The 72,089-nt window shown below is 44.6% G+C and overlaps 1 protein-coding gene across 1 annotated transcript; it reads right to left on the bottom strand.

The window, feature by feature from the left end:
- Nucleotides 1-12,067: 12,067 nt before the first annotated feature.
- On the bottom strand, nt 12,068-65,297 carry LOC148535441 (cell adhesion molecule CEACAM19-like). The gene is made up of 6 exons (XM_088462608.1): nt 65,259-65,297; nt 50,219-50,575; nt 38,756-38,899; nt 35,306-35,367; nt 13,594-13,626; nt 12,068-12,133 (listed from the first exon to the last, which is right to left on the bottom strand). The coding sequence occupies exons 1-6, from the start codon at nt 65,278-65,280 to the stop codon at nt 12,068-12,070; spliced, it is 684 nt and encodes a 227-aa protein (XP_088318734.1). The 5' UTR covers nt 65,281-65,297.
- Between the last annotated feature and the right edge of the window lie 6,792 nt (nt 65,298-72,089).

The following is a 72,089-nucleotide window of genomic DNA, read 5'->3' as shown; positions in this document are numbered from 1 at the left end:
AACGGAATATGCTGCGCTATATAAGAAACTGTTAATAAATAATCAAATAAATTTATCATTATATACAGTATGTTGCACTGTGTGTTGATGGGAACCTTGCCTGTTATTACAGAACCCCTCTTTATAGATGTCCTCAATGTTTCTCCTGTTAGTCTCTGTAGAATGATAAATTTGTGTCTAGTTTTTTAGTTATAGAGCAGATATATCTTGTGTCACATCTCTAACTATAGTTCTGTACTTCCTCATATTGTAACCTAGTTACATTGGCAGAATACCACATATAGAGGTATACAAAGTGCATACATGCTGTGACTCAAGTTGTTTCTTTTAAAATATTTTTTTATTATCATGATGTAATTTTAATTATTAAACGACAAAAAACTTCAGCACCTGTTCTGTACAATTAATATCCAATATAAATATTTTTTTGTTTTTTTTTCCCCTACACCTGCAGCAGATAATTAGAGGAATTATCAACCTCTAGGAAAAACTAAAGTAAGTAAGGTAATTACTGTGCTGGTGTGATGAAAATACCACTCATATATTGTATTCTGTATATAGAAAATCTTTTACAGTATTTATTGAATGAACAAATAATAAAATCATACACATATAACTTAACAGTACTATATCCTAACTTCATATAAGTTCAGTGAAAATAAATATCAGTACCAGCTTTCAATTAGATACAAAGTATTATACTCATATAAAATTTAGTTACATTGTATTATTGCACTTCTACCTCCATTCATAGCTGCTCACAGAAAATATGAATTAGAAATGTGCATTCAGTAAGAGCATAAAGTTATCTTTAGTATAAACGCTCTTTTTAATCTCACCAAAAGTCTCGCAATTTATGAGCACTTTTGATGGCAAAGGGTTTAAAATATCTTTGTGTTGCTCATCCAGCTCTTAGAAGTGTAATTAGGGATCTTAAAATAGACTGGTAAAATCTAGCAGACTGAGATAGAGGTTATAAAACAATGATTAGCACACTTGTATTTACCCATAGTCCTGGACAATCCTTTGGGTTTCCTTTTTCGTATAATGGCTGAGTCCACAGGTACTCTATAGATAGAGGAGCTTTCTCCCCCTTTATTCAGGAGCTGGCTTAGTGAAAGGTAAAAGATGGCAAATCACGGGCACCATCACTGCAGCGGCCGCTCGATCAGAGCTCTGTATTATTACACTGGATATCTGGCAGGTGCTATACATAGTTGTATATAGCAGCAGGTGGTCACTGTAAGGGAGAACGCACTCCACCAGAAATCACAGATAGTCTCAGGGGTATAATTAGCAAGTCCCAGTTAGCCTTGGAGACCCAGTTAGCAGTTGTTCACAATTGGTCCATTTTCTTTGTAGAACAGCAATGCGTTTCAGTCACTGCGGTGCCTTTTTCACATATTGAGGTATACAATGTGCATACATGCCATGACTTATGTTGTTTCTTTTATCCCCTTCACCAGCATGTGCAGCGGCATCCCGCCGGAACCCGGGGTCGGGCAGGCGCGCCTATGATGGCGTCATAACTAGGATGCGCAGGCTTGGATTTGTTCGGATTTTCCCGCCAACTTCTTATTTTTCCCGCCAAAAATCAGGTCTCAGAAAGAGGCAAAACATCATCTTTCATGGACAAACCTCATCATTCCTGGACAAAAGTCCATGAAAGATGATGATTGTCCATGAAAGATGATGTTTTGCCTCTTTTTGAGACCCGATTTTTGACGGGGAAAATCCAAACTAACCTGAGCCTGCACAACCCTAAAAAAAAGCAGAGATAGAAAGAACTCTGTGTTATGAGCACTCTTGAAGATCAGTATATAAGTTAAAACATAACCTTTAATGAATCAGATAAAAATGACCAAGTACCAACCGGTACATAACAAAACTGGACACATATAGACAGAACAGGAATATTAATCACATAAACAGATAATTAGCAAGACAAAAAACAAATACAAATGAACAACATCAAAAAACACAGTGATAAGATCACTGAAATAATGTGATCCACTAATCAATATAATCACCTACTGCAGCTCTATCTGAATCATGAATAGAGTTATCCTACAATCATATATGGCGAAATAAAGAAAAACATGGATACCTTATCAAAAAACTCAGATGGTATAATAAATTGGAAAACTGGTTGGTATCGTTGGACAACCACATACATTAAAATACCCCTAAGAGGAAGTATCAGAAAAGTCAGGAAAAAAGGGTATGGTGCAGGTAGCTCTGCTGCTTCCCACCTGACCTTAAGTCATCTATGGGAAAACCGCTAAGCCGCCTGCATACAATAATCCTTAGAAACAACAGAGTGATTGAAACATTGCTCAGGTATGTATTCTCTCCCCTGGGCGTCTTGCTAACGTATAGGACGCACGAGGGAAGACCAAATTTCTGAGTTAGTTGTCAATCAATCAGAGAGATGTAGTTGTGATAAACTCATAAATAAATTTTTAATTATAAAATTCCGTACATTTTAAAGTGTAAGGATAGTGAGGGAAAAGGACCGATACTACCTAATTATCTGTTTATGTGATTAATATTCCTGTTCTGTCTATATGTGTCCAGTTTTGTTATGTACCGGTTGGTAATTGGTCATTTGTATCTGATTCATTAAAGGTTATGTTTTAACTTATATACTGATCTTCAAGAGTACTCACAACACAGAGTTCTTTCTCTCTCTGCTTTTTGTTGCCAATTATACTAACTCTAGTGAGCACCACCACCACCTTAGTGCATTCCTTTTTTGAGGATTAGACACATTACTATAGGAATAGTGGTCATTTGTACATGCATACAGGTTACACTTTTTTCATTGGTCTGTGCGATGATATCCCCTTCCCCCTTTTCCCTTTTAGTTTATTACCTGCACAACCCTAGTCATAACTCCCTTTTTATATATGGCTATTCATGTATGTTTCTATGGTGATTGTATACACTGTGCGACGTGCATCACGTTGATATGCGATGATGTCATAATAGGCGCGCCCGTCCGACCCTGGGTTCAGGCGGGATGTTGCTGCACATGCTGGTGAAGGGGATATAAGGTAAGCCTTTTATTTTGTATTTTGTACTTCCTGATGAAAATCGAATAAATGTAAATGAATGAAAATTCGGCACCACTTATAAAACCACTGATAGGTTTCAAAAAAGGAGATAAGTAAAAAGGTACTGTAAACAGAGATTATTCAATGATATCTCTATTGCACTCCCCTAATTACAAAAGGGTGTCAGCTCAATCAAAAAGATTGTGCCAGTTTGATTCTGTCACAGATAAAATTTATTATTTTGTGGATTTGATATAGAGCGACCAAAAAGTGCAAAGTGCCTTATAAAGTAAAATAAATAAATAATTAGATGTGTGTTTTAAAACACTATTAAGATGTAAGAATAACATGTGTATGTGCAAGAATGAGTACAATATGCATAAAACCAGGTATTTATATTAAAAAGTTAGTTAAAATAACAATGTAAAGTGTTTTTTGTGCATTTAAAGTGTCATTAGTGCATAGTGGGGAATGCATATATAAAAAAAGCCACTATGATATGTAAATTATACTTAAAAAATAGTATACAATTTATTTCAACAATTCCAATATTCCTGTGCAATAAATGTTTGCACAGAGAAACATACACATGGACAATACAAATGGAAATAAATATAGTCAATAATAAAAATATAGGTCCAGGAAGGCAGGATAGCACTATTCCAACGTGTTTCGTTCAACCTCAAGACTTCATCAAGGGGAGAGAGAGTTAATTGGTTCCGTAGTAACAATGGGCTTATCTATTGGAAGCTGTGCTGATAGGACATATAGAACAAGGACATAAGATTGATTACTATAATACATAAACCCTGATCAGAGTTTACCAGGTTTGCCCTCATAAAGTGCTAAAACGAAATGTACATCGTTAATATACTGTGCATTAATGTATCAACTAAATGTATTATTTATTTATTATTTATTACCAGTTATTTATATAGAGCACACATATGGTGCATACACATGGTCAGATCTGTCAGATGAACGATTGAACGATTTTACCAAAGATTTGAACGATTTTTGACTGCATTAAAATAAATGGAATTGTCCAAGTCTGACTGCAAACACATCAGATGTCAGATATCATTATCTGACCATCGGGAACGCGCATCGTTCATCATCCATCATTCAGGCATGTCAGATATGTCAGAGTTTCCTTCAGATGTGAACCATTGAATGATTTTTTAAATCGTTATCGTTCAGATTTGAAGAAAAATCTGACCGTGTGTATGCACCAATATTCCACAGCGCTTTACAGAGAACTAAATTAATAATATTAGAGTAACCTATAGAAAGAGATTAAAATGAGTAAAATCTGTAATCCGCGGATATCTCTAATATAATAGCCGAATGTGTGAGTACTTACTGATTGTCCTTTCTGCACACCCACGTCACACCTCTACACATCCATATCACACCTTTGCACACCCACATTACACCTCTACAAACCCACATCACACCTCTGCACACCGACATCACACCTCTATACACCCACATCACACCTCTGCACACCCACATCACACCTCTGTACACCCACATTACACCTCTGCACACCCACAACACACCTCTGCACACCCACATCACACCTCTGCACACCTCTACACACCCACATCACACCTCTACACACCCACATCACACCTCTGTACACCCACATTACACCTCTGCACACCCACAACACACCTCTGCACACCCACATCACACCTCTGCACACCTCTACACACCCACATCACACCTCTACACACCCACAATGTGGCTCTTTTGCATTTGCATTGTTGCCGCAGTTACCAACCAGAAATGACTGTTTAGCAGCCACCGAGAAATAAGAGCCTGAGATGCAGATGACTCTGAATTGTGCGTACTCTGACTTATCTATAATTGTCATCATTAGCGCAGCACAAACCTTTGGGGAAATGATGTGGTGGCTAATGTCCTGGAGATTTGCGCATGCGCAGTGAAATTTCACCTAGAAAATGGCGCAAACAAGTGACCATTTAAACACCATTTCTTGGGGTGCATAAATTAACTATTGCGTTCTCCTGCGCAGCATGAGCTCTTAGCGTGTCAGGAGCGCCACAGTATTTGCAGCTGGTCAGACTTTGCCACATATGCTACGTGGCTGCACTATGTGCATCGATGTTACCAATGTTCACGCTGTTACACATCATTAGACGTATATGAGAAGGCAGCAGTGGGCGTCCCTATTCTCGTCTGTGCTTTGGAAGGCATTAGGATATTTTAGTAACTGCGATTGCACTAGCGTATATATATCTCTAAATCAGGCCCAATGTGTGAATTCTTCTTTTATTTAGTGGTAAACAAATGTAGATACTGTACTAGAGGCCCAATATATAAATACAATGGCTTATTGATATATTTTAACCACTAATTATTTTATTATGGACATCTAATTATTATATTCATATTTTGTTTGCTCTTGAATATATACAGTACATAAAAAATATGTACCAATTTTTTTTTTTATATTTTATGGTGATTATTGAATTTTAATACCCTTAAAGGGGACAATATGGACACCATGTATATTCAATAAACTACATTCATGTGAACTAAGAATATAAAAAATATAACTCAGTGTAATAATAATAATCATTTATTTAATCATTCTTGTAGTGCACAATACCATGAGTATAGCATAGTATAATTTGCTAAAAATAAAATAATTTATGAATGGTTTCCTCCCACACTCCTATATTGGTAGGTTAATTGGCTCCCAACAAAATTACCCCTAGTGTGTATGTGTGTGAGCATGTGGTAGGGAATATAGATTGTAAGCTCCACTGGGGCAGGGGCGGATGTGAATGGCCAAATATTCTCTGTATAAGCGCTGCGGAATATGTGTGCGCTATATAAATAACTGGTAATAAATACATTATAATAAATAATCTATCTATCTATCTATCTATCTATCTATCTATCTATCTATCTATCTATCACCTTTATCATTTAAAGTGAGAACTTCCCCCCCCCTTTGGATTAACACTTTTTTAAAGCTAAACTTAGAGATGGTCTCTAGTCTGTGCAGTACCCTCATATTTCTGAAGATGCCAATGGTTTCTGAAGAAGTCGTTTACGATTAAAGAATTCAAGGCAGTGCAACTGTATTATCTACCTCTAATGGGGAGAGCTGGGTACTTGATGGTTTCCCAGATTGTTAAAATAAGACTTTTTGGGAATCCCTTAAGCCCTTTTCCTTAAAGCCTGCAACGTAGTGATGGCCAAAGACACTTTCTCACCACAGTCTCTTGATTCCCATATTTCTATCCCCCTTAAGGAAGGTAAGGACTAATCCCAGTGTTTGAGCTACAGACCAATCTCTTTCTCAAATGTAGACCTTACATTATTTGCCTAATTGATTGCTGTCTGTTATTCTTCTGGGTCTGGTTCCTGGGATCTATTATGGGCAGAGAAATTAAAGATAAAAAACCAAGATAATTGATCTTATTCACAATGTGAGTGGTGGAGGGCCCCTTGTGGTCCTTTTGTCTAAAAACACGGAGAAGTAATTTTATACAGTATGGTTGATTGGCATTTCTTATCAGGTCTGCATGAGCACATTGGTTTGGGAAGTTATTATCTTCATAGGATTCTTGTTCTCTATATCTCTTTCTAGACAAAGATCAGAGTCAATCTTGCCCTTTCCGAGCCTTTAATTCAGGGGTCTTCAAACTTGGCCCTCCAGCTGCTGTGGAACTACACATCCCAGCATGCACTGCCACCTTTTTGATATAACAGCATGCTAAAACTATGTGCAGTGCATGCTGAGATGTGTAGTTCCACAGCATCTGGAGGGCCAAGTTTGAAGACCCCTGCTTTAATTGTTCAGAATGGCAATAGGAAGGGGAGCCCTCTCTCACCCTAAATCTGTATTCTTTATAAGGAAGCCTTAGTGAGAGTGATTTATTGCAAATAATATTACATGGATTTGGTTTGGAGAGACAGATCATAAACTCGCAATAATTTGCAGATGATCTTCTCACTTCAATTTCTAATCTGGTGGTCTCTAATCTGGTGGTCTATTTCTAATCTGTCATGGTGGAACTCCATAGATTTGGCTATCTACAGAATTTCAAAATCAACTTTTATAAAATCTGTCTCTCTGAATCTCACTATGCTGGGGTATATTGTTGAAGAGTTTAAGAGGATGTTTCCATTTAAATAGCATTCTTCCCATTTTCGTTACTTTGGGTATACCCTATCAAAAAACTCCTGCTGTTAGCCAAGCTCCCTAAGACCCAGCAACTCACACTTGCCCTGACATTAGTACGCTGGAAAAAATGTTAACACCTTCCTGTACATGCCCCTAATCTGCTTTGACTTGGCCAGCTTGTGGACTCAAATGGAGTGGGATCATTTGCAGACCTCCAATGCACTCGTAACCTCTCATCTTTCTAGACACCTGATCTCAAAACTGTGCCAGCTCTTTTTGGATGAATACTTTGACATGGCATACAGAACTAAATATCTAGCTAAGTGAGGACCAGTGCTCTCTGATTTTCCAGGATACCTAGGCAAGCTCTTGTTCTGTACTTGTGTTGGAGACATAACACAATATACTGTCTATATGGTACAGCAGCCACACTCTCCTTATACATATGTTTCTGAATATTTCTGATCTTTGTTGGCGATGTAACTGAGCAATGTGCACACCTTTGCATATCTGGTGGCATTGTGCCTCACTGGTAGGTGTCTGGCATACAGTACTGGACTTCCACTCCCTTTTATGGCTGAATTCTGGCTTTTAAACCTGATGGTTTTATCCATTTCTCAGTTTAAAAAGTCTCTGCTCAGACACCTAATAAAGGGCTAAACAAGGTAAAGGATAGAAACCAAAAATACTTTGCACTGGAAAAAAATTAGCCTAGACAATTAAATAATGCATCATCATACAAATGCAATAAAAAACATATAAATAAACAATGGTTTTAAAAGTTCTCATATATACATGTAAAAGAAAAGGTGAACATGTACTATAATAAAGCATTGGGTATAGATAGATAGAACACCACTTGTGACACTGCACACCCCAAATGGGTAAAGTGTGATTTATTACCTTGAAGGGGAAAAGATACCAAGAAAACCAAAGGAAAAAAGATGTATCAAAAACATTACATTGTAATCTCACAGGTGATTATTCCTCTGATATATTTGTTTCCCATAGGGTAATTTCAAATCTTGTATATATGACCTCCAAAAGATGGAAGGATTCCAACAGTTAATATGTAAATACAAGAAAAAATGAAATTCCATCTAGTGCATTAATCCTTTTAAATGATAGTTTTAATACATTTTCATAAAAAGTGTATCATGCAATACCATATAAAAATTTAAAAGCCATGATGAAAACAATAAAACAATGTTTATAGTCTCTTTTGTGGAGTGTTTGCAGTTCCGGTTACCTCTGCATTATTCCAATAAAAAAGCCTTCTGGAGTGGTGCTGTGTTCTCCGGGCAATGTGCACCAGGCCCTAAACTAAAGCTGTCCCTAAATTCCTACCTTAGGTGCAGTGCGATCTTCTCCCAGACTGGTCTCCTCGTGCATTCCTTGGGTCACTTCCGCTATGACATGCCTGAACTTCAGGTTTCTCCGCTCGACCGCTACCAACGCGTTTCGTTCCTCAGCACTTTTTCAAGGATAGTGAGGTTCCTTTTTATTCCGGATAACTTCTAAAAAAAACTTTAAAAAAACTTTATTGTTCTTGTTTTTAAAAAGGAAATACTTTTCCAGGAAGTAGTAAAAAATGGTGGCAACCTCATGGTTAATAATAGGTATTGCATTTTTGATGTGTGTGTGTGTGTATGATAAAAAGTATATTAATAAAATACAGGATAAAATATCATATATATTTTATTCTTCAAGTGCAAGATGTGGGATAAAAAGTATATAAATATCTATATAAAGGAACATGTAAATAAAATGTTTGTGCAAAATGGAAAAAAATAAAAACATTTCCAGAAAATAGTTTTTTCTTATAAAAAAGGGTTTAGGTTCAATGTTGATGTTCAAATCATGGGGTTTTGGTGTTTTTAAATAAAAAATCCATTTGGTTTCATTCTTTATTAGGTCCAAGGTCAGATTTCCTCCTCTTCAATTTTTTTGTATTCCTATAAACCACAGGCTGGAAGGATCTCTGTTGTGGTTTTCTGAGTAGTGTTGGGAGACACTATGGGTTTGGAGACCTCTTCTGATATTATATATATATATATGTTCCCCAATTCTAGTTTTTAGTTTTCTTTCAGTTTGGCCCATGTACTGAAGTCCGCAGGGACACTCTAGAAGATAAATAACTCCTTCTGAATCGCAGGATATTTGGTCTCTCAATTCATATTCTTTTTTTGTTTGATTTGATGTTCATCTAGGCCTAAAGTATGTCAATATTTCTTTAGCATTTCTTCTACCAATCTATGATGGCTACTGTATTGCGTTAGAAAGGTGAGTTGGAAATTATCTGTTGGTCTCTTATGTTTATATTGAATCATGGCTGACCTGTTTTTTCTCAATCTCCTAAATTGATTGCTGACCTCTCCCTGCACTGAATGCCTGAGCTGCCTTTCATAGTGCTGCATTACATTCCAAGTATCATGGCATACAGTATATTCATGCATGGATAAATCTATTCATTGGGACACAATGGGACTTTGGGTTAATATGTTGGCTGAAAAGTACATGGGATGAATGGTTTCCTATTGAACATGTTGGTATTATGTACAGTATCAGGTGTAAGAATGACCTAATACATGTGTCAGTGCAGGCTCTCAGTACAGTTGTTTGTGTTGGTAAAATCACAATACATATGAAGAGTATAATAAAATGTATTGTTGTTGGGCTCCTACGTTAGCAGCCATCCTCATACTTGGCATATACTGTATGTGTGGTCTGCTGATATTTCTTTGCAGTGTAAAATGCTCTTTAGCTACAATGAAACACTGAATGTAGAAATTGTTGCAGGTTATACATGTGCAGCTTCCATGGTAAGATAAAATAAATTGTGCATGAAAAGGGTCGTTCTTTTGGGTGTCTCTAATTAACCTAAATTGTTCACCGTGTGAGGGAAAAACCAATATAGGGCCTGATTCAGCATGGATTGCTAATGCGATCGTGAAAATATTTTCTAATGTTGTAATCACCAAGCTGTCGCACGGCCAATATAAAGACGCCTACTTCCCCTATCTCACATCCGTAATACCTTGCAACCCAGCTAAAACATCGGTAACATGGAGTAACATCAGAGCATCACACACAATTACAGCAGGTCAGACCTTACTCAGAAATTGCTAACCTTCCTGCATGCAGTCAGGACTCAGGCTGCGTATGCTGACGCTTTGGCTAATTTATGCACGCCCCTGTAACGGCGTTCACACGCACTGTCACAACAGTGTTTCTCCCACCACCCTCCCGTCACCACCCCCAAATGTTCTTTATCTGTCACTCACTCTGCAATTGCTCTGCGTGGTCTGCATGATCGCAGTGCTGTCACAGAGCTGCCTTCATGCACACGCACTGCGATGCATACGTATGCGCAGTGCGCAACAATCATCCGTCTGCGTATGCTTTTGCAGTTATGATCCATGCTGAATCAGGCCCATAGTGCAGGGAGTACGATGATAATTAGATGGCCTCCCCTGGACTAAAGCCCCGTACACACTGGACGATGTGTGTACGGAGCAATGTTGGATACAGCAGGTCCGTTAGCAACAATGAATGACGGTGGGGGTCTGGTGCGGTATTTGGAACATAGGGCTCGATTCAGACCCGCTCTCTAGGCTGCTTCGCACTTAGCTGCTGATGTTTCGCAATGTGCGTATGCATCGCAGTGCGTGTGCGCGAACTAGTCCATGCGATTGCGCATAGACAGCTCGATAGAATGAGTGACAGGACAAGCCTTTTATGGATGGTGACGGGGGATGGTCGAAGGAAACAGGGGTGTGGTGGTGCGAACGCAGGTGTGTCTGAGCATCTTAACGCCATTTCAGAGGCATGCATCATTAAGACGCGGCGTTATAGTACACGTCACATGGTTGTTTTACACACTGAAGCACTCGCAGTGCCTGCGGTAGGGTATGGTCAGCCACAAGTGCTGCGTTCGCTTCCAATGGTCCTCAATGTTACCAATTGTTGCATGCACTTCCTGGAGATGACGTGGTACAGTGGGCTTCTTATGACAGGCTGGTGGGCATCTAAATACACACCGCGATCGCATGCTAAGACATAGTAGGCGTGCTAGTGCCCTGCCGTGCGATCACGGGATTTGCATACTTTGCGTGCAAATGCATCTAGCGAGCGGGTCTGAATTGAGCCCATGGTTCCAAACCAGGACAGACCCCTTTTACACTGCGGCTCCGACCTGGATTATTCCCAGGTCGGTACCGTTCACACTGCACATGGGTGCAGTGGAACTATTCTGCCGGCACTTGGAGATGTATTTGGCTGATGTATTTATTACAGCGCATGGATCTACAGTAAGTTGCACAGAGCATGCATCACCTGATTGCCAAAACAGAACTTAGACGTAGAGTGATTGACAGTTATTGACTGCTTGTGGGTGGTAATGGAGGGGTGGTTAGAAAAGTGAGGGCATGTCACACTTGTTTTATAGGAGTGTCGGATCCAGAAGACTAATGATCGACTGAGCTGTGGCCGATGCAATTTCATTTTATGCAGATGATTGGATTTACAAAACGTCTCAATATCTCCCAGTCGCTGCAACATTTCCATATTTTTTCGCATAGCAGCTGCATAAAAAGTTACAATGGGTATTTGAAGGCCTCATAGCAAACGTTTGCAAGTGCCCCTATGTACTGTATATAACACATGTAACCCTGACAAGGAAGATGGGCCCCCTCAGCTCTGGGCCCCATAGCAGCTGCACCCCTTGCATCTATGGTAGTTACTCCCATGCTTACAACTCTGAATTTGGCCCCTATGATCCTTTGTTACAAATGTGAGTCCATTATAGCAAGCAGGGAGTATGACCAGCTGATAACGGGAGCATCAGTCATGCAGTGTTATCATGTCCTCCCCGCACATCACTGTACGTGTCCTGTGTCTTGTACTGCAAGCCCTACAGGAAATACAAATGTATATTGTTACACTGTTTATATTATATAGAAGTATACACATATATACTATAAACATATATTGTATATACACACCCAGCATTGCGGCAGCAGTTTCATCATCATTTATAAGCAGGTGCCATAAAGCCTCTCACACACAGTAATGCCGCATTTACTGAACTTGGTTGTATTTATATTTTATGGCCATTTTTTATACTCATCTTTAATACATTAGCTCAGGTGCGTAATAATATGCTGTGGATGATGTATTACATCTAAATAAAACAAAACTGTGTGCATCTGGGAACTTAGGGGCAGACTCTGCATAGCACGAATCTCTATTCACGGATGCAAATGGCGAGTTCTTGCATACAGCGCATGTACAGATGTAAATGTACATATTATTACACAGGTCTGTCCTATTCTGAGTTGGACTGAACTTGGCTGGAACTGTCTTTCCATGAAATAGGGCATTTTGGGGCGGGAACTGTGCGGTGACAATGTAATCACACGTAACCACCCTGACTTGTGGGCGTATATCTAAAGCTCTGTGTGATTTTGAGCCATACATACGGGGAAGGGAAGCCTGTGTATGATGGTTCTCTTGCACCTAGCTTGGGGCTGGTGCACGTGCAGATACAAATGATGGTGGTTATGGAGGCTAGTGTAAACCAATGGATGGCACAGGTTTCCGCTTGCACACGCACTAACCCTAGCATTAGTCCTATGGATACTTGCGATCACATAAGACAGGAAATCAGGCTTCAGCGGCCGCACGCAGCTACAGCCTATTTGTATGTGACTCAGAGTCAGCTCTTTAGACTGTAATCTACAATGGGGCAAATATCAATGTAAATGGTAAGTATATTCTGCAATATCTAAACCTGCCCAATAGGATGTCACCATCTATGAGGATGCACAATACTGTAACTCCTGATGGGAGGAGCTGGGGAGATGGGTGCACAGTGTGCTTAGTGGTTAGTGTGGGCTCAGCACATTTTATGCTCCTCCATGTAACACAAAGATTTCATTTTGTGGGACAGAATATATAAAGAGATACAAGGGGTGGAGACGGTGACATTATAGACTTAGCTGGACAGCAGGATTTGGGGCAAGGAAATATAAAGAATTTGGGGGTCTATTTACTAAGCAGTGTTAGGAGACAGAGTGAAGAGTGATAAGAAAGTGATAAGGTAGCAGCCAATCAGCTCCCAACTGTCATCTCACAGGCTGTGTTTGAAAAATGACAGTTGGGAGCTGATTGGCTGGCACCTTATCACTTTCTTATCACTTTTCACTCTGTCTCCTAACACTGCTTAGTAAATAGACCCCTTAATCTCTTAGAACTGTCACCATTATTTCCTTTACTCTCACATATTAGTTACTGTCTGTAATAAATTCCTTTGAGTGGACACTTTGTTACTAATGAAACATAAGAGATTGTTGCCTCTCTATAAACACTTACCGTATATGTAGCCTCCTGGGTAGCAGGATGATGCTAGAAAAAGTAATAAAAAAGAGCTGTGTTATGTGTATAATATGTATTATTTGGTTTTATATATAATATATGTGGTCAATTAAGTCGGCATTCACAATGTCAACACTCACATAATGTTGATATTGCCAACATTATAGATGTCAGCAGTTAGAATGTCGACAATGGGATTTTAAATGTAAACCTAACCCTAACCATTATTGCAGCCTAATCCAAACCCTAACCAAAAAATCATGTGTCAATATTGTGACCGTAGACATTATGTCAGTGTCAAAATGGTGAATCACACCATGTTGTATGTCGACATTCAGACCATGGACCTGCTTCAGATCTGTACACAAATGCCATTGCAGCAGCGATCTCTCATGGATCACAATTGTGAAAATATGCTAATGACTCACTCGCCGCCCAGTACAGAGAGACACCCACTGACAGCATCTCACATCCACCGCTCACACACACACACACCATAAACATCAGAAACATTGAACGCAGATCCGGTGGCCATCATCCTTTTGAGTAAGTCTATGTTGTCACAGACACAGTGTGTCTCTAGACACGCAGAGGGCTCTCCTGCTGCAAGCAAGGACGTAGTTTATGGATGCCAAGAAAACAAAGTTTAGACGCTATAACTCGCCTGCGTTTATCTTGCCACCCCCCCCATTACCTCTCCTAAATGCTGACTGCCTGTCACTCAGTTTGTGAATGAATACTCTGCGTGAGCATAATCGCAATTCAATCAATGAGCATGCGCAGTGCGTCTTTCACACATGTAAAATGGCTGATAATCGCTCAATCTGCATAAACATGGTCATTTGCATGCAGATCTGAATCAGGCCCCATATCAGCATTCTGAATGTCGACACGATGATTGCTTTCCAATAGATTATAGACAAAAAGTTACTTTTTAAAGCTAGTGCTAACAAACCCATAAAGGAAGTAATACAAAATAAATGTGAATATGGCAGGCATACATACATAAGACGGCAGGTCCTGCTAATTCTATTACTATGTGACCAATTCTATGTGGCCTCTCCACAACACCAAGAGGGGTATTCAATATGGGAGCGAAAAGTCCGTGCTGGACTTTTCGCTCCACTTCTGAGATTTTTCAGGTATAAAGTATCGGGCGCGCGCCCGCTTTATCACCGTATTCAATATAAGACCTCCAAAAATAGGACCTGGCAAAGTGGGATTTGCGTAAAAAACGAAATTTTCCTGGAAAAAATTATGGGAACCCCCCTAAAGTTGTAAAAACATGGGGGATCACTATGGGTACCCCCGTTTTAGCCTGCAAATGAAAGTTGGGGATTTAAACAGCTGCGGCAGGTGCTTTTTTCCCGACATTGAAGAAGTGATGCAGAAGAGCACTTAGGTTATTTTTTTCATTTTTTTAAGTGGTCCCATCAAATTTGGGGTACATGAAAATGGGTACTAGCATATTTTGATGTCCCTAAAGTAAGTTTTTAAAAATTCTGCAATAGTGCACCTGCCACTATAAATCTATTCTAGAAAACACCTGCCGCATACTTGCAGAATAGCCCTGAACCTATTTCCCTAGTTTTAAACAATTTTTTCCCTTTTTTTTTTTTCACCCCAATTTTAAAAATATTTTTTTGAGGTGTCCCTATTTTTTTTTTAATCTTTTTTTGACACAGTTATTTTTAAAATGTCATTCCCAGGCGAGCAGGCTATTTTTTTTAAGCGTGCACCCCTAAACCCCAATTCTGCACTTTTTTTCGACCTATTCAAGTTTTTTATCAAAGACTTTCGAACCTGCGAAAAGTCTCTGAAATTGAATACAGTGTAAAACTAAAACCTGTGATAATGACGTCATAGCTGCGATATTAACACAAAAACTGAGTTTTCGCTCCATATTGAATTCCCCTACAAGTCTGCTTACAATATTTGACAGGTTTGCGTATTTCATTTATAACATTTAATAATCATTTATACATATAATGAAGTTGTAATAGTTGTGTCTGTACATAGAATTTTTTTGCAAAAATGTGCTCCTTGTACCTGTGTATGAACTATGGAGAGTATAAAAATGTATCAGAATTTGCACAGGCTCCTCAGTTCCAAAACTAATATATAAATATATATATATATAAATATATATATATATATATATATATATATATATATATATACATACATGTGTGTATCTATATATGTATAATTCGGAGCATTTAATATAGCTCCTTCATCAAGGTACAAACAGACAATATGATCATAACACCAACATTTATACTCACATATCTCGACGTGCAGACCGGACTGCGCGCCATCCAAGGACGGGTCTCCTGATGATGACGTCATCAACACACGCACCACACCAGCGCTACCAACGCGCCGGTCATGTGATTGTGGAGACACCCACCACACAGGTCTCCGTTACCCTGGAAACACACAACATCACGGACATGCAACAACATTAGAAAATGAGGAGAAACAGCAAAAACATTGACAAAACGGCAACTGCATTGCCAAATACATATATCTGATATAGAATAATAACCATATTCCTATAGATGAAGAGGAGCATAAAAACATTACATACAAGTAGACATAGGACATATATTTAAAGATCTGGCCATTATGTGATGATCGTTGTAATCCCATAAACTTTACATGAACACCCCACACCCATAGAAGGATGGTATCAAAAAATTAATAATAGGGTGCACCCACTAGATAGTCACACTGCTCTATAGAAAACAGTGGAGACCCAGATTTTCATTGAGGCCCCGTGGGGCTAATGCATCAAGTTTGTAAATCCAGCGTGACTCACACTGTAATAGTTTGCGGGATCTATCACCGCCTCTAGCGCATTTGGGTACATGATCAATGATCATGTATTGCAATGCAGCCACATTGTGACCATGTTGGACAAAATGTCGAGCCACCGGCTGATCACTACCTCCAGCAGTGATAGCCGCCCGGATGGCCGACCGGTGAAGAGCCATCCGCTCCCTAAGTGTCCTATCTGTCTTTCCGACATAAATCAAGCCACAAGGGCATGTAATCACATATACAACAAATTTGGTTGTGCACGTTACTCGATGGTAAATCTTATATCTAAAACCACTGATGGCAAAAACTATTGCCCACTGTCAAAGAGCGACAGGTTAGGCAATCTAGACATCTAAAGCATCCCAACTTGGGACGTAGGAACCCACAAGAGCCAACGGGCTTCATCCTACTGATATCTGTCTTCACTAACCAGTTACTTAAATTACGCCCCTAGTATAACAGGGCATAATCTTAGTCTTATTTAAATTAAGGTCAGGATCCGTGCCAACAATTGGCCACAATCTCTTAGAGGACTGACTGATAGTATTGCTCTGTGTGTTAAAGTGATTAACCCATGATATCCTCGATTCATCCTTGTGTTTAATCTTATCAGACCCGAGTAAATCAGACCTAGAAATCGACATGGCTCTAATCTTAGCTTGTTCTAAAACATTGGCAGGGTAACTCCTTTTCCGAAATTTAGAACTCATAAGGTCTATTTCTTTTGAACCCAAATTCTCATCACTACATATTCTACGAGCACGTAGAAATTGTGAGAAAGGCAAGCCATATTTTAATGGTCTAGGATGGCAGCTATTGAAGTGCAAGAATGTATTCCTATCCGTAGGTTTGCTAAACAACTCCGTAATCAATGTGTCACCCTCCAGCCTTAATTTAACATCCAAATAATTCACACTGGTCCTATCGATATTAAATGTGAATTTGATTGGACTAGCCGAGTTATTATGGTTCACAATAAATTCAGTAAATTGTAGTTCCATCCCAGTCCAAATTAGAAAAATATCGTCTATGTATCTGGTATAAAAGAAAATATTACCAGACACACAGACGTCCCGAAAAAAGATCCCCTGTTCGGCCAAAAACATAAATGCATTGGCGTAGGATGGGGCCACATTCGACCCCATCGCTACGCCAATCAATTGTAGAAATATTACTTCGTTGTACATGAAGAAATTCTTAGTCAGGATCATATCCAACAAGTCAATAACTAAATTGACATCAGGACCACAATAAACAGAACTAGCATTGATAAGTTTCCTCACTGCTATTAATCCAGCATCGTTAGGAATTACAGTATACAAGCTCGTGATATCGATACTACATAAATAGCTGCCCACAGGTATTTTAGGCAGCCCATGTATTTTTATCAAAAATGTAGTAGTATCCAGAAGAAATCTCGGATGATTCTTGATACACGGCTGTAATAAACCATCCAAGTATACAGAAAGAGCCTGAAACAACGAACCCCTGGCCGATATAATGGGCTGACCAGGGGGGTTTTCCAGCCTCTTGTGTATCTTGGGTAGCGTATATAACAAAGCAACAATGGGAAACTTTGGAATCAAAGACTCAGCTAGGCTATCAGAAATCATCCCTTCAGAGACTGCCAACTCCAATCGTTCACGGAGTTGTTTACTGAAAATAACTGTAGGGTCCCTATCCAGTCGTCTATAGACTTTGTCATCCGACAATTGGCGATCGATTTCGGACATATAGTCTCCAATGTCCTGAACAACAATTGCTCCGCCCTTATCCGCCGGACGGAACACAACATCTTTGTAATTAGATAAATCTTGTAGGGCTTTCCATTCGCTAGCCGATAAATTATTCCTAATCACTGTGTCATTCACAGAACTTCTCACATCGTGATCCAACATCCGAATGTAGGTTTTAATAGCCGCACTGTTAGAAACTGGCTCAAAATGCGATCTAGGTTGCAATTTTCGGAGAGCAAATGGAATTTCATGCTCAGGAGATTTGATTGTTTGGGGCAGTGCATTGGTACCATTAAAGTACTCATGTAATTTTAATTGTCTATTCAGACGATACTTTTCCACCTCCCACTGCATGGGGTCAAATTTTGTGGTAGGTACAAATGATAAACCACGACTTTAAACTGTAGTCTCAGTGTTAGTTAGACTGCGGGACGAGATGTTAATCACTAGCGTCTCCGTCGTGTAGGGGTCTCCCCACTTTTCTTTGGTTTAAGCCACGTACACTGTTGGCCCCGACGGGTGCATCTCCTCGGCCTCTTGCAGGGACACGAGTATTCCCACCAACCCCTAAAGGGATGGTATGTTCAATGTTACCACCAATAGCTCCAGCTTCTAAATCACTTGCATTGTATTGTGAGGAGTCTGAATGTCCAAAAAATTTTTTGCGATATCCACGTCTCTCCGGATGGCGTTATTCGCTGCGACCATTATTAATCCAATTGTAGACCCGATTCTGTTCGTAGTCCATGGAGACTTTCGCCATTTTAGATTTCTTGAATTGAATTAATTCATGTTTGTAAGTGGCTACCTGTTTATCCAGTTTTTCCAACCAGGGAGTAGTCAAATCTGACTCAAAAGTCGGTTTGTGCTCTTTTTCAATCTCAGCAATCCTCTCACGGATAACTGTTAGTTCACGTGTTGCTTCCTCGATTACTAACAACATTAGGTCGTAACTGCATTTATTTAAAATGGCAATCCATTTTTTGCAGAAGTTAGTATTGTGACGACCTATCGTTGGACAATTTCTTACACGGAAGCCCCGTGGAATCCGTTTCTGTTTAAAGTAGTCACTCAGTGTTATACCGTGGTAGTGATAATCCAGCTCTTTTTGTTTCAATCTTACACAATCACGGTAGAGATATTGGAGTGATTTTGTTGCCTCATCCTCACAAAATTGCTCTTTAAAAAAAATAGCCTCAGCATCTGAGTCAGAATAAATAAATGTGCTTCCTTGTGTCAATAGTGCCATATTAATGGCTTCAAAAGCATCCTCTCTTTCAACATTATCCCCTGCCATCCTCCCAAATCAATACCCTACTCCGTAGGGAAAAAAGTACTGTAGATGAAGTGAGATAAAGTCACACAAATAACATGGGTGCCAAACCCAGTATAAGCAGCTCCTGTTGCACCACTCATACAACGTAGATAATCCACAGGGGTGGCACTCCCAATAACAGAGTAGCGTGCAGGTGCCCTCCAAGATCAGCAATGAAACTGACCATAATAGTGCATGGCATATAGGCGGCACTCTGTCTGTAAACAACGCTGACACAGGTAATAGTGAATCAATCACCGAAGTTTCGGAGCGTCTCCATGGACTACGAACAGAATCGGGTCTACAATTGGATTAATAATGGTCGCAGCGAACAACGCCGTCCGGAGAGACGTGGATATCGCAAAAAATTTTTTGGACATTCAGACTCCTCACAATACAATACAAGTGATTTAGAAGCTGGAGCTATTGGTGGTAACATTGAACATACCATCCCTTTAGGGGTTGGTGGGAATACTCGCGTCCCTGCAAGAGGCCGAGGAGATGCACCCATCGGAGCCAACAGTGTACGCGGCTTAAACCAAAGAAAAGTGGGGAGACCCCCTACACGACGGAGACGCTAGTGATTAACATCTCGTCCCGCAGTCTAACTAACACTGAGACTACAGTTTAAAGACGTGGTTTATCATTTGTACCTACCACAAAATTTGACCCCATGCAGTGGGAGGTGGAAAAGTATCGTCTGAACAGACAATTAAAATTACATGAGTACTTTAATGGTACCAAAGCACTGCCCCAAACAATCAAATCTCCTGAGCATGAAATTCCATTTGCTCTCCGAAAATTGCAACCTAGATCGCATTTTGAGCCAGTTTCTAACAGTGCGGCTATTAAAACCTACATTCGGATGTTGGATCACGATGTGAGAAGTTCTGTGAATGACACAGTGATTAGGAATAATTTATCGGCTAGCGAATGGAAAGCCCTACAAGATTTATCTAATTACAAAGATGTTGTGCTCCGACCGGCGGATAAGGGCGGAGCAATTGTTGTTCAGGACATTGGAGACTATATGTCCGAAATAGATCGCCAATTGTCAGATGACAAAGTCTATAGACGACTGGATAGGGACCCTACAGTTATTTTCAGTAAACAACTCCGTGAACGATTGGAGTTGGCAGTCTCTGAAGGGATGATTTCTGATAGCCTAGCTGAGTCTTTGATTCCAAAGTTTCCCATTGTTGCTTTGTTATATACGCTACCCAAGATACACAAGAGCCTGGAAAACCCCCCTGGTCAGCCCATTATATCGGCCAGGGGTTCGTTGTTTCAGGCTCTTTCTGTATACTTGGATGGTTTATTACAGCCGTGTATCAAGAATCATCCGAGATTTCTTCTGGATACTACTACATTTTTGATAAAAATACATGGGCTGCCTAAAATACCTGTGGGCAGCTATTTATGTAGTATCGATATCACGAGCTTGTATACTGTAATTCTTAACGATGCTGGATTAATAGCAGTGAGGAAATTTATCAATGCTAGTTCTGTTTATTGTGGTCCTGATGTCAATTTAGTTATTGACTTGTTGGATATGATCCTGACTAAGAATTTCTTCATGTACAACGAAGTAATATTTCTACAATTGATTGGCGTAGCGATGGGGTCGAATGTGGCCCCATCCTACGCCAATGCATTTATGTTTTTGGCCGAACAGGGGATCTTTTTTCAGGACGTCTGTGTGTCTGGTAATATTTTCTTTTATACCAGATACATAGACGATATTTTTCTAATTTGGACTGGGACGGAACTACAATTTACTGAATTTATTGTGAACCATAATAACTCGGCTAGTCCAATCAAATTCACATTTAATATCGATAGGACCAGTGTGAATTATTTGGATGTTAAATTAAGGCTGGAGGGTGACACATTGATTACGGAGTTGTTTAGCAAACCTACGGATAGGAATACATTCTTGCACTTCAATAGCTGCCATCCTAGACCATTAAAATATGGCTTGCCTTTCTCACAATTTCTACGTGCTCGTAGAATATGCAGTGATGAGAATTTGGCTTCAAAAGAAATAGACCTTATGAGTTCTAAATTTCGGAAAAGGAGTTACCCTGCCAATGTTTTAGAACAAGCTAAGATTAGAGCCATGTCGATTTCTAGGTCTGATTTACTCGGGTCTGATAAGATTAAACACAAGGATGAGTCGAGGATATCATGGGTTAATCACTTTAACACACAGAGCAATACTATCAGTCAGTCCTCTAAGAGATTGTGGCCAATTGTTGGCACGGATCCTGACCTTAATTTAAATAAGACTAAGATTATGCCCTGTTATACCAGGGGGCGTAATTTAAGTAACTGGTTAGTGAAGACTGATATCAGTAGGATGAAGCCCGTTGGCTTTTGTGGGTTCCTACGTCCCAAGTTGGGATGCTGTAGATGTCTAGATTGCCTAACCTGTCGCTCTTTGACAGTGGGCAATAGTTTTTGCCATCCGTACAGTGGTTTTAGATATAAGATTTACCATCGAGTAACGTGCACAACCAAATTTGTTGTATATGTGATTACTTGCCCTTGTGGCTTGATTTATGTCGGAAAGACAGATAGGACACTTAGGGAGCGGATGGCTCTTCACCGGTCGGCCATCCGGGCGGCTATCACTGCTGGAGGTAGTGATCAGCCGGTGGCTCGACATTTTGTCCAACATGGTCACAATGTGGCTGCATTGCAATACATGATCATTGATCATGTACCCAAATGCGCTAGAGGCGGTGATAGATCCCGCAAACTATTACAGTGTGAGTCATGCTGGATTTACAAACTTGATGCATTAGCCCCACGGGGCCTCAATGAAAATCTGGGTCTCCACTGTTTTCTATAGAGCAGTGTGACTATCTAGTGGGTGCACCCTATTATTAATTTTTTGATACCATCCTTCTATGGGTGTGGGGTGTTCATGTAAAGTTTATGGGATTACAACGATCATCACATAATGGCCAGATCTTTAAATATATGTCCTATGTCTACTTGTATGTAATGTTTTTATGCTCCTCTTCATCTATAGGAATATGGTTATTATTCTATATCAGATATATGTATTTGGCAATGCAGTTGCCGTTTTGTCAATGTTTTTGCTGTTTCTCCTCATTTTCTAATGTTGTTGCATGTCCGTGATGTTGTGTGTTTCCAGGGTAACGGAGACCTGTGTGGTGGGTGTCTCCACAATCACATGACCGGCGCGTTGGTAGCGCTGGTGTGGTGCGTGTGTTGATGACGTCATCATCAGGAGACCCGTCCTTGGATGGCGCGCAGTCCGGTCTGCACGTCGAGATATGTGAGTATAAATGTTGGTGTTATGATCATATTGTCTGTTTGTACCTTGATGAAGGAGCTATATTAAACGCTCCGAAACGTCGGTGATTGATTCACTATTACCTGTGTCAGCGTTGTTTACAGACAGAGTGCCGCCTATATGCCATGCACTATTATGGTCAGTTTCATTGCTGATCTTGGAGGGCACCTGCACGCTACTCTGTTATTGGGAGTGCCACCCCTGTGGATTATCTATATATATATATATATATATATATATATATATATATATATATTGCACAGAATCAGTATAAATGCCCGGCAGATGGGATGCCAGCTCTCAGAAGACTGACATCCCAATATGCAAAATGCGAACAGGGGCCAGAAAGTACACTAATCCTCCACCTCCCCCCCTAACTCTCCCCCGGTGGTGCCTAACCCTAATCTACCCCCGGTGGTGCCTAACCCTAACCCCCTCTTTCCGCACCCTAAACCTAACCCTCCCGGGGTGCTGCCTAACCCTAATCCCCCCTCTCCGCAGCCTAATCCTAACCATCCCAGGTCAGCGCCTAACCCTAACCTATCCCAGGAGGTCCCCAAACCTAACCCTCCCATCCCTGGGCTAACCCTAACGCTAACCCGCATAGTTACCTTCGGGATGCCGGTGGTCGGGATGCTGATATTGATATCCAGATCTCTTCGAGATAGTGGTGTTGGCATTCTGATGGGCATCAGGATTCCGACGTCGGTATATTGACGTCCGGGATCCCGTCCGCCGACATACTCAGGGCCGCCATCAGGGGGGGACTGCCGGGACTATAGTCCCGGGCCCTGACACTTGACAGAAAGGAGGGGGCCCGCCTGCCCGCCCCTACCATCCACTACTACCTCCTCCTTAAGTGGAAGGTGCACTGCACCCTCTCCGGCAGGCGCGCCGCACCTGAATTATTTTTCTGGGGTACAACTAACAAGGACGCCCGCCGCTCCTCCCGCTCACACACTTGTGCAACAAAGTTTTTTTTTTGAGTCGGCGCGCGTGAAGTCACGCTGCCACTGGAAGAGAGAAGAGCCGCGCCAGCCTATGGGCGTTGGGTCCTGAGGGGCGGCTCTCTGAGAGAAAAATAAGAGAGTCTCGAATGCTGCTGCTATTCCGGCCGCCTCCACTCCCCAACCGCGGGCCGGGATTGTGCCTCCTCCCTCCCATGTGGTGGATCGGCCGGCATAATAGCAAGTTGCGGCTCAGAGGAGGGCTTCACTAGCCCTCCCTGCGCAGCATACACATAGTTTCTTAGCGCCACGTGACGTCACGACATGCGACGTCATGTGTCACCCCCAACTAAGAAGATACCCCAGCGCTCCTTCTTCGTTACAGTGAGGGCTGCCGCTGCCCACTCGCCCGCCCAACTGTGGATTGATGTGTCAGACTTAAATAGTCTGCTGGCTGCTGATCACCAGGTACTGCCAAGTTATATGTGCATATATACAGTATAAATATATGTGTGTGTGTAAATACATATCTATATACATGTGTGTGTGTGTGTGTATATATACTGTACATATATATATATATATATATATATATATATATATGTGTATATACTGTGTGTGTGTGTGTGTGTATATAGATATATATATATATATATATATATATATATATAGGTGTGTGTATATATACTATACATATATATATGTGTGTATATACTGTGTTTGTGTATATATATATATAATATATGTGTGTGTGCGTGTAAATATATGTGTGTATATACTGTGTATATATATATATATATATATATATATATATCCATATATATGTGTGTGTATATATATATATCTATATATATGTATGTGTGTGTGTGTATATACTATATATATATATCTATCTATCTATCTATCTATATATATATATATATATATATATAGATGTATGTGTGTGTCTGTGTGTATATATAAATATATTTACAGATATATGTAAACATACAGTATTTATATACCTATATACTACACAGATGGGCACCTTTCACAGTATATGCAGCCGATAGGACATCCTGTGGACACACGGTCAGCACTTCATTTACCCCTAGGTGCAGAGTGCTGTAGCGATACATCACGCCTAAAATTTTGTCTAGGTTTTCTGTTCCAAATCAACCTGTTTTGTATTTATTCTATTTGACTTGCAAATACAGTCTTGCATTTTGCAATCATCTTGTCTTGTAAATAATTATTATTTTTAGTGGTAGTGATGAGGGGGGGGGGGTTGGGAGAGCGAGATGGCTGAAGTTTTGCCTAGGTTGCCAGGAAACCTTGCACTTGCCCTGTAGCCAGCCAACCAGCCCGGGGCCAGGAGAAGAAGGAGCCTCCTTCAATGAGTGAGGTAAGTTAACAGCAGCCAGCATGTCATGCGGATGCGCAGACTGTGTGGCTAGTACTGGAGAGGGAGTGTGTAGAGGTAAGAGGGTAGGATAGAGTGAGCTGGGCCATCTTTATTAGTTATATATACACAGCCAGGTGGGGTAGGCTTGGGGGGCCCAAGCCTATTTTTCTAGTCCCGGGCCCCAAAATTTCTGATGGCAGCCCTGGACATACTTACTGCATCCCTATTGCACACCCCGAATGCAAACAGTTTTATAGACAGTGCATCCGGAAGGTATTCACAGCGTTTCACTTTTTCCACATTTTGTTATGTTACAGCCTTATTCCAAAATGGAATAAATTCATTTTTGTCATCAAAATTCTACACACAATACCCCATAATGACAACGTGTAAAAAGTTTTTTTGAGATTTTTGCAAATTTAATTTAAAAAAAAAAGAAGAAATCACATGAACGTAAGTATTCACAACCTTTGCTCAATACTTTGTTGATGCACCTTTGGCAGTAATTATAGCCTCAAGTCTTTTTGAATATGATGCCACAAGCTTGGCACACCTATCTTTGGGCAGTTTCGCCCATTCCTCTTTGCAGCACCTCTCAAGCTCCATCAGGTTGGATGGGAAGCGTCAGTGCACAGCCATTTACAGGTCTCTCCAGAGATGTTCAATCGGATTCAAGTCTGGGCTCTGGCTGGGCCACTCAAGGACATTCACAGAGTTGTTCTGAAGCCTTTGATATCTTGGCTGTGTGCTTAGAGTCGTTGTCCTGCTGAAAGATGAACCGTCGCCCCAGTCTGAGGTCAATAGCGCTCTGGAGCAGGTTTTCATCCAGGGTGACTCTGTACATTGCTGCAATCATCTTTCCTTCTATCCTGACTAGTCTCCCAGTTCCTGCCACTGAAAAACATCCCCACAGCCTGATGCTGCCACCACCTTGCTTCACTGTAGGGATGGTATTGGCCTGGTGATGAGCGGTGCATGGTTTCCTCCAAATATAACGCCTGGCATTCACGCCAAAGAGTTCAGTCTTTGTCTCATCAGACAAGAGAATTTTGTTTCTCATGGTCTGAGAGTCCTTCAGGTGCATTTTGGCAAACTCCAGGTGGGCTGCCATGTGCCTTTTACCAAGGAGTGACTTCCATCTCGCCACTCTACCATTTAGGCCAGATTGGTGGATTGCTGCAGAGATGGTTGTCCTTCTGGAAGGTTCTCTCTCCCACAATCGCTCAGTTTAGACGGCCGGCCAACTCTAGGAAGAGTCCTGGTGGTTCCGTACTTCTTCCATTTACAGATGATGGAGGCCATTGTGCTCATTGGGACCTTCAAAGCAGCAGATATTTTTCTGTACCCTTCCCCAGATTTTTGCCTCAAGACAATCCTGTCTCGGAGGTCTACAGACAATTCCTTGGACTTCATGCTTGGTTTGTGCTCTAACATGCACTGTCAAGTGTGGGACCTTATAGAGACTAGGGGTGTGCTTTGGGTTTTGTGTTTTGGATCTGTATTTTTTTGGAAAAAAGCATAAAAACAGCTAAAATCACAGAATTTGTGGGTTTTTCTGCTCCTATGCTATTATTAACCTCAATAACAATAATTTCCACTCATTTCCAGTCTATTCTGAACACCTCACACCTCATAATATTGTTTTTAGTCCAAAAGGTTGCACCGAGGTAGCTGGATGACTACGCTAAGAACACAAGTGGGCGGCACAAACACGTTGCCCATCTGGGAGTGACATTGCAGTGGCAGACAGGATGGCAGTTTGAAAAACTAGGCCCCAAACAGTACATAATGCAAAGAAAAATAAAGAGGTGCAAGATGGAATTGTCCTTGGGCCCTCCCACCCACCCTCATGTTGTATAAATAGGACATGAACACTTTAACAAACCAATCATTTCAGCACCAGGGTCTGCCACACGACTGTGGCTGAAATGATTGGTTCGTTTGGGCCCCCACAAAACAAGCTGGCAATTAATCTGTCCCTGCACAAACTGGCTCTACGGAGGCAAGATGTCGTCCTCATCCTCCACCGATTCCTCACCCTCTTCAGTGTTGTGTACATCCTCATCCTCACAGAGTATTAATTCGTCCCCGCTGGAATCCACCAGCACAGGTCCCTCTGTACGTTCTGGAGGCTGGTCTCCCTGGAAGAGTTGATAATTCATTTTATGAACATCATCTTCTCCACATTTTGTGGAAGCAACCTCCTACGCCTTTCACTGACAAGGTTCCCGGCTGCACTAAACACTCTTTCGGAGTACACACTGGAGGGGGGGCAACTCAGGTAAAATAGAGCCAGTTTATTCAGGGGCCTCCAAATTGCCTCTTTTTCCTGCTAGTACAGGTATGGACTGTCTGACATGCCTACTTGGATGCTGTCACCGATGTAATCCTCCACCATTCTGTCAATGGTGACAGTATCATATGCAGTGACAGTAGACATGTCAGAAATTGTTGCCAGGTCCTTCAGTCCAGACCAGATGTCCAAACTTGGTCCTGCCTGCCCTGCATCACCGCCAGCGGGTTGCTTAGGATTCCTACGTTGTTTCCTGGCAGCCCCAGTTGCGGGAGAAAATGAAGAAGGAGCTGTTGACGTGTCATGTTCCGCTTCAGCTGACAGTTTTTTCACCAGCAGGTCTTTGCACCTCTGCAGGCTTATGTTGGCCGGAAAGAGTGACACCACATACAGTAGGCTTTAAACCTAGGATCGAGCACGGTGGCCAAAATGTAGTGGTCTGATTTCAACAGATTGACCACCTTGGAATCCTGGCAAAGCGAATGAAAGGCTTCATCCAGAAGTCCCACATACCGAGTGGAATCGCTCCGTTTTAGCTCCTCTTTCACTTTCTCCAGCTGCTTCTGCAAAAGCCTGATGAGGGGAATGACCTGACTCAAGCTGGCAGTGTTTGAACTGACTTCACGTGTGGCAAGTTCGAAGGGCTGGAGAACCTTGCACAACACGGAAATCATTCTCCACTGCGCTTGAGTCAGGTGCATACCCTCTCCTTTGCCTATGTCATAGGTGGATGTATAGGCTTGAATGGCCTTTTGCTGCTCCTCCATCCTCTGAAGCATATAGAGGGTTGAGTTCCACTGCTCCTCTTGCTTTAGGTGATGGCGGGGCAGGTTCAAGAGTGTTTGCTGGTGCTTCAGTCTTTGGCACGCAGTCGCTGAATGGTAAAAGTGGCCAGAAATTTTTCGGGCCACCCAAAGGGTCTCCTGCACGCCCCTGTCGTTTTTCAGAAAATTCTGTACCACCAAATTTATTGTGTGAGCAAAACATGGGACATGCTGGAATTTGACCAGATGTAATGCCCGCACAATATTGGTGGCGTTGTCAGATATCACAAGTCCCCAGGAGAATCTAAGTGGGGTAAGCCACTGGGTGATGATTTCCCCCAGTTTCTCTAAGAGGTTGTCGGCGGTGTGCCTCTTACTGAAACCAGTGATACACAGCGTAGCCTGCCTTGGAACGAGCTGGTGCTTCTGAGCTGCTGCTACTGGTGACGCTGCTGCTGTTGTTGCTGCGTAAGGTGATACATCTACCCAGTTGGCTGTCACAGTCATATAGTCCTTAGTCTATCCTGTTCCACTTGTCCACATGTCCGTGGTTAAGTGGACATTGGGTACAACCGCATTTTTCAGGACACTGAGGACACTTTTTATGACACCTCTGTACAGTCTCCTTATCGCCTTCCTAGTGAAGTGGAATCTAGACGGGATTTGGTACCGGGGACACACTACCTCCATCAATTGGCTAAATCCCACTGCACTAATGGTGGATAATGGACGCACGTCTAACACCAACATAGCAGTCAAGGCTTCAGTTATCCATTTTGCTTCAGGATGACTGCTGTCATACTTCATCCTCCTCGCTAAGGACTGTTGGAGGGTCAGTTGTTTAGTAAAAGTAGTGGTGTTCCTACTTCCTCTCTGGGATGATGAACGACTCCACCAGCAATAGCAGCAGCGGCAGCAGTAGGCGTAGCAATGCAGGATCCTCCGGAGGAATCCCAGATAGGAGAGTCAGTCATGCCAGTGACATGGCCTGCAGGACTACTTCCGATCCTGTCTAAGGAGGAAATTGACGAGGAGGGAGTTGACGGTGTGGTTTGCAGGTGCTTGGATACAACAGGACAAAGGGATTTACGTGTCCCTGGACTGCTTACGGTCTTAGCCAAAGTTTCTGAACTTGACAGTAACTTTTTATGAACGCACTGCAGGTGACGTATAAGGGAGGATGTTCCTATGTGGTTAACATCCCTACCCCTACTTATTTCACCTTTACATATGGTACATATGGCAAGACAGTTGTTGTCCGGATTTGGATAGAAATATTGCCAGTCTAAAGATGTGGAATGTTTGGTCTTCTGCACAGGCATGACCGTGATGGGCTTTTTCATCCCACGGACAACTGTCTCCCTCGGAGCCTGATTTAAACAAACCACATCACCATCAGAATCCTCCTTGCAAACTTCCTCCTCAGCGCCAGCTACACCAGTATCCTCATTCTGTTGTACTTCAACAGTGACATCTTAAATTTGCATATCAGCAAGTGGACTGTGGGTGCTCCTTCCAGCACTTGCAGAGGGCGTGCAAATGGTGGAAAGAGCCACCTCTTCCCGTCCAGTGCTGGGAAGGTCAGGCATCACAACAGCCACCACACTTGGGACCTCATTCAGAGTCGGTCGTTGTGGCCGCACGGTCGTATGCCACCGATGTTCGCTAAACTGCGCATGCGTAAAGTTCGCAATGCGCGTGCGCAAACTAGCTGCTACGATCAGAAATTTCTCTCTCCTTGAACACAGCCAGGTCGGTAGTTTGAGTGACAGAATGAGGCGTTTGTGGGTGGTAACAGGGAAAGGTGCTTGAAAACGGGGGAGTGGAGATCCGAACGCAGGCGTGCCTAATTATGCGAACAGCATTTTATGGGAGTGCATAATTAACAAAGTAGTGTCATGGCACACATGACATGGGTGGTTTGTACACTGACCTGATCGTAGTGCTTAAGAGAGGGTATGGTCAACCTTAAGCTCTACGATCAGTTCCGATGGTTCCCGATGGTCTCGATTAATCCTTATATGCCCGAAGATGACGTGTAATGCGTACGAGAAGGGGGCTTATTTTTGGTCTAACGGCCGCATCCTCCCCTTGGTCGGCCAGCTAACGATCCGATCTTAAGGACGCAACTTGCGAGCGCATCATTTGCGTATCCGGCTCCTTTTCCCTTACGACTGTGTGGCCGCAGCGACCGACTCTGAATGTGGTCCTTGGACTCTCCTTGGGGATTTGTGATATCTTCTTAGAACGCACAGTTCTTCGCTGTGCTTTTGCCAGTTTAACTCATTTGATTTTTGTAGCGGGAGCAGGGCTTCCATCGTCATGTGAAGCTGAACTACTAGTCATGAACATAGGGAAAGACCTTAGCTGTTCCTTGCCACTCTGGGCCTGATTCAGAGCCGGACGCTATTTGCGTAAAAAGGGGCCGGATATTTAAATTGAGCGCTCACTCTTTGCGGTCTGTGGACGCCTCTATGTCTGAGCGAGCGTCCGAAAAATGCGCTCGCTGTTTTGTAAAGACGCCCCTTTGCCGTTCGTATCATACGTCATCTCCGCTATTTATTTGATTAATCGGGAACATCGAAAGGCATCTGAACTGCTCGCAGTGCTTGTGGTAGGATTTACTTCCCGCTATCACTGCGAGCAGTTCAGGCTAAAAGACAACCAAGTGACGTGGTCGATGACGCTGCTTTTTTAATTATGCACACCCATTAAACACCCTTTTGACCGTTTGACACGCCTGCATTCAGATCTCCACTCCCCCGTTTTCAAGCACCTTCCCCTGTTACCACCCACAAACGCCTCATTCTGTCACTCAAATTAGCAGCCCCTTGCTGTTTTACGAGCGCACGATTTCCGACCGCAATGACTGGTTCGCGCATGCACATTATGACCCATATGCATGCGCAGTTTGACGAACATCGCTCAGAGTGAACGAGCAGCCGCTTACGAGCGGCTCTGAATCAGGCCCTGTGTGTCGTAAATGGCTTATTGGCAAGTTTACATTTCTCCTCAGATAATTTAAAAGTTTTTTTAAGGTCATTTTCCTGAACTTTGTCATTTGGGATTTTATATGCCCTATACTATGACATTGGGCATCGACCTTGGCAGACAACATTGATGGGATTTTCTCGTCTATGTCATGACTAGTGGCAGCAGCTTCAGCACTAGGAGGAAGTGGTTCTTGATCTTTCCCTATTTTAATTTTAGGGGACAAAGTTTGGTCCTCCATTTATGTTATATTGATATATACGTGCGGCTAAGGTGCACACAAAGACAGAAAAGAAGAATTTTAAATTTTTTTTGGAGTGCACTTTGGGGGTTACACCACCGTTTAAGAGATGAGCCAGCCGGCCCTTTACTTATGGGACACAGGCGCACACTTGGCGCTGCTCCTTTGTGGATGCACGTGCGGCTACAGTGCACACAATTCACAAACACAGAAAAAAGAAGAATTGTTAATTTTTTGTGGAGCGCACTTTGGGGGTTACACCACCCTTTAACAGACAGGCGCACGCTTGGCGCTGCTCCTTTGTGGATGCACGTGCAGCTACAGCCCACACAATTCACAAACACAGAAACATAGAAGAATTGTTTATTTTTTCTTGGAGTGCACTTTGGGGGTTACACCACCCTTTAACAGACAGGCGCACGTTTGTTGCTGCTCCTTTGTTGATGCACGTGCAGCTACAGCGCACTCAGGCTCTGATTCAGAGCCGGACGCTCTGACAGAGCGCTCGCTCTGAATCAGGGCCGGTGTTTTTTTTTTTTAGAACGGCCTCCTGGCCGCTCACATAGCTGTGGGTGACCACCCACAGCTATAGCGAGCAGCCAGGAAGATGGTCACGATGGTCAAGACCATCGCGACCATCGGGCTTGCGACGAGACCCTTGTGGTAGGGTCTCGTTGCCGCAAACCCCAGAGAGATTTCGGCTCTAACAGAGCTGGAATCTCTCAACTGACATCACTTGTGATGTCAGTGGGGCTGGCCCCAGATGGTAGGCATTCACATGGGTATGCCTCCGTTTGGGCAGCCACCCCCCAGGCCCGCCTACCAGAGGGGGCTTGCTATCACTCAACATCGACAGCACGCCCCCTTTGGTACGAGCCCCGGAGCGACGGTTTGCCCCTCGCTATCCGGGTCTCACGCATGCGCACGACAGAGCCGGCTCCATCGTGCGCATGCACTCTGGGCCACCATCGACCCGGTTGCGAGTGCTCAGCGCTTGTGAACAGGTCTGAATCAGGCCCACAATTCACAAACACAGAAATTTTTTTTTTTTTTGGAGTGCACTGTGGGGGTTACAGCACCCTTTAATGGACAAGCCAGCCAGCCCTTGATTTATGACACAGGCGCACGCTTGGCGCTACTTTGTTGATGCACGTGTGGCTACAGCGCACACAGAGCCTGATTCAGAGCCGCTCGTAAGTGGCCACTCGTTCGTTCCAAGCGATGTTCGCACATCTGCGCATGCGTATGGGTCATAATGCGCATGCGCCAACCAGTCATTGCGGTCAGAAATCGTGTGCTCGCAAAATAGCGAATGCCTGCTAATTTGAGTGACAGGATGAGACGGTTGTGGGTGGTAACAGGGGAAGGTGCTTGAAAACGGGGAGTGGAGATCCGAATGCAGTCGTGCCAAACTGTCAAAAGGGGCGTTTAATGGGTGTGCATAATTAACAAAGCAGCGTCATCGACCACGTCACTTGGTTGTCTTTTAGCCTGAACTGCTCGCATGATTGCAGTAGGAAAATCCTACCACAAGCACTGCGAACAGTTCAGACGCCTTTCGATGTACTCGATTATTCTAATATATAGCGGAGATGACGTATGATGCGAGCGGCCAAGGGGCGTCTTTACAAAATAGCGAGCGCATGTTTCGTTCGCTCGCTCAGACATAGAGGCATCAATAGATCGCAAAGAGCGAGCACTCTATTTAAATATCCGGCCCCTTTTTCTGAATGAGCGAGCGCAAATAGCGTCTGGCTCTGAATCAGGCCCACAATTCACAAGCAGAAAAAAAATATATAGATTTTTTTTGGAGTGCACTTTGGGGGTTACAGCACCCTTTAATGGACAAGCCAGCTGGCCCTTGATTTATGACACAGGCGTACACTTGGTGTTACTTTGTTGATGCACGTGCGGCTACAGCGCACACAATACACAAACACAGAAAAAAATATTTTATTATTTTGTGTGTAGTGCACTTTGGGGGAGCACCCCTGATGGACAAATCACTCCCTGGACAACACTACAGAACCCTTTTAGGACTACAGCCACAACACAGCCCAGCCAGCCCCTATAGATTTTGGAGTGGACCTAGCCCCTATGGACAACTGACTGCACAACACAGCCCAGCCAGCCCCTATGACAGCAGCACAACACAGCCCAGCCAGCCCCTATGGACAACAGCAGCACAACACAGTCAGTCCCTATGGACAACAGCAGCACAACACAGCCCAGTCAGCCCCTATGGACTGAGTGGACACAGCCCCTATGGACAACAGAAGCACAACACAGCCCAGCCAGCCCTAGCTCCCACCCTCCCTTTTCACTGACCACAGCCAGAGTGAGAAAGGGCGCCGACTCGGGGACCTTTTATAGAATCCAAAACCCGCGAGAGCCAGAAGGCGGGATGATGACATTTTGCCTCGATTTCAGATCCGAGTCAGGCGGGAAAACTCGAGCCTGACTCGGACCCGACGGATCGGGGGGGCTCGGATTTCAGAAATTCGAACCTGCTCATCCCTAATATAGACAGGTGTATACCTTTCAAAATCATGTCCAAACAACTGATTTTACCACAGCTGGACTCCAATTAAGCTGTAGGAACATCTCAAGGATGATCTTTTTAAATAGGATGCACCTGAGCTCAATTTTGAGCTTCATGGCAGAGGCTGTGAAATCTTATGTACATGTGATTTCTTAGTGGTTTTTTTTAATTAAGTTTGCAAAAATCTAAAAAAAAAACCTTTACACACGTTGTCTTTAATACCCCATAATGACAACGTGTAAATAGTTTTTTTGAGATTTTTGCAAATCTGTGTGTAGATTTTTGAGGACAAAAATGAATTTATTCCATTTTGGAATAAGTCTGAAACATAACAAAATGTGGAAAAAGTGAATCGCTGTGAATACTTTATGGATGCACTGTATGTATGCATATAGAAATACATAGATATATGTAGCTCAAGATCTAGAACTATATATTAAGTACTTATCAGGCAGCTTACCTTGACTCATGAAGTTGCAGTGTACATGTCAATACAGTAGATGGTGCAACAAGATATATACTACATATCATAGAGTTGCTGCTCATATTACTTGCAACCTTTCAGTGTTACTGTAGGTAAGTAGCAATGGATTTGGGATCTTCAAGATGAGATTTGTTTGACTAAAGTGAACTTAGACTGGACTGTGAGATTGATTGCCCCTTGTTTTGGATTTTGTGGTTTACATAAAAAATAGAAAACTGTGGATTTTTATTTACAAAGACTTTTTGTGATCAATATCTACAATATAAAATATACATCACAATATTAGATGCCACTAACGTCTTTGTAAAATTAGTTCCGCTGAGCAATTACAGACATCCACATGAGCTAAGCTGCGGGCATATGTTATTATTTAATATTTTGTGATAAAAATTGCAGGCGTTTTTTCAGATTTTAATTTTCTGATACAAGATCCGTTTTGTAGCGTAAAACCATTATTTTGTAGTACAAATCAAATTATATTTTGTGGCACAAAAATATTTCAGCAAGAGATTAGTGTTGCAGCACTGACTTCCAAAATAAATAAATAATTAACACATTTTGAAACTGCACTTATTATAACATGCGGGACGGAAAGCAGCAATGTCAGAAATGCGGTCAAACACCAGAAAATACAGTTTTCTTATATGTACCAAGCCCCAGACTGTGATATATTCTTGGGCTTGGAAGCAGTGGGCAACGCCATCTTTAGATGGTGTTGCCCAAAAGAAGCCTACTGGGCTATTAGCAAAGCCCCCCTGGGAGGGATCCAAGTGGATCCCTCACATCTCCTCCCATGGCACAGAAGGACACCAGAGGGACTGATGTGAAATTAAGTAATTAGGGGCACATCGGTTCCTTACTCACCACTGTAGCAGCCGGTACATTGTAATACTCATTCACTGGCTCCTGCTTCTTTTTTGATGTTTCTGTTGGTTAATAATAAATACTTGTTTTTACATTGATTATAATCTAGGATATGTTGGCAAAAGATTTTACTGTAATATAAAGTATTTTATTCTGAAAGACATCTACCACAACTAATAACGGGTCCAGTACAGGAAGTCGACACTCACTATGTCCACAGTGAGTATGTTGACATGACAAAGGCGGTGCCGGATCCCAACACAGGGTTCAATGCTACTTCGAGAATTGTTACCCTGCAGATGTTATAACTTTAAATATGCCGCTTACTGGAGGAAGGAACAGCTACTGAATTTTGTAGATACTAAGAGGAGTGAATAATCAAGCGTCCAACAACCACACACCACACACTTCCTGTTAACAGATCTATATCTGCACTGTTAACAGATATATATATATATATATATATATATATATATATAAACTGTCAGTGCACAAATAATAATCCAAATATTTTGCTGCTTGCAAAAGTTCTCAAAGCAATACTGCAGGTCAGTAGAGCACTACAAACTCCCAAGTGTTTCAGGTCGGCGTCTTCCCTTAATAATCCCGTATCCAAGACCGGGCTAAGATTTTTCTACAACCTATAAAAACATAGGGAGCGCTCCATAGTGCATGTAAAGGTTAAAATTATCTTTTAATCAGCAATCATATAAACATAAATAGAGTGAAGGGTAACGTACCATTGGTGGCAGTCAGACCACCACAAGTAATGAAAGCATCAGTCAGTGATATTAACGGTAACAGCACAATATCAACCGCCGTCCACCATATATGAGAATCAACAGTGTGCCAGGCTACGCCCCTATGTGTTTCATCACTCAGACTTTGTCAGAGGGCTGGCCTGGCAACATGAACTCATTGTTAATAACCTGCATCATAGCCGATCACAATTTACATTGTTTAAAATAAACATTATTACTTTGCTGGTCACATTTTAGTTATAATAGCAACATAATATATAAACCGTCAACACACTCATCTAAAAAACATTTAAAATATTGTTCCTTTATATCCATTTCATTAGATATATAGCCTAAAACAAAGTCTTAAATTGCATTTTATTACAATTGTTTCATATGCTCACATTATAACATTCAGAGTAGAAGTTGATACAGAAGAAAAATTTGGAAGTAATGGAAGAAACAAGTCGTATAACAAATCATAAAGGGTGAAGGATATTTAATGTTATAATCCAATAGGTTTCATGTTTGGATAATAACTTAAATCTATCACCACCTCTCACATCGAGGACAACATGTTCTAGACCCATAACTTTAATTGATTGTGGATTACTGGCAGTGCAGAAAATGCCGGGGGATGCTATGACTTCCTAATTTATTTTTAATATTTCGTATATGTTCTAATTTAAAAATTTTTAACATTCTCTTCATCCTGACATATATTTTACTGCATCCACAAATCAACAAATAGACCTCATAGGTTGTATTACAGTTGATAAAACCTTTTACTTTATATTCCTCGGTCTGCTTTACTCCCTTAAATACTTTCTGTCCCTTTAAACCTTATGGACAAATATTACAACTTCCACAACTGAAAAAAACTTCCGTTCTAAGTTCTTCACTGCACGCATTAAATTGAGTTACAAAAGGACAACTCACTTTCTTCATTTTATTCAGGTCATCAATCTGTGATTTTTCATTTCTAATTAAGTCTCCCCTATCTAAATTTCTGACTCTCTCCAATGCTGAATTAAGTAGTGTTAAAATGTAACCCTTCTACAAAAACCTTTCAATAAATTCGATCAATTGTTCTTTAAACCTCTCTAATGACGTGCAATTTCGTCTTAAACATAATAGTTGGGAAAATGGCTGGTTCTTTTTCCATATCTCCCAGAAACACCCTTAACTATACAAAGAGGTTCACATAACTATTTAAACGTATTAAGGAAACAAATCTCTGAGAGCAGCTGGCAAATGGGGTATCAACCCCAAAATAACTATAGATAAGAAAGAAGGATGGGATACCAGTGCTAAAACATGTCAGGAATAATATTGATAGTAATAATAATAGTTAGAATGGACAGTTTCTTAAAAAGAATATAGATATTTATTATAACAGAATAAACAATAGTAATCTAAAAAGGCATATATTAATATCAATTAAGATAAACCATTGGGTATAAAATAATCGCATAGGCCATCCACAAAGGAAACTGTTAGGTCTCAATGAAAATCAGTCTTACTCCTTGGTATCAATAAGACTCATAGGCAGCACAATATTACCGGTTCAGGGTTAGCAAACTTCATTCAGTCCTTAGCAGTAATAATCGCAGAAGGGTGGGCTGATGTAGGTCCTCCGGATGTTCTTTATTGCTGCCAGTAACTGGTATAATTCAGTTCAGAGTCACAGGTATAGATCCAAAATGGAGTTAAGAGTGGTATGACCAGATAGCAATCATATGAATGTGCTCAACGCATTTTGCTGAGTATGTTTGAAGTCCAGCTTCCTCAGGAAGCTCCCGAGGAAGCTGGACTTCAAACATACCGAGCGAAACGCTGATTGCAGACCCCTGAGGAAGGTGGCATTACACCGAAATAGCTGTCGGGTTGGGACCAGGAACCATGTATCCGCTACTGCCTGTGCTCTGATAAGTACCTTGATGCACTTGTTGCACTTTATATGACTTTTTTTGATGCATTTTTGGCTGCTACACTAAAATGTTTTTGGATTTAACCTTTCTAAATGGAGTGCAGATCTATTATTTTTTGCTTCAACTTGTTGAGCTGGAAAGGACACATTAATATATATATATATATATATATATATATGTCCATAATCCGGCACTCTTGAGATGCAGTTTCAAACATCCGGGTGCCCTCCTCAGTCTGGCTCTGAAGTGAGACAGTCTGCATATAGATTCCACATGGCGGCACTCCGTAGTAATAAGTACACAAGTCAGTGCTTCTACTGCAATGTTTCAGCACTTTATTTTGCGCTTTTGTCAAGCCAAAAGGTATTTTACTTATTACTACAGAGTGCCGCCCTGTGGAATCTATGGGGTGTAATCAAGTGCCTGAGACATTGAAGTTTATTGGTGTGTTTTTAAATTGCCCCCAAAGCCACACACTTCCTGAACTATAAACCGATCCATATCCATCACCATCATGTGTTTAAGCACCCTGACGAAAATTGCACTGTTACATTGAAATGTTTTTTTTCAACATTTGTCCCATGTTTCTTTTTTTTCTTTTTATTCTACCAGTGCCACCTACCCAAGGACTGTATGTATAACCTCTATCATATGGGAGCTATAGGAGGGCACTTCAGTATTAGTAGGATTATATGGCATACATATATTCACATTTGCACAGTGCTTTTATATACTACATCATATTCAATAACATGTATATTGCATGTCTCTCCCATTACCTCTCTGCTCCTCTCTCACAGGAAGGACACATCTCTTATACAGTAGAATCGTTGCACTAACAATCAGCACAATTCCCAGGATTGTCCCACAGATGATTCCAGCTGTCTCTCTAGCACTGAGCTCAGCAGAGGATCCCCTGACATCTGTACAATAAATGGATGTGTAAGTTCTTATAATGTTGTCACAGACCAAGTAGCATATAAAATAAAATAAACAGGAAAAATAATTATAATTAAAATTAGATCATTTCTATTCAGCCCCCAATATACTGCCAACCATGCCATACATTTTATTTGTCTCTATACAGTATATTCCTAAATATTGCTTTATTTAGTGCTCCAAGTATGCTGGTATACAACGTTATGGTATACCGGCACTTCCAGCACTGACCCGCCCACCGCCGAGAGGCATATAGAGAAGGCGCCGTCTGTGTGTGTTTATGTTTAAGGGGCTGTACTACAAGGAGCAAGACTACTACTGTTGGCACTACTACAAGGGGCACTACTACAACTGTGGGCACTACTACAAGGGGTACTACTACTATGGGCACTATTACAAGGGGCACTACCACTACTGTGGGCACTACAAGGTGCACTACTACTATTGGCACTACTATAAGGGGCACCACTACTACTAATACTATGGGCACTACTACAAGGGACGCTACTACTACTACTGTGGGCACTACTACTACTACTACTACTACTACTACTACTACTACTACTACTATGGGCACTAATACTGTGGGTACTACAAGGGGTACTATTACTACTACAATGGGCACTACTACTATTGTGGGCACTACTACAAGGGGCACTACTACTACTGTGGGCACTACTACTACTAAGGGGCACTACTACTGTGGGCACTACTACAAGGGGCACTACTACTACTGTGGGCACTACTACAAGGAGCACTACTACTACTGTGGGCACTATTATTGTGGCCAATGTATTGGGGCACTATTACTCTTGTGGGCAATGAAGTGGGGGCACTATTACAAGGGGCACTACTACTGTGGGCAATGTATAAAGGGCATTCATACTGTGGGCAATGTATAGGGGGCACTACTGTAAGAACCACTACTACTGTGGGCATTGTATAGTGAGCACTACTACTATGGGCACTGTATAGGGGGCACTACTACAATGGGCATTGCATAAGGGGTACTACTACTATGTACATTGTATAAGGGCACTACTACTGTGGGCATTGTATAAGATAACAAATTATGTGGGCATTGCATAAAGGGCACTACTACTGTGGACATTGTATAGGGTGCAGGCACTACTATTGTGTGGCATAATATGTATAAGGGGTACTACGGTGTGGTACACTATACTGATGAAAAAGGGGCACGTCATAAGGACATGCACTCTATTAACGTGGCCACACCCCCTTTCCCGGCACGTGCACCTTTGACGCGCACATAAGTGTAACCTTAGATTTTCCATAACCCAACTTCAAAATTCCCACTTCGACCACTCATCTAAAGTAGAAGTGTGACAATGATCAATGTTACGACTCTTCTCTCAAATAGAAGAGTATGGCCAAAAATTTAATTCCACAGGTAAGTACATAACTTCCATTGACAGTTTCAGTATTATTTTTTTTCATCAAATACCAAGGAATAATAATGTTTTGATGATGGAGGCTCTTTATGAGCCAGATTGACCTTAAACCCCTAGTCCAGGGAAGATTGGGGTTATTTAGTGCAGGGCACTATAAAGATAATTATTATTGTGATTCTCTTAGCCAATGAGTTTCACTAAGGGTGTGTTTAGGGATGGGGAATTCTCTTCTAAGGCTGGGAACACACTAGATGATATGTCGTCCGATATCGGCCAGTGTGTACCCGCTATGTCGCTGATGATGTGCGCTCTGGCACTAATTTGTCAGCATGTCACACCTGTATTAGAACAGTGAGGATTAGACACTATCAGTTGTGTAACCAACTAAGCTTCTTGGTGTGATCACACTTTGTAATACAGACAGTCAAAAAACTTCTTTATGCAGACAAGTATATATTAAGGATATCATTGGTTTATTAACATGTCACTGCAGCATTGGAACACTGAAGATTAGACATTCAAAGCTCTATAAACAATTGATAATATTGCATAGTAGGAATAGTATAGTACAGCACTAAGGTGTCTCCGTCCCCTCTGCTGTCCGGTGACTTACAAAGAGAGGACACTGGATGAAAGAGGGACCAAGACAGCACTGATGGAAAAAGAGTAAGTGCTGACAAGAGGTCCCGTGCCTGGAGTTAGGTGGTCTCTGATGTCAGTGACAGTGCAGAGGCCAGATTCTCTGCGGGAGTGTTGCCAGTACGGAAGGAAGATATCTGAGTGTAGGTGTCGCCTGGAGGTCTTCTATCATTGTAAGCGGTCATGTCCCACACAGCATGACCGGGAGTTACTTAGGATGCACGTTTCACCTCGTGGGCTTGTTCACCTGAAGCTGTCTGTCTGTATTACAAGGTGTAATCACACCAAGAAGCTTAATTACATACACAGCTGATAGTGTCTAATCCTCACTGTTCTAATACTGCTGTGACATGCTGACAAATTAGTTATATCCTTAACAGATACGTGTTTGCATAGATGTTCTTTTCTGATTGTATGCTCAGCATGATATAATATGGTACACACTGATGATATGGTGGACACTGGAATGCCTCGATGATATGCGGTCAGGATATATTGTCAAATTGCAAATGATTGGTTTATTCTGCTAAGCAAACACTCAGAATTGTTTTCTACCAAGACACATATAATGAGCTGCTTATAACTTTAGTAGACACACTGTGACACCCTGAGGAGCATTCACCTTGTCTATGTTTGATACAGCACTATGGCCCTCATTCAGAGGCGGTCACTTGAAGCGGCCGCTCGTTCTGCATGAGGGTGGCCTCTTCATTATATAAGTGCGGCCTCCTGGTCGTAAGCTAAGCTGTGGGTTACCACCCACAGCTTAGCTAACGACCAGGGTGATGGTCGCGATGGTCATCACCATCGCGACCATTGGGGCTTATGACGAGCCCCAGGGAGCTTTCTGCTCTGTTTGAGCAGGAAGCTCCCCACTGACATCATTGATGAAGTCAGTGCGGCCGCCCTCAAAACGGCAGGCGATCGCATGGGAACGTCTCCATTTTGGAAACCAACCCCCGCCCGGCTACAAAACGGGGCGAGCTGTCGATCAACATCGACAGCAGCACCTTTTGTAGAGAGCTCCGGAGCAACAGATTTTCTCTGACGTGCCGGGGCTTGTGCACGCGCATTGTGGCTGCTGCGCATGTGCAGGACCAACCATCGAGTCGGTTGCGAGCGCATCGGCGTTCACGACCGAATCTGAATAAGGTCCTATGTTATGTTTAAATATCAAGCTCATAATAAAATTTTATTTATACCCCTTTTATACCAGAGCAAAAACCTGGGTTATTACAGGGTCTACCCAGGTCGCAGCTCAGTGTAAAAGGGTCCCTGAAAAATTACCCGGGTCAAGTGCCCCAGCCATCCAACCAAGGTAGCTACCAGGGTCGAACTCAGCATGCACCTGGGTAATTATGCAGTGTAAACGGTGCAACCCGGGTTATCTGACCTGGGTCATGCCTAAAATGAGCTGATTGGTGTTTGTGGAGCAGTCACCTTCCACTTTTTATGACCTCACAAGTTTAGCAGGGCAGACCCAGGTTCAGTGTGAATAGGGCTGACCTGGAATAACCCAGATCGATGGTTTAACTAGGATATTTGGAGCCAAGGGCAAATTTGAAAACAGAGCCCCCCCCCCCAACATCCCGATATGTGTGGAAAAAAATGGGCGTGGTCACTTAAAAATGGGGCGTGTCAACATGACACACCCCTTTATTTTCGCGCTGAACATTCCTATCTATATGCACCTTAACCCCAGTAGTACCCCTTATTCAGTACACCCAGTATGCAGTTGTGGTCACTCTTATGCAGGCCCATAGTAGTGCCCCTTATACAGTATCCCCAGTAGTGGTCCCCCTTATACAGCCCCCAATTAGTTCCCCTTACTCAGTGCCCCCAGTAGTGGTCCCCCCAAATGCAGTGCCCTATGTAGTGTTCCCCCTTATGCAGTGCCCCCAGTAGCAGTCCCCACAATGCAGTGCACCCAGTAGTGGTATCCCCTTATGCAGTGCCCTTTATATAGTGCCCCCAGTAGTAGTCCCCCCCTATGCAGTGCCCTTTATATAGTGCCCCCAGCAGTAGTCCCCCCCAATGCAGGTTTCCCAGTAGTGTTCCCCCTTATGCAGGCACCCAGTTGTGATCCCCCCTATCTAGTGCCCCCTGTAGTGGTCCCCACAGTGCCCCTAGCAGTAAGCCCCTTATACAGTGCCCCCAGCAGTAGTCCCCCCCTCCCATGCAGTGCCCCCAGTAGTGGTCCCCCTGATGCAGGCTCCCAGTAGTGACCCCCCCTATCCAGTGGTCCCTGTAGTGTTCCTTCCTGTTATTGCCCCCAGTTGTGGTCCCCCCAGTGCAGTGCTCCTAGCAGTAGGCCCCTTTTATAATGCCCCCAGTAGTAGTTCCCCCCCCAAGTAGTGGTCCCCTGCAGAGGTTCCCACTCCCGATTAAGTGCCCCCTGTAATAGCCCCCCCCAGTAGAGGTCCTCCCAATAATGGTGCCCCCAGTAATAGCCCCCCCCAGTAGAGGTCCTCCTAATAATGGTGCCCCCAGTAATAGCCCCCCCCAGTAGAGGTCCTCCTAATAATGGTGCCCCCAGTAATAGCCCCCCCCCCAGTAGAGGTCCTCCTAATAATGGTGCCCCCAGTAATAGCCCCCCCCAGTAGAGGTCCTCTCAATAATGGTGCCCCCAGTAATAGCCCCCCCAGTAGAGGTCCTCCTAATAATGGTGCCCCCAGTAGTAGCCATCCCCCCGTTGTGCCCCCACCCCAGTAGAGGTCCCCCCAGTGGTTGCCACCCCCATTGTGCTGACAGGTTTTTAAAAATACATATATAAAAACTTACTTACCTGAATCCACGCTGCTGCTGCTCCTCCAGTCCGCGACACCGCTCCCGCCGCCGCCGCCCGCCAGTCCTCCCGGGCTGGCGCGCTCAGCATAATGGGACAGACGTCACGACGTCTGTCCCATTACCCACTGCAGGAGCCGGACGGAAGTCTGGCTCTTGCAGTTGGTGCTACAGCAGTCAATGAGAGTCTATCTGACTCTCATTGGCTGCTGTTTGACACACGCATCGCCGCCAGCGCTGGCGGCAATGCGTGTGTTATGCACAGCCTGAGCCCGCCTCCTGGCGCTATTGGGCAAGCGCTCAGGGGGAGGGAACGGGCTCAGGTGTGCAGCACAGGACCGGCACTGGAAGCCTAGCGCCGGTCCTGTGTAAATGTGTAGCACTGACCGCACTCATTGCGGTCGGCGCTACACTGGCTAACTAGGGCGGGCGGGCACCATGGCCGGCGGTGCCCCCCCCGCACCGCCGGTCCCACGGCGCCCAGGGCAAGCACCCCGCTCGCCCTGTCCTAGTTACGCCACTGAGTGCCATTACCACCTGGAGATACCGGATATATTGAATTCAAACGAGTGTTAAGTGTTTGGACTCTATAAATGATAATAAGGAAGAACATATTATATGATTGATGCATAGAAGGCAATTTACTTACATTTTGTTCTCTCCTTCGTTGTTTGTTTTTTACATTTGAGTAATGATTTATGGTAATATTATTTGCACCGAATTTTCACCTTTATTATCGGTTATTGCTCATTGAGAGCAGTATGAGAATATGCTTCATGATTCACTACAAAAAAATATTTTTTGAATAAACTTTTTGAATGATTTAAGAATATGTTTTAACTAAGGGCAGACTCATCAAGTCTTGGAGTCTGAGGAGGTTTCCTCCCCCCTTTTTTTCTTAAAGTATAACCTTTATTATGTTAATTTAACACAAATTATCTTGCCACAAAAATGAATTTCTTCTTTTTAGCTCTAGCTAAAAAAATGTTTTGCTTCAAATGGCTGACTGCAGCTGTAACAGCCCTATTGTTCCTGTCATTGGCAGCTCCATCCCCTGTGGCATGATGTCATGTGCAGAGGGGCGTGTCTGGCACCAGACGCCGTAACTTACTGCATATGACCATGTTTACTGCACTTGGTGGCCCAGTTCCCCATTAAAATACTAATATTAGTATTTCCATTATTTCATTCATTATAGTCCAAACAGGAAAAATAAGTAAATCATTTCACACTCACTATGAATGACCGATGTAAGATTAACAAATATGGGGAACCCTGAAACTATGCTTCACCACCAGCCAATCAGAGTGGCCAGTGCAGGAAACAGCTTGTGATTGGTTAGTTGTGAAGGGAATTCCTGGTTTCTCTCGGTCACAGTAATTGTTTATCTGTTATTTGTGTTTTGTTTGTTTTTTTACTTTCTGGACTACAATGGGTGAAAAAAGGATAAAAAAATTGTATTTCTGAATTAGACAAGAACAGATAAAAAAAGAGTCAGAAGGGCAGAGATAACCACTCAGTGCTTTTCATCTTGGAGCTGACAGCCTCATGGACATGGTATGCTCCCCAGCCCAGCACACAGCAGAAGGGAGACTGGAGCAATAGCTGGCCGAAAACATAGGAAGAAGCAGCACTGCAACAGGTGGCACATGTGCGCTGGAGATTAACCTCTCTTTGGAAAAGCGAGGTAGGTCTCCAGGAACTTTGCCGGGACAATCCTTTTATCACAAAGGTCTGTCCTGACATCAAATAAGGTGAAATAGTACAATGGACTATAACTAGCGCTTCTACAGTCGGCCGCACTTAACACAAGGGAATAGTCTCATAAGATGTTCCCTACTTCCATAAATGAAGATGCAAAACAACATAGTGTCTATGCGCCAACTTATGTTAGGATCACTGTTCAATCTCATACAGTCACCGACAATTTCCACAAACGTGGGATGACGTCTCTACTCCATACAGGACAAGCAATCTGTTCTTCTGTCTTAGATATTCGTAAGTTGGATCCACTTTTAAGTAGGGATGTGCGCCGGACCATTTTTGGAGGATTTGGATTTGGTTCTAATTCGTCGTCCGGCTTTGGATTTGCCAGACTGCGGTGACAGGCTTTGGATTTGGATTTTTTTACAAAAATTTACGAAAAAAAGCTAAAATCACATAAATTGTTTTTCTTTTTTCTTCCTAGAGTATTATTAACCTCAATAACATTAATTTCCAGTCATTTACAGTTAATTTCCTCACAGCTTATAATATTGTTTTCAACATTATTGGCCAAAGGTTGCAGTAAGCTGACTGGTTACCAAGCGACAAAGCAGCAGCACAGACACCACAGTTTAAAGCACATCTATGATACATTGCCACACAGCAGTGGCAGAAATGAAAAAGTAGTGCACCCACCCAGTGGGGTACAGCCAGCAGAATCACAGTACTTGTTTACAAAGTGGGCTACGGCCCTAGGAGTCACAGTGCACAATCTTATTCACATTACACCGCACATAGTGCCCCTGATTCACATTACACCATAAAGTAGTGACTATTTATGTTACGACACACAGTAGTGCCCCTTTTACACAATGCCAACAGTAGTGACCCTTTTACACTATGCCCACAGTAGTGACCCTTTTACACAATGCCCACAGTAGTGACCCTTATACACAAAGCCCACAGTAGTAATGCCCCTTAAACAATGCCCACAGTAGTAGTGCCACTTATACAGTGCCCAGAGCAATAGTGTCCCTTACACAATGTCCCCAGTAGTAGTGCCCCCTATGCAGTCCCCATAGTAGTAGGGCCCCCTATGCAGTGTCCCCAGTAGTAGTATGCCCCTCAGTAGCAGTACCCCAATTAGCAGGCCCCTAGTAGTAGTGCCCCCAGCAGTAGGCCCCCAGTAGTCGGCCTCCAGTAGCAGGCCCCCAGTAGTAGTATGCCCCCCAGTAGTAGTGCCCCCATTAGCATGTCCCCAGTAGTAGTATGCCCCCAGTAGTAGTGCCCCCATTAGCAGGCCCCCAGTAGTATGCCCCCAGTAGTAGTATGCCCCCCAGTAGCAGTGTCCCCATTAGCATGCCCCCAGTAGCAGGCCCCCAGTAGTAGTATGCCCCCCAGTAGTATGCCCCCAGTAGCATGCCCCCAAGTAGTAGTGCCCCCATTAGCATGCCCCCCAGTAGTATGCCCCCAGTAGCAGTGCCCCCAGTAGTAGTGGCCCCAGTAGCAGGCCCCCAATAGTATTCCCCCAGTAGTAGTATGCCCCCCAGTAGTAGTGCCCCCATTAGCATGCCCCCAGTAGTAGGATGCCCCCCAGTAGCAGTGCCCCCAGTAGTATGCCCCCAGTAGTAGTATGCCCCCAGTAGTAGTATGCCCCCATTAGCAGGCCCCCAGTAGTATGCCCCCAATAGTAGTATGCCCACCATTAGCATGCCCCCAGTAGTATGCCCCCAGTAGCAGGCCCCCAGTAGTAGTATGCCCCCCAGTAGTAGTGCCCCCATTAGCAGGCCCCCAGTAGTAGTGCCCCCATTAGCAGGCCCCCAGTAGTAGAATGCCCCCCAGTAGCAGTGTCCCCATTAGCATGCCCCCAGTAGCGTCCCCTTACACACAAATAAATAAATAAATAAAAAACGTACCTGAATCCCCGCTCCAGCCGCTGTTCGCTCTGCTGTATTACGTGCGAGGAGGGAGCTGGAAGACGAAGCTCATGAGTGAGCTCCAACCGGCTCCCTCCATGCAGCAGCCAATGAGAATCTGCCTGACTCTCATTGGCTGCTATTACAAACACACAGGTGCCGCTGGCAGCTGCATGTTTGTGTCTGTGTAGGGCAGACCGCTATCACAGCGGTCTGCCCTACAATAGAGGAGCCCTGACGTCGGATTCTCTTGCGAGAATCCAAACTCAGGAGGCCGCCGTTCTGCCCCAAATGGGGATCCAAGTCAGGCCGGGAACACCCGAACAGGGTGGACTCGGATCCCCTATGTTCGGAGCGGTGCAGATTCCACAGAGGGCCTGATTCAGACCCGGACGCTATGCTGCGCTCGCTCGCATTGAGCTATTTTTCACAATCTGCGCATGCGTATGAGTCGCAATGCGCGTGCGTGAACCAGTCATTGCGATCGGAAAGTGCTCGCCCATAGCCCACAGTCGGGCCGCTATTTTGAGTGACATAGTGCCGTTTGTGGGTGGTAACAGGGGAAGGTGCTTAAAAACAGGGGTGTGGTTGTGTGAACGCAGGCGTGCCCGACCGTCAGAACGACGTTTAATGGGCGTGCATAATTAGCAAAGTAGAGTCACTACACACGTGACTAGGTTGTATTTTAGCCAGAACTGCTCGCAATGTTGTGGTAGGAAAAGGCTACCACAAGCACTGCGAGCAGCTCCGATGGCTCTCTATGTTCCCGATTAATCCTACAACTGCCGGAGATGATGTATGTTGCGAGTGGCAAAGGGGCGTCTTTATACAGGTGCGAGCGCATAGTGCGGCCGCTTGCTATTACTTACTGGGCGGCCTTACGCGATGCAGTGTGAGCACATGATTTAAAAAGCCAGCCCCTTTTAGCCAGCGAGCGGCCGCAATCAGGCCCACAGACTTTACCAGTAATGTTACTAAATAAAATAATACAGACATAAAATTAATATAATAACTCATCATTACATTTTTCTCCTTGATATGAATGATTATATTCCCATTGTCAGGGTTCAGCCTAGGATCGGCTATCTCTTACATCCATGCCAGCTTCCCCTGACTTCCTTGTGGTCAGAGGTCTGGTGCAGTGATGGGCAAGATGCTGAGTATTCTGCCTTAGGTGCTTTCTGCGGACTTTCATGGTCGGCTGTGTGTGTTGGGGATCGGAGTTCCCATCATGGGTGCCGCCATGACAGTTCTTCTCATGTGACAGTCCTCCTAACCAATGGAGGCATGATCTCAGGGCCAGAGCGTTCGTTCTGAATCAGGGCCCTCCTACCTGTTCTTGGAGCGGTCTCTTGGACGCTCGCATAGCTGTGGGTTACCACCCACAGCTATAGCGAGCGTCCATGATGATGGTCGCGATGGTCAAGACCTGCGGTAGGGTCTCATGGCCGCAAGCCCTGGAGTGATTTTGGCTCTAACAAGCCAAAATCACTCCCACTGACATCCCTACTGATGTCAGTGGGGCCGGACCCAGACGGTAGGCGTTCCCATGGGAATGCCTCCGTCTGGCAGCCACGCCCCCGGCATGCCCACCAAAGGGGGTGTGCTGTCACTCACCATATACAGCACGCCCCCTTTGGTGCGAGACCCCGAGTAATGGCTTCCTCGTCGCTCGCCGGGTCTCGCGCATGCGCGCGATGGAGCTCCCTCCGTCGTGTGCATGTGCATTCGGGCACCATCGACCCGCTTGCGAGCGTCCTTCACTCGCGAGTGGGTCTGAATTAGGCCCTCAGTCAGCTGACGCTGTGCTTCAATTATCTGCTACCCCTGGGTATAAATCCGCCCCCAGAACTCCAGGAAGTTGCCTGATCAACTATTGTCACTCCTAGTGTTCTAGTTGAGTTCTGTTCCAGCTCTCGATGTTCCCGATTAATCCTTCAACTGCTGGAGATGACGTGTGTTGCGAGTGGCAAAGGGGCGCGTTTATACAGTTGCGAGCGCATAGTGCGGACACTCGCTATTACTTAGTGGGCAGCTTTACGCGACGCAGTGCGAGCACATGATTTAAATAGCCGGCCCCTTTTAGCCAGCGAGCGGCCGCAAATAGCGTCCGGGTCTGAATCAGGCCCAGAATCCGAACCGCTCATCTCTACTTTTAAGATATGTGAAAAGATTCAGAGAGAAATCATATAGTGAAGTACTTCCAGATACTTTAATTTCCACATATATAAAAACAATTAGTAAAAAGAAATGATCTAATCCATCAAAAGATAGGTAGGCCCCGTACCGTAAAATGAGGGTGCAGTTCCCAGACACCCAAACAGGCGTAAGAATAGATGTAATACTCCATGCTTTCCCGGGCTAGATCGTGGGCCTCCTGGTAGTCTGGAAATCACTGTCCCTCAACGGCACTACACACACACCAACGCGTTTCAACTCCTACAATGCTGGAGTCTTCCTCAGCGTGAGGTATTAGTGTGGAGTCCCCACTCACGATCACGATGCGATGCGCGCCCCCGCAGGTCACACATCGCATCTTCAGATCTGCCATGCAGTACGGCAGATCTGACAATCTAGGACACAATGCACTATAAAAAAGTTTGGCTGCAGGAGATCGTATGAAGATTGGACAGCATATCATGTGCATATCGTGTGCTGAGCTGCTGGGGAGAATTTCAAGGGAAATCGGACACATCGCTGGATCGTAAGTATATTGGTATGTGTGTGGGCATCCTAACAGCTCAGTGCTGGAGTAACCCCTGTACCCGGCAACCACACACAGAGGAGAGGAGACACCGGTCATTATTCATCACACGTCTGCCTGTCACAGTGATTACATGTTACTTACCATAGACAGTCAGGGTCACAGAGGCTCGTTCTGCTGGTTTCTCTGTGTGTACAATCACTGTGTAATTACCGCTGTCTGTTATATTGAGATCTGAGATCAGTAATGAGCCATTAGGGAAAGCACTGGCCCTAGGGAAGTACAGAGGCCCAGTAACTAGTGGGGAAATAAGACCAGAAATATATCCGAGGATTTCATCTCCAACACTGGTGCTTAGTCCTTTATACCAAATGACAGACGGATTGCTCCCAGTGACCCCAGTAATACTCAGAGTGACAGATTCCTGGATCACTGGATACTGAGGGATCAGCTGAATATTGATCATCCCACTGGTCAGATCCATCCACAGACTGAGGAGAGCTGGAAGAGAAAAATCCAGATATCAAACTCCGGCCAATCTCATGTTATTATTGTGAGTTGTTGTTACATGACAGTTACAGTTGTAGCCCCAGGAGTGGTTCTAGTAGTGGTAGGTAACCTAACTTTGGCAAGAAAAGCCACAGAGACTAGAATGATGGAAATATACATATGGGTTATACTGTAACAAGGAGCAGGTATATAGGAATACATTTCTTTATATACATAATGCTTTGCATCCAGTGCTGTCATCATGGACAGTGCAAGGCTTATTGGCACCATAGGGAAATCTCTCCCTAGCACCCTCCATCCCCTAGTAGTCACTTCCCAGCCCCTCATACACATACTCTAATCCCCTCCTGGCCAGCAAAGCTGCAGCCCAGAGGCATAAATATCTGATACAGATCCCTCCGCTCCCTCCGAGTCTATTTGTGGCTGCTCATGCATAGAAATGCTGCCGCGGCAGATCCCATCAATGTGAGCTTCAGCTGCTGTAATTAGTGGCAAAAGTACATGTGTTATAATTTGCTGGGACAGCTGCTTATTGTAACAAGGGAAACAACTGCCGATAACTACTAATACCAGCTATGTCTGTGGCAGCTCACAAGTGGCTTCTACACCTCACAAATAATGAACAAAAGTAAAGAAATGTAGAGTGCCCAAAGCTGACACCGTTGATGAGTCCAATATTGCTCTTTAATTTAAATATAGTTCAAATATAGTTGTAAACAAACTAGGGGTGAGCGGGTTCGGATTTCTGAAATCCGAACCACCCCGAGCCCCCCCGATCCGAGTCCGATCCGAGTCAGGCTCGACTTTTCCCGCCTGACTCGGATCTGAAATCGAGGCAAAACGTCATCATCCCGCCTTCCGAGTCTCGCGGGTTTTGGATCCTATATAAGGTACCCGCGTCGGCGCCATTTTCTCACTCGGCTGTGGACAGTGAAGAGGGAGGGTGGGAGTTAGGGCTGTGTAGTGTAGTGTAGTGTAGTGTAGTGCTGCTGTTGTCCACTACTTCAAAGTCCATAGGGGCTGGCTGGACTGTGTTGTGCAGTCAGTTCTCCATAGGGGCTGTGTCCACTCCAAAGTCCTGTGCAGTGTCCCAGTCCTAAAGGAGTGCTGTAGTGTTGTCCAGGGGGTGCTCTGTCCATCAGGGGTGCTCCCCCCAAGTGCTAAAAAAATAATATATTTTCTGTGTTTGTGAATTGTGTGCGCAGTAGCCGCACGTGCATCAACAAAGTAGTGCCAAGCGTGTGCCTGTGTCATAAGTAAAGGGCCGGCTGGCTTGACCGTTAAAGGGTGCTGTAACCCCCGAAAGTACACTCCAGTCCAAACCAAAAAAAAATTATTTTCTGTGTTTGTGAATTGTGTGCGCAGTAGCCGCACGTGCATCAACAAAGTAGTGCCAAGCGTGCGCCTGTGTCATAAGTAAAGGGCCGGCTGGCTTGACCGTTAAGGGTGCTGTAACCCCCGAAAGTACACTCCTGTCCAAACCAAAAAAAAAATTATTTTCTGTGTTTGTGAATTGTGTGCGCAGTAGCCGCACGTGCATCAACAAAGTAGTGCCAAGCGTGCGCCTGTGTCATAAGTAAAGGGCCGGCTGGCTTGACCGTTAAGGGTGCTGTAACCCCCGAAAGTACACTCCAGTCCAAACCAAAAAAAAAATTATTTTCTGTGTTTGTGAATTGTGTGCGCAGTAGCCGCACGTGCATCAACAAAGTAGTGCCAAGCGTGCGCCTGTGTCATAAGTAAAGGGCCGGCTGGCTTGACTGTTAAAGGGTGCTGTAACCCCCAAAGTACACTCCAGTCCAAACCAAAAAAAAAAATATTTTCTGTGTTTGTGAATTGTGTGCGCAGTAGCCGCACGTGCATCAACAAAGTAGTGCCAAGCGTGCGCCTGTGTCATAAGTAAAGGGCCGGCTGGCTTGACCGTTAAAGGGTGCTGTAACCCCCGAAAGTACACTCCAGTCCAAACCAAAAAAAAATTATTTTCTGTGTTTGTGAATTGTGTGCGCAGTAGCCGCACGTGCATCAACAAAGTAGTGCCAAGCGTGCACCTGTGTCATAAGTAAAGGGCCGGCTGGCTTGACCGTTAAGGGTGCTGTAACCCCCGAAAGTACACTCCAGTCCAAACCAAAAAAAAAATTATTTTCTGTGTTTGTGAATTGTGTGCACAGTAGCCGCACGTGCATCAACAAAGTAGTGCGAAGCATGCGCCTGTGTCATAAGTAAAGGGCCGGCTGGCTTGACCGTTAAAGGGTGCTGTAACCCCCGAAAGTACACTCCAGTCCAAACCAAAAAAAAATTATTTTCTGTGTTTGTGAATTGTGTGCGCAGTAGCCGCACGTGCATCAACAAAGTAGTGCCAAGCGTGCGCCTGTGTCATAAGTAAAGGGCCGGCTGGCTTGACCGTTAAAGGGTGCTGTAACCCCCGAAAGTACACTCCAGTCCAAACCAAAAAAAAATTATTTTCTGTGTTTGTGAATTGTGTGCGCAGTAGCCGCACGTGCATCAACAAAGTAGTGCCAAGCGTGCGCCTGTGTCATAAGTAAAGGGCCGGCTGGCTTGACCGTTAAAGGGTGCTGTAACCCCCGAAAGTACACTCCAGTCCAAACCAAAAAAAAATTATTTTCTGTGTTTGTGAATTGTGTGCGCAGTAGCCGCACGTGCATCAACAAAGTAGTGCCAAGCGTGCACCTGTGTCATAAGTAAAGGGCCGGCTGGCTTGACCGTTAAGGGTGCTGTAACCCCCGAAAGTACACTCCAGTCCAAACCAAAAAAAAAATTATTTTCTGTGTTTGTGAATTGTGTGCGCAGTAGCCGCACGTGCATCAACAAAGTAGTGCCAAGCGTGCGCCTGTGTCATAAGTAAAGGGCCGGCTGGCTTGACCGTTAAGGGTGCTGTAACCCCCGAAAGTACACTCCAGTCCAAACCAAAAAAAAATTATTTTCTGTGTTTGTGAATTGTGTGCGCAGTAGCCGCACGTGCATCAACAAAGTAGTGCCAAGCGTGCGCCTGTGTCATAAGTAAAGGGCCGGCTGGCTTGACCGTTAAAGGGTGCTGTAACCCCCGAAAGTACACTCCAGTCCAAACCAAAAAAAAATTATTTTCTGTGTTTGTGAATTGTGTGCGCAGTAGCCGCACGTGCATCAACAAAGTAGTGCCAAGCGTGCGCCTGTGTCATAAGTAAAGGGCCGGCTGGCTTGACCGTTAAAGGGTGCTGTAACCCCCGAAAGTACACTCCAGTCCAAACCAAAAAAAAATTATTTTCTGTGTTTGTGAATTGTGTGCGCAGTAGCCGCACGTGCATCAACAAAGTAGTGCCAAGCGTGCGCCTGTGTCATAAGTAAAGGGCCAGCTGGCTTGACCGTTAAGGGTGCTGTAACCCCCGAAAGTACACTCCAGTCCAAACCAAAAAAAAAATTATTTTCTGTGTTTGTGAATTGTGTGCGCAGTAGCCGCACGTGCATCAACAAAGTAGTACCAAGCGTGCGCCTGTGTCATAAGTAAAGGGCCGGCTGGCTTGACCGTTAAGGGTGCTGTAACCCCCGAAAGTACACTCCAGTCCAAACCAAAAAAATAATTATTTTCTGTGTTTGTGAATTGTGTGCGCAGTAGCCGCACGTGCATCAACAAAGTAGTGCCAAGCGTGCGCCTGTGTCATAAGTAAAGGGCCGGCTGGCTTGACCGTTAAAGGGTGCTGTAACCCACAAAGTACACTCCAGTCCAAACCAAAAAAAAAAATATTTTCTGTGTTTAGCCGCACGTATATATCAAATCGATATAACATAAATGGAGGACCAAACTTTCTCCGATAAAAATAAAATAGAGAAAGATCAAGAACCACTTCCTCCTAGTGCTGAAGCTGCTGCCACTAGTCATGACATAGACGATAACATGCCATCAACGTCGTCTGCCAAGGCCGTTGCCCAATGTCATAGTAGAGGGCACATACAATCCCAAATGGCAAAGTTCAGGAAAATGACCTTGAAAAAGACATTTAAATCAGCTGAAGAGAAACGTAAACTTGCCAATATGCCATTTACGACACGGAGTGGCAAGGAACGGCTAAGGTCGATCCCTAGTATGTTCATGACTAGTGGTTCAGCTTCACATGACGATGGAAGCCCTCCTCCCACTAAAAAAATCAAAAGAGTTAAGCTGGCAAAAGCACAGCGAAGAACTGTGCTTTCTAAGAAGATATCACAAATCCCCAAGGAGAGTCCAAGTGTGGTGGTGGTTGCGATGCCTGACCTTCCCAGCACTGGACGGGAAGAGGTGGCTCTTTCCACCATTTGCACGCCCCCTGCAAGTGCTGAAAGGAGCACCCACAGTCCACTTGCTGATATGCAAATTGAAGATGTCACTGTTGAAGTACAACAGGATGAGGATACTGGTGTAGCTGGCGCTGAGGAGGAAGTTGGCGAGGAGGATTCTGATGGTGATGTGGTTTGTTTAAATCAGGCTCCGGGGGAGACAGTTGTTGTCCGTGGGATGAAAAAGCCCATCACGGTCATGCCTGGGCAGAAGACCAAACATTCCACCTCTTTGGTCTGGCAATATTTCTATCCAAATCCGGACAACAACTGTCTTGCCATATGTACCATATGTAAAGGTGAAATAAGTAGGGGTAGAGACATCAACCACCTAGGAACATCCTCCCTTATACGGCACCTGCAGCGCGTTCATAAAAAGTTACTGTCAAGTTCAGAAACTTTGGCTAAGACCGTAAGCAGTCCAGGGACACCTAAATCCCGTTGTCCTGTTGTATCCAAGCACCTGCAAACCACACCGTCAACTCCCTCCTCGTCAATTTCCTCCTTAGTCAGGATCGGAAGTAGTCCTGCAGGCCATGTCACTGGCATGACTGACTCTCCTATCCGGGATTCCTCTGGAGGATCCTGCATTGCTACGCCTACTGCTGCCGCTGCTGCTGTTGCTGCTGCTGGGAGTCGTTCATCATCCCAGAGAGGAAGTAGGAACACCACTACTTTTACTAAACAATTGACCCTCCAACAGTCCTTAGCGAGGAGGATGAAGTACGACAGCAGTCATCCTGAAGCAAAACGTATAACTGAGGCCTTGACTGCTATGTTGGTGTTAGACGTGCGTCCGGTATCCGCCATTAGTGCAGTGGGATTTAGACAATTGATGGAGGTAGTGTGTCCCCGGTTCCAAATCCCGTCTAGATTCCACTTCACTAGGCAGGCGATACCGAGACTGTACAGAAACGTCAGAAAAAGTGTCCTCAGTGTCCTGAAAAATGCCGTTGTACACAATGTCCACTTAACCACGGACATGTGGACAAGTGGAACAGGGCAGACTAAGGACTATATGACTGTGACAGCCCACTGGGTAGATGTATCACCTTACGCAGCAACAGCAGCAGCGTCACCAGTAGCAGCATCTCAGAAATGCCAGCTCGTTACAAGGCAGGCTACGCTGTGTATCACCGGTTTCAGTAAGAGGCACACCGCCGACAACCTCTTAGAGAAACTGAGGGAAATCATCGCCCAGTGGCTTACCCCACTTAGACTCTCCTGGGGATTTGTGATATCTGACAACGCCACCAATATTGTGCAGGCATTACATCTGGGCAAATTCCAGCACGTCCCATGTTTTGCTCACACAATAAACTTGGTGGTGCAGAATTTTCTGAAAAGCGACAGGGGCGTGCAGGAGACGCTTTGGGTGGCCCGAAAAATTTCTGGCCACTTTCGCCATTCAGCGACTGCGTGCCGAAGACTGGAGCGCCAGCAAACACTCTTGAACCTGCCCCGCCATCACCTGAAGCAAGAGGTTGTGACGCGGTGGAACTCAACCCTCTATATGCTTCAGAGGATGGAGGAGCAGCAAAAGGCCATACAAGCCTATACATCCACCTATGACATAGGCAAAGGAGGGGGTATGCACCTGACTCAAGCGCAGTGGAGAATGATTTCCGTGTTGTGCAAGGTTCTCCAGCCCTTCGAACTTGCCACACGTGAAGTCAGTTCAGACACTGCCAGCTTGAGTCAGGTCATTCCCCTCATCAGGCTTTTGCAGAAGCAGCTGGAGAAAGTGAAGGAGGAGCTAAGATGGAGCGATTCCGCTCGGCTTGTGGGACTTGTGGATGAAGCCCTTCATTCGCTTTGCCAGGATTCCAGGGTGGTCAATCTGTTGAAATCAGACCACTACGTTTTGGCCACCGTGCTCGATCCTAGGTTTAAAGCCTATGTGGTGTCTCTCTTTCCGGCCGACACAAGCCTGCAGAGGTGCAAAGACCTGCTGGTGAACACACTGTCAGCTGAAGCGGAACGTGACACGTCAACGGCTCCTTCTTCATTTTCTCCTGCAACTGGGGCTGCCAGGAAAAAACTTAGGTATCCTAAGCAACCCGCTGGCGGTGATGCAGGGCAGGCAGGACCAAGTTTGGACATCTGGTCCGGACTGAAGGACCTGGCAACAATTTCTGACATGTCTACTGTCACTGCATATGATACTGTCACCATTGACAGAATGGTGGAGGATTACATCGGTGACAGCATCCAAGTAGGCATGTCAGACAGTCCATACCTGTACTGGCAGGAAAAAGAGGCAATTTGGAGGCCCCTGTACAAACTGGCTCTATTTTACCTGAGTTGCCCCCCCTCCAGTGTGTACTCCGAAAGAGTGTTTAGTGCAGCCGGGAACCTTGTCAGCGAAAGGCGTAGGAGGTTGCTTCCACAGAATGTGGAGAAGATGATGTTCATCAAAATGAATTATCAGCTCTTCCAGGGAGACCAGCCTCCAGAAGGTACAGAGGGACCTGTGGTGGTGGATTCAAGTGCACTTAGATTTTATTTTGAAATGTCCCTTCAAATTTGGGGTACATGAAAATGGGTGCAAGCATATTTTTAAGTCCCTAAAGTTATTTTTAAAAATTCTGCAAAAATGCACCTGCCGCTACTACCCGCATTCTGTAAAACACCTGCCGCATACTTGGGAACCCCTCTGGAAATAATTTCGACACTTTAGAAGTTTGTCCCCCATTTTTTTTCACCCCAAAATGAAACATAATTTTAGGGGGTATCTCGATTTTTTTTGTAATTTTTTTTTTACACAGATCTTTTTTAGGGGACATTCCCAGGGGTGCAGGCTATTTTTTTTAAGCCTGCACCCCTAAACCCCAATTCTGCACTTTTTTTCGCCATGTAAAACTTGGTGAAAAGTTATCCACGGTTTTTTGCAAAGCCTTTTCGCACCGTTGAAAAGTCTTTGTCATTGAATACGGGGATAATTGAAGCATGCAAAAATGACGTCATCGGTGATAAATTATCGCCGATTCTGACTTTTCGCTGCCAAATTGAATGCGGCGCTATCTGTCATCAATGATAAACAGACCCCTTCGTGTCACATGGAGCACTCAGATAATGCAGAATTGAATAAAGGGTTCAGTTCAGCAGCTCCACAGCGAGTTTCCTAACTGCTGAGAATCCTCTCTATTGTGCTATCGCAGAACCCTGCACCCCCATTTCACTATATTAAGAACACATTTTTCTGCTTATTTTGTCAGTACAAATGAGATTTAATTAAGAGATAATAAATACATTAAATAAAACTTCACAGAGCAATAGTCTGTGTTTTAAGTAAATAAAGAGCTGTTCACAAAATGGTATGAAGGTGCAATGTAATGTGATGTTTACACTGTTGCACAGCACACAGCACACTCTGTCACCTAACTGTAAGTGCATAGGCATTTTACGAGAGTACAGAGTAGGTGTGAGCCTTAAAGTATGTTGGGCGGACCATCGGAATTTACCAGTACAAAATCAAAAAATCCAATGCACATTGTCAATGTGGTAAGCGGCGGATTGGCAATACACCTTATCAGGACTTCTCTGAGTAGGCAGGTGCTATGTAGAACTGAGGCATGAAAGGAACACAGGCGAATGCAGTGGTAAGAGCCCATGTTTAAGGGCCAGCCACCACAGAGACTAATCATTATTGAGTGCATGGTCTGGGTCCCTTCAGGTATATATGTGTATATGAACCCCTCTAGCCCAGCGAAATGCAGCAACTCGACATGGCATTCAGACCTCTGGAGAGATGTTGACCCATGCAACTAGATACTGTACCTTCCCACAGTTCCCTGAATGGACCTCTCCATCACATCCCATAAATGCTCGATTGAGTTAACGTTGGGTGAACGTGGTGGCCACACCATTTGTCAGTATTCTCCAGAATGCTTCTCAAAACAATAATAATAAGAATAATGACTGCCATACAATGCTCTCTGTAATGTATGACAGTGATGAGAATTATTATCCTTTATTTGTTAAGCACTACATGATGAACAGGATTCGCTCTGTATTGTATGATGATCAATGAGATGCTCTCTGTATTGTACTGCAGTTGCTAAAATGCTGTCTGTATCTTACTGCAGTCACTAAAAAGGTCTGTGCTTTGTAAATTTATTACTAAAATAACAGTATGCTAACACCACCTATTTTTGTTTTGGCTGCACTGACAGGTAATTTGGTTCCACCTAATTGAGGCCACTTTCAGAATTTTTTCCCAATCAGCCCCCTGAATGAGGTCCTATGTATATAGATAATAAAAACATATGAAACACATGTAGCACTAAATACAGATTACACTAAGGATACAGTGTTTGAAAACAAAAATATCATACATAGACCAACATGTGGTTGAGATACCTGCCTGATGTAAGAGAAGAAAAAGGAGGGGGATTTAACCCCCTATTGTACCTCAGCACACTGAATAATACCTGCAACAATATATGAAGACTATATGGTCATAGAAATTCAGAGATATTAGTTGCATGCATTTGCAAATACATGGGAGGCTGCTAGGCCACGTCACGGCTTCTCTGTTACTAGCAGTCCCTAACACTAAGGGGTTCACGTCCGGGGTGCAGTGCACCCGAAAAAACGTCCAGCCCAGGACCCCCCCAGGGCATCACACGAAAATGGAAAAAGAGTGACAGTGCAGTGTAAAGTATAGATGTGTGCGAGTAATCATTAAGTGTGGAATGAGAGGTTAAAATATATGTGAAAAAATACATGAATAGTAAACAAACATAAAAGGTGATGTGAAAAGCAACTATGTGTATTAAGTGGTGATGCCCTGAGGAGGCCCAGCAAGACCAGTCCCGGTGGCCCTACGCCAAAACGCTCACCCCAAATGTAAAATATACCAATTATAAGGCCTCATGATAAAGGCACATATATAATTTTGTCAAATGTAAGGCCTCATGATAAAGGCACATACATAAATGCATCCAAATTGAGAGCCAGCTTACCTGGGAGTCACCCCTGGCAACTCCAACTAGCACTACTAGAACCAGCATGCCCTACTAATGCTGGCTCCTTCATGCAACTCATAACAAACAAACAAAAATGGCAGCTGCTCAATCAATCTAACAGTACTAAACAGGTGCATGAAAGGGAGGGGTCATACTAAGTAGAAGGAGGGGGATTTAACCCCCTATTGTACCTCAGCACACTGAATAATACCTACAACAATATATGAAGACTATATGGTCATAGAAATTCAGAGATATTAGTTGCATGCATTTGCAAATACATGGGAGGCTGCTAGGCCACGTCACGGCTTCTCTGTTACTAGCAGTCCCTAACACTAAGGGTTTCACTTCCAGGGCGGGCCGGGGGCGTGGTTGCCCAGATGGAGGCGTTCCCATGGGAATCCCTACCGTCTGGGGCCGGCCCCACTGACATCACAAGTGATGTCAGTGGGAGTGCTTTCAGCTCTATTAGAGCCAAAAGCACTCTGGGGCTTGCGGCAACGAGACCCTACCACAAGGGTCTTGTCGCAAGCCCGATGGTCGCGATGGTCTTGACCATCGCGACCATCTTTCTGGCCACTCGCTATAGCTGTGGGTGGTCACCCACAGCTATGCGAGCGGCCAGGAGGCCGCTCTGAAACACAAGAAGTACGGCCCTGATTCAGAGCGAGCGCTCTGTCAGAGCGTCCGGCTCTGAATCAGGGCCTGTGTGTGGATGGGAACCTTGTTGTGCTGTATGGTCCATGGAAATAAGTCATAGAACATAAATTTAATAGTGTAGTACAGATGTATCCAGGGGCTGGCTGGTAACTTTTAGCCTGGGGGGCGAGTACAAGACAGTGGCCCTGATTTACAGATAATCACTCCACTCTGTAAACATTCAGTATTGCGTACAACTATGAATCAGGCCCTCTGCTAATACTCTTATGCAGGCCTCTAGTAGTGCCCCCAGTAGTGATCCGCCCTATGCAGTGTCCCCAAGTAGTGGTCCCCCCTGTGCAGTGCCCTTTGTGCCCCCAGTAGTAAGCCCCTTATATAGTGCCCCCAGTAGTAGTCCTCCCTATGCAGTGCCCCCAGTAGTGGAACCCCCTATGCAGTGCCCCTTATATAATGCCCCCAGTAGTAGTTCCCCCCATGCAGTGCCCCCAATAGTGATACCCCTTATGCAGTGCTCTTTAAATAGTGGCCCCAGTTGTAGTCCCCCCCTATTCAGTACCCCCAGTATTGTCCTTTATATAGAGCCCCCAGTAGTGGTCCCCCGATGCAGTGCCCCCAGTGGCAGTCCACCCCTATGCAGTGCCCCTAGTCATAGTCCCTCCCCTTGTATTGCCCCTAGTAATAGCCCCCCCCTTGCAGTGCCCCTTGTGCCCCCAGTAGTAGTCCCCCTTTGTATTGCCGCTAGTAGTAGCCCTCCCCTTGTAGTGCCCCCAGTAGTGGTCCCCTGATGCAGTGCCCCCAGTGGTCATCCCCTCCCCTTATAGTGCTCCTAGTATTAGTCTCCCCCTTGTAGTGCCCCCAGTAGTAGTCCCCCCGTGTAGTTCCCCTAGCAGTAGTCCCCTCCTTGTAGTTCCCCCAGTGGAGGTCCCCCCCTTGTAGTGCCCCTAGTCATAGTCCCTCCCTTTTTAGTGCCCCCAGTAGTATTTCCCCCTTGAATTGCCCCTAGTAGTAGCCCTCCGCTTGTAGTGCCCCACATGAGTGAGCTCCAGCCTGGTTCCGGCAGTGGGCACAGCAGTCAATGAGAGTGTGGATGGGAACCTTGTTGTGCTCTATGGCCCATGGTATTATGTACTAGAACATAAATGTAATAGTGTAGTACAGATGTATCATTATGCCTGTGGTACTGTGTGTGGATGGGAAACTTGTTGTGCTGTATGGCCCATGGTAATATGTCCTAGAACATAAATGTAATAGTGTAGTACAGATGTATCATTATACCTCTGGCACTGTGGACCTCATTCAGAGGCAGTCACAAGAAGCGACCGCTCGTTCTGAATGAGGGCGGCCACTTGTATTTTTTAGTGTGGCCTCCTGGTAGCTAGCTAAGCTGTGGGTTACCACCCACAGCCTTAGTGACTGACCAGGGTGATGGCCACGATGGTCAAGACCATCGCAACCATCAGGGCTTGCGACGAGACCCTAAGGTTGGGTCTCGGCAACTGCAAGCCCCAGTGAGCTTCCTGCTCTCATCGAGCAGGAAGCTCCCCACTAACATCACTGCTGATGTCAGTGCGGCCGCCCACAAAACGTCCAGGAACGCCTCAGTTTGGGTAACCACCCCCCCGCCTCGCCAACAAAATGGTTCGAGCTGTCAATTAACATCGACAGCCGCCCCTTTTGTAGAGAGCTCCGGAGTGAGAGATTTTCTCTCTCGCTCTGGGGCTTGTGCACACGCAGTGCGGCCGCTGCCCTGCGCAGGGCCTCAACATCGACCCGGTTGCGAGCGCTCAGCGCTTGCGACCAGGTCTGAATGGGACCCAGTGTGTGGGTGGGAACCTTGTGCTGTGTGGTCAATGGTAATATGTCCTAGAACATAAATTTAATAGTGTAGTACAGATGTATCCAGGGGTTTACAGATAATCACTCCACTCTGTAAACATTCGGTATTGCGTACAACTATGAATCAGGCCCTCTGCTAATACTCTTATGCAGGTCTCTAGTAGTGCCCCCAGTAGTGATCCTCCTATGCAGTGTCCCCAAGTAGTGGTCCCCCCTGTGCAGTGCCCTTTGTGCCCCCAGTAGTAAGCCCAGGGGCTGGCTGGCAACTTTTAGCCTGGGGGTCAAATGCATGCAGGCGGCCCTGGCAGAGGAGTAGCGTGTAGCCAGGGTGCCTGAAGAAAGTGCGTGTGTGAGAGGACCCCCTTATGCAGGCCTCCAGTAGTGCCCCCAGTAGTGATCCCCCCTATGCAGTGCCCCTTATACAGTGCCCCCAGTAGTGGTCCCCCCTATGCAGTGCCCCTTATACAGTGCCCCCAGTACTGGTCCCCCCTGTGCAATGCCCCTTGTGCCCCCAGTAGTAAGCCCCTTATATAGTGCCCCCAGTAGTGGTACCCCTATGCAGTGCCCCTTATATAGTGCCCCCAGTAGCAGTCCACCCCTCATGCAGTGCCCCCAATAGTGGTAACCCTTATGCAGTGCCCCTTAAATAGTGGCACCAGTTGTAGTCTCCCCCCTATGCAGTACCCCCAGTATTGCCCTTTTTATAGAGCCCCCAGCAGTGGTACCTCGATGTAGTGCCCCCAGTTGTAGTCCCCTCCCCCCTATGTAGTGCCCCTAGTAGTAGGCCCCTCCCCCTATGTAGTGCCCCTAGTAGTAGTCCCCTCCCCCCTATGCAGTGCCCCTAGTAGTTGTCCCCTCCCCTTGTAGTGCCCCTAGTAGTAGTAGTCCCCCTTGTAGTGCCCCTAGTAGTAGTAGTCCCCCCTTTGTAGTGCCCCCAGTAGTAGTCCCCCCTTGTAGTAGTAGCCCCCCCTCATAGTGCCCCCAGTAGTAGTCCCCCCAGTTGTAGCCCCCCCTTGAAGTGCCCCCAGTAACAATCCCCAGTAGTGGTCTCCACCTTGCAGTGCCGCCAGTAGTGGTCCGCCCTTGTAGTGCCCCCCCTGTAGTCGCCCTTCCCTTGTAGTGCCCCCAGTAGTGATATCCCCCTTGTAGTGCCCCCAGTAGTGGTCTCCCTCTTGTAGTGCCCCCAGTAGTAGTCCCTCCCTCTTGTAGTGCCCCCAGTAGTGGTTCCCCCTTTGTAGTGCCCCCAGTAGTAGTAGTCCCCCCTTGTAGTGCCTCCAGTAATGGTTCCCCCCTTGTAGTGCCCCCAGTAGTAGTAGTCCCCCCCTTGTAGTGCCCCCAGTAGTAGTAGTCCTTCCCTTGTATTGCCCCCAGTAGTAGTAGTCCCACACATGTATTGCCCCCAGTAGTAGTAGTCCCCCCCTTGCAGTGCTTCCATTAGTGATTTCCCCCTTGTAGTGCCCCCAGTAGAAGTAGTCCACCCCTTGTAGTGCCCGCCCCTCCCCCAGTAGACACACGTAATAAAAAAAAAACACTTACCTCAATCCCCACTCCCGCCATCGCCATCCGCTCCTCCGTCTGTCCTTCCCGGGTGGGCCGCTCTGCATTATGGGAGAGACGTCATGACGTTATGACATCATGATGCCTCTCCCATTGCCCACTACGTGAGCCGGAAGATGGAATGGCTCCTGCAGTGGGCGCAAGCAGCAGCTAATGAGAGTCTGACAGACTCTCATTGGCTGCTGATCAAAACAAACACGCAGCTGGCTGTGTGTTTGTCGCTTGTGTAGCGCTGACCGAACTCCATCCGGTCAGTGCTACACACGCGGCACAATCTGTGTCACAGTGACACAGACTGCCCGCGGCCCGCATGATGCTGCGGCCCAGGGGGCACATGGCACCCTGCACCCCGGCCCAGCCCACCACTGAGTAAGCCCCTTATATAGTGCCCCCAGTAGTAGTCCTCCCTATTCAGTCCCCCCAGTAGTTGTACCCCCCTATGCAGTGCCCCTAGTAGTAGTTCCCCCCATGCAGTGCCCCCAATAGTGATACCCCATATGCAGTGCCCTTTAAATACTGGCCCCAGTTGTAGGCCCCCCTATTCAGTACCCCCAGTATTGTCCTTTATATAGAGCCCCCAGTAGTGGTCCCCGATGCAGTGCCCCCAGTGGCAGTCCACCCCTATGCAGTGCCCCTAGTAGTAGTCCCCTCCCCTTGTAGTGCTCCTAGTAGTAGTCCCCCCCTTGTAGTGCTCCTAGTAGTAGTCCCCTCCTTGTAGTGCCCCCAGTGGAGGTCCTCCCCTTGTAGTGCCCCCAGTAGTGGTCCCCAGATGCAGTGCCCCCAGTGGTAGTCCGCCCCTATGCAGTGCCCCTAGTAGTAGTCCCCTCCCCTTATAGTGCCCCTAGTAGTAGTCCCCCCTTGTAGTGCCCTTAGTAGTAGTCCCCCCCTTGTAGTTCTCCTAGCAGTAGTCCCCTCCTTGTAGTGCCCCCAGTGAAGGTCCCCCCTTGTAGTGCCCCTAGTCATAGTCCCTCCCCTTGTAGAGCCCCCAGTAGTAGTCTCCCCTTGAATTGCCCCTAGTAGTAGCTCTCCCCTTGTAGTGCCCCCAGTAGTGGCCCCCCCTTGTAGTGCTGCCCAGCGGAGGTCCCTAATAACCATAGACTGCCAAAGTATCATGTGGGAAATGTATAGGCACCTTGTTGTGCTGTACGGTCCATGGTAATATGTCCTAGAACATAAATGTAATAGTGTAGTACAGATGTATCATTATACCTGTGGCCCTGTGTGTGGATGGGAACCTTGTTGTGCTGTATGGTCCATGGTAATATGTCCTAGAACATAAATGTAATAGTGTAGTATTACGGATGTATCATTATGTATGTGGCACTGTGTGTGGATATGAACCTTACCTGTTATTACAGAGCGCCTCATTATAGATGTCCTTAATGTTTCTCCTGTTAGTCTTTGTAGAATGAGGAATTTGTGTCTAGTTACATAGTTATAGAGGGGACATTTCTTGTGTAACTTCCTCATACTGTAACCTAGTTACATTACCAGAATACCATGTAGTGAGGGATACAATGTGCTTACATGCTGTGACTCATGTTTCTTTTAAACTAATTGGGTTTTTTTTTATCATTTTCTAGTTATAAAGTACTTGTGTTTAATATATTTGTTTTAAATTAGACATCATACATGGATAAAACAATCTGTATTAAGTTTAAACAATATTGTAAATCAACATTTATCACCCTGTTGAGTGATAAATAACAAACAATAACAAACATGCAAACACTAGAATGTAATATACGTATGTGTACCAAAGCCGCAGTTACAAATTAGCAACTTAATTGTAATTCTCCATCCATTATTAAAAGCACCTGGATCCCCAAGTCATATATCACCACCCTATACACCACCCTGGCAACTACAAGTTCACTATGACACATTACGTCCGCGACACCGATGAGAGAACCAGGGAGCAGCTCTGCCGGGAGGTCACGCCGTCACTCAGGTAAGTCTGGGGCGGAGCAGTAGGAGGGCGGTAGGCTTAGCGGGAAGGGGGGGCTCCATGTGGCTTGAAGGGGGCCCCCACAATTTAGTTGCCCTGGGGCCCCCACCAGCCTTAATCCGGCCCTGCTGTAAATGCAGTGGGACCCACTAAGTGTGATACCCACCACTGCAATAGGCGCTTTTCAGATATAAAGTGCCATGTTAAGGGAAAAATGGCAGATGAGCTCAGGTATGCCAGGGCTACTGGCGGTGGCTACCCATATCATGCAGTTTATTTGGAATATGAGGAACCCGTCAAACAGCTGATCCCTCCTGAGGTCTGCAAAACTTATGTCCATGACACCGATACCCCGAAGCAGACATGTGAGTATGTTTTGTAATATTTAAAAGTTGTCTGTTTTTTTGGTCAAAATGTGTATTTGTTTGCCTTATTGTTCCATGGTTTTTGTATAATTGTTTTTTTTTTTGTTGTTTTGTTTTAATATGGGTGTGTTAACTAACAGCAACCAATGTGGCTTTTTTTTTTTTTGGCCTACTGTCTCATGCGGCCCGTATTCCTTTTGAGGCGAAAAGTCCGGATCCGCGATACTTTTTCGCAGATGACTTCATTTTTGCCTGTTTTACTTTTACCCCGTATTCAATTTGAAAGACTCTCCGCCTAGGCAGAAAGGCAATGCAATGTACTAGGCGAAAAAGTTTCGCCTATGAATAGCAGGCGGAGAAAAGTGCAGATCTGGGGTTTTCGGGTGCAGCGTTGCGGGAACCCCCCTGCAGCCTTCAGATAACCCCCCAAAGGTAAACTGTGTCCCAAAAAAAAAACCACTTAAGGACACCCCAAAAAATTATTTAGAAAAAGGGGACGAAAATAATAAAAAATGGGGTACAAAGTTAAAAACTAGCGAACTTGACTCTGGTGGGGTCCCCAAGTATGCCCCAAGTGTTTTTTGGTTTGCAGGTGCTTGCGGCAGGTGGATTTTTCACGATTTTTTAAACTTCACTTTAGCAACTTTTAAATATGCTGACCCCCATTTTGAAGTACCCCAAAATTGCTGTGATAAGTTATTTTCTTGAAGAAATACTCCAGAATACTATTCTTCACCACTATACAAAAATGCTATTTAGCAACTATTGAGCATGTTTAAAAACAACAAATACCTTCAGCATGCAAAATTGTGGGGTACCATAGCTAACCCCCATGTCAGAGCATCTGTTGGGGGGTATCAGGCTGAGTTCCCCAAATCTGACAGTACTTTCCACCTGTTCCAGTTTCGCCAGGTCCCGTTGTTGCGTACTTTAATACGGAGTAAAGCGGCTAGGCACGCGATACTTTTCCGCCTACAAAAAACGTGATGTTGGCGAAAAATCTGGGAGGCGTAAAAGTATCGCGGGGCCGCTCTACTTGAAATGTCTTAGGTGTTTTCACACAGCTTGCTGTGTAGTTTGCACTTGTTATGAGAAACATGTGTTTACTTTTATGCAGGTCAATTTTGGATTGTCTTGATTTTAAAAACTCAACAATCAAGATGAGAACCACACATTTGAAATACCAAATTTCTGTTACACACATTTATTAGGTCGAACTTAAATGTAAAGTGTACAATTTATTTATGAAAACCACAGGTTCTATATTCCTGGAAAGATGAAGTACATACCACAGCAACACACATTACAAAACATGATTCATTTACATAAAGGACTATGGGCCTGATTCAGAGCCACTCATAAGCGGCAGCTCGTTCGCTCCGAGCGATGTTTGCCCAACTGCGCATGCGTACGGATCGTTATACGCATGCGCGAACCAGTCAGTGCGGCCGAAATTCATGTGCTCGCAAAATAGCGAATGCCTGCTAATTTGAGTGACAGGATGAGGCGTATGTGGGTGGTAACAGGGGAAGGTGCTTGAAAACTGGGAGTGGAGATCCGATCGCAGGCGTGCTTAAGGGTCAAAACGGGCGTTTTATGGGTGTGCATATTTAAAACAGCAGCGTCATTGACCACGTCACTGGGTTATTTTTTAGCCAGAACTGCTCGCAAAATTGTGGTAGCAAAAACCAACTACAAGAATAGCGAGCAGCTCATACCCTGTTCGATGTACTCAATTAATCTAATAAATAGCGGACATGACGTAGGATGCGAGCGGCCAGGGGGCGTAGTTTCCCAAAAAACGACCGCAAGTTTTGTTCGCTCATTCAGACCTAGAGGTGTGAACAGACCGCAAACAGCGAACGGTTCATTTGAATAGCCACCCCTATTTTCTGGATGAGCGAGCGCAAATAGCGACCGGCTCTGAATCAGGCCCTATGTCATGAATGAGGCATAAACACACTATTTCTTATGGTACCTTGTTAGCAAAAAGAAATGGCATGCATTTTGTCAAGTTTCAAATTGCATTTTGTGCCCTTTTATATACTAGCAAAGAAAAGGAAACAAACATTTGACCCACAAAGGGAGCACCAGCAACACCAGCAGCAACAAGAGTCCGAGGAGGCTGGTAAGTTAAACTCCACTAGTTGTTTGTAGACACACAGTAATGTAAATGACACAATGACAATGTGAATGCTGTTCTGTAGGGCCATCAAATCTACCACCTAAAAAGAGGTGTCTGACACCAGAGACTTTTAGACAGCAAACCCCACCACCAATTTGTGAGGATGTTGTCTTGTTTTCTGGGGGCCCCTCTTCACCTCTTCTGGATGGTGAGTTTGTGTGGATCTGTTAATAGAAATATATGCTTAAATATTTTCACAAAGTTTGTTACAGGTTTTGTTTTTAGTTTTGGTTTGGGTAAATGTTAGGTTTTGGGACACAAAGTAATGTATGTTTGATTACCTGGTTCTTGTTTTGTGTAGATTTCATTTTACACTCGTTTTAAGGGGCAACTTATAACTGTCATGTATTTTTCCGCCTTGGACACAATGCTGCTTTTGGATGTAACTTCCACTTCCCTCATTCTGGACATTTTTTAAACTTAGTTAGGTTCCTAAATTGAAGCAAAAACAGGTTAATTTATTATGAAAAAAGGGTCACTTTGGTTCTTTCATCAAAATTAGGCTGTACCAAATATTTAAATACTTTATAGGGTTATGAGTTTCAACTCGGACATGCGTATGAATTAGGGGTGTGCACCGGCCACTTTTCGTGTTTTGTGTTTTGGTTTTGGATCTGGATCTTTCTTCGTGTTTTGGATCTGGATTGGTTTTGCCAAAACCACCCTTCAGTGTTTTGGGTTCTGGGTTTTGTGTTTTGGATCTGTATTTTTTTTTAAAAAAGCATAAAAACAGCTAAAATCACAGAATGTGTTGATTTTTCTGCTCCTATGCTATTATTAACCTCAAAAACCTTAATTTCCACTCATTTCCAGTTTCTTCTGAACACCTCACACCTCACAATAGTGTTTTTATGTCCAAAAGGTTGCACCAAGGTAGATGGATGACTATGCTAAGCGACACGAGTGGGCGGCACAAACACATGGCCCATCTAGGAGTGACACTGCAGTGGCAGACAGGATGGCAGTTTGAAAAACTAGGCCCCAAACAGTACATACTGCAAAGAAAAAAAAGAGGTGCAAGATGGAATTGTCCTTGGGCCCTCCCACCCACCCTTATGTTGTATAAACAGGACATGCACACTTTAACAAACCAAAAATTTCAGCGCCAGGGTCTGCCACACGACTGTGGCTGAAATGATTGGTTCGTTTGGGCCCCCACAAAACAAGCTGGCAATTAATCTGGCCCTGCACAAACTGGCTCTACGGAGGCAAGATGTCGTCCTCATCCTCCTCATTCACCGATTCCTCAACCTCTTCAGTGTTGTGTACATCCTCATCCTCACAGAGTATTAATTCGTCCCCGCTGGAATCCACCACCACAGGTCCCTCTGTACGTTCTGGAGGCTGGTCTCCCTGGAAAAGTTGATAATTCATTTTTATGAACATCATCTTCTCCACATTTTGTGGAAGCAACCTCCTACGCCTTTTGCTGACAAGGTTCCCGGCTGCACTAAACACTCTTTCGGAGTACACACTGGAGGGGGGGCAACTCAGGTAAAATAGAGCCAGTTTATTCAGGGGCCTCCAAATTGCCTCTTTTTCCTGCTAGTACAGGTATGGACTGTCTGACATGCCTACTTGGATGCTGTCACCGATGTAATCCTTTAACAGACAGGCGCACGCTTGTCGCTGCTGCTTTGAGGATGCAGGTGCGGCTACAGCCCACACAATTCACAAAGACAGAAAAAAAAGAAGAATTTTTTTATTGTTTGTGGAGCACACTTTGAGGGTTACACCACCCTTTAACAGACAGACGCACGCTTGTCGCTGCTGCTTTAAGGATGCAGGTGCGGCTACAGCCCACACATTTCACAAAGACAGAAAAAAAAAGAAGAATTTTTTTATTGTTTGTGGAGCGCACTTTGAGGGTTACACCACCCTTTAACAGACAGACACACGCTTGTCGCTGCTGCTTTAAGGATGCAGGTGCGGCTACAGCCCACACATTTCACAAAGACAGAAAAAAAAGGAAGAATTTTTTTTATTGTTTGTGGAGCGCACTTTGAGAGTTACACCACCCTTTAACAGAGAGACACATGCTTGTCGCTGCTGCTTTAAGGATGCAGGTGCGGCTACAGCCCACAGATTTCACAAAGGCAGAAAAAAAAGAAGAATTTTTTTATTGTTTGTGGAGCGCACTTTGAGGGTTACACCACCCTTTAACAGACAGACGCATGCTTGTCGCTGCTGCTTTAAGGATGCAGGTGCGGCTACAGCCCACACATTTCACAAAGAGAAAAAAAAAGAAGAATTTTTTTATTGTTTGTGGAGCGCACTTTGAGGGTTACATCACCCTTTAACAGACAGACGCACACTTGTCGCTGCTGCTTTGAGGATGCAGGTGGAATCTAGACGGGATTTGGAACCGGGGACACACTACCTCCATCAATTGTCTAAATCCCACTGCACTAATGGCGGATACCGGATGCACGTCTAACACCAACATATTAGTCAAGGCCTCAGTTATACGTTTTGCTTCAGGATGACTGCTGTCGTACTTCATCCTCCTCGCTAAGGACTGTTGGAGGGTCAATTGTTTAGTAAAAGTAGTGGTGTTCCTACTTCCTCTCTGGGATGATGAACAACTCCCAGCAGCAGCAACAGCACTAGGAGGAAGTGGTTCTTGATCTTTCCCTATTTTATTTTTATCGGAGAAAGTTTGGTCCTCCATTTATGTTATATTGATATATACGTGCGGCTAAGGCGCAAACAAACACAGAAAATATTTTTTTATTTTTGCTGGAGAGTAGTGCACTTTGTGGGTTACACTTCCCTTTAAGAAATGAGCCAGCCGGCTCTTTACTTATGGGACACAGGCGCACGCTTGGCGCTGCTCCTTTGTTGATGCACGTGCGGCTACAGTGCACACAATTCACAAACACAGAAAATATTTTTTTATTTTGTTTGGAGTGCCCTTTGGAGGTTACAGCACCCTTTAATGGACAAGCCAGCCGGCCCTTTACTTATGAGACAGGCGCACGCTTGGCACTACTTTGTTGATGCACGTGCGGCTACTGAGCACACAATTCACAAACACAAAAAAATATATATTTTTATTTTGTTTGGAGTGCCCTTTGGGGGTTACAGCACCATTTAATGGACAAGCCAGCCGGCCTTTTACTTATGGGACACAGGCGCATGCTTGGCGCTGCTCCTTTGTTGATGCACGTGCAGCCACAGTGCACACAATTCACAAACACAAAAAAATATATATTTTTTTTTGCACTTGGGGGGAGCACCCCTGATGGACAAAGCACCCCCTGGACAACACTGCAACACCCTTTTAGGACTGGGACACTGCACAGGACTTTGGAGTGGACACAGGCCCTATGGACAACTGACTGCACAAAACAGTCCAGCCAGCCCCTATGGACTTTGAAGTAGTGGACACAGCCCCTATGGACAACAGCAGCACAGCGCAACACTACACTGCACTACACTACACTACACTACAACACTACACTACACTACACAGCCCAGCCAGCCCTAACTCCCACCCTCCCTCTTCACTGTCCACAGGCGAGTAAGAAAATGGTGCCGACGTGGGTACCTTTTATAGGATCCAAAACCCGTGAGACCCGGAAGGCGGGATGATGACGTTTTGCCTCGATTTCAGATCCGAGTCAGGCGGTAAAAGTCAAGCCTGACTCAGATCGGCCTCGGATCGGGGGGGTTCGGG

The sequence above is a fragment of the Taudactylus pleione genome, unplaced genomic scaffold (genome assembly GCF_031769625.1).
Source record: "Taudactylus pleione unplaced genomic scaffold, aTauple2 ptg000051l, whole genome shotgun sequence".
Lineage (NCBI taxonomy): Eukaryota > Metazoa > Chordata > Amphibia > Anura > Myobatrachidae > Taudactylus > Taudactylus pleione.
The sequence above is the reverse complement of the archived record's forward strand: the minus strand, read 5'-3'. Positions and strand labels throughout refer to the sequence as shown.

Excerpts from the sequence above, each read along its gene's own strand:
- LOC148535441 (XM_088462608.1), bottom strand. The coding sequence starts at position 65,280 with ATGAGGCGCTCTGTAATAACAG. Across the intron at positions 50,576-65,258 it reads GAGGCGCTCTGTAATAACAG|CTCTCCTCAGTCTGTGGATG; the intron begins GTAAGGTTCATA and ends TTTCTCTTCCAG. Across the intron at positions 35,368-38,755 it reads TGTGAGAGAGGAGCAGAGAG|AAACATCAAAAAAGAAGCAG; the intron begins GTAATGGGAGAG and ends ATTAACCAACAG.